Raw genomic sequence first — 72089 nt, forward strand, 5'->3', positions numbered from 1 at the left:
CATCTGCATATGGTACAATATATGTGTTTAAATGAATGACAACATCATTTAACATAAAAACTAAAAAATAATGCACATGTGCATCCTTACTCAATTGAAACATTAAATATTAAGCAACATATTCTAACTTTTTGTTTCAATATTACGCCCGCCCTCGTCCTCCGTAGCATCTCACATTATTTTTGATCCTTACTCCCTTTATTTTATAATAAATGGAACCTTTTTTTTCATTTTTCCATCGTTGTTCTACAATAATAAACAAAATCACACAATTTACCAAACCTACCGCATTTTTGCATTCCCACACAATGATGCACATGTGCAAAGAAAATAAAACATGTTATAAAATGTTCATACATACTGATGCACACCTACATTTATAAACTTAATGTGTTTACACAACTTATAATATTAACAAAAAAAAGTAATACAACGTTGCACATGTGCATAAACTCAGATTTAATTACTAAAAAAATAATAATACTAAATAATCAACATCTTCTAACCTTTTTGTTTAACATTCACATATTCATCTTCCTTTGCGTCCATTGCGTCCGACATTCTTAATGACCCTTCATCCCTTGACTTTAATACAAATGTTACTTTTTCTCATTTTTTTCCATTGATGATCTACAATGAATATGTGGATAAACGTTAAATACCTTATTAACCTATTATAACAAATCATGCGCATCTGCATGTTAACATATTTTGTCAACCTATGCACATGTGCATATCTATATATCACATAACACTACATTATTAACATAATCTAACATTAAGTACACATGTGCATAGCTATACATCACACCAAAATACAACTAAATACCTTATTCAATGTCATCTGCATCAACATTAACTACCTTATTCACATGTTATTGCACACTATGCACATGTGCATATTGACTTCTTATTACAATCTATGCACATGTGCATAATCACATATTACACAAGAATTACCTTATTAGCCAATTCTGTTAAACATGTGATGTCAAAATATGCACATGTGCATAGATATATATCACACAATACAAAACAAATTTTGAATCGACAAATTATCTATCATATAAAAGTATAAACGACAAATTATCTATCATATAACAATATAAACGAATTGTATAAACTTGAAAATGGTGTCTCGATTAATATGAAAATATCTACTACAAATCCGTCAACGGTTCCGTTGGCGTCGGCGATTCCGACGACGACTGATTCCGGCGATGCCGTCGTAGTGACACACTCATTTGAATCATATATTCTTATAATCACTGGACGAATTTTGGGAACTAACCTCGATTATATGACGAATATGAAATATCTGGTGGTAAAATCTCAAATCTGAGATAAAATCTCAATTCAGATGCTTCAATATGGTGAATTGATGTTGGCGAAGTGATGATGTGTTCGAGACGATGATGAAATCGATTGTAATCGACGAATTCTTGATAGATTCAGGTTGAGAATGTTGAGATACTTGGATGTAATCAGAGAGTTTGGAGAGTGGACGCGAAAAATTGTATTAAATGTAATTTAACTTTTGTTTGAAGTCCGATAGTAAATGGATGCAGGTAAGCGGGTTTTTTAAAGTTGTTTGGTATTTACAAAATTACCCTATGTTCACATTGGTTCTCGCGGTTCTCGCAATAAGGGTGGTTCTCGCATGAACCCTACCCTATATATATATATATATATTGTAAGTATCTATAGAAAACCCACTTTAATTTAGAAAACTCAGGAAACTCAAAGCTCCCGATGTTTTTTTTCTTGAAAAAATTTACAGATGTTATATACATGTTTTTAAGGGTTTTGGGCAAAAAAAATCAAAAAAGCGCCGAGTAGATATTTAAAAAAAAATAAACAAGTTTTGGTGTAACACATGTTACAAATATGTCATATGAATGTAACATGTGTTACGCCCAAACTTGTTTATTTTTTTTTTAAAATATCTACTCGGCGCTTTTTTTATTTTTTTTGCCCAAAACCCTTAAAAGCATGTATATAACATGTGTAATTTTTTTCAAGAAAAAAACATCGGGAGCTTTGAGTTTCCCGGGTTTTCTAAATTAAAGTGGGTTTTCTATACATCTTTCCCCTATATATATATATATATAGGGGAAAGATGTATAGAAAACCCACTTTAATTTAGAAAACCCGGGAAACTATATATATATATATATATATATATATATATATATATATATATAGGGTGTGGTTCTAGCGTGAACAACCTCCTCTGCGTGAACATATCTGAATCGTTGATTAATATGATCTTGATAATTAAATTAGTGGCATAATTGTAACTAATAGGTTAATTTTTATTGTTTTATTAAAATCAAAAGGCTAAAATTGTAATTAGGTTAATTAATCTATTTAAAAAAATTGCAAGATTCTTTCCATAAACAAGTTGAAATCCCGTGATATTTTTTTGTTCCTAAAATAATGTCATACTCCATTTAAAAGGAAATATCCACCGGTATGTCTCTCTATTCACAAGCGGCGACAAGAGAAAAGGTATCATCGATGGCGGTAGGTTGTTAATCGCCGGAAAAAGTTCATCTTCATCAATCAAAGGTATAGAATGAAAAATCCTATTCTTTAATTGTTTCAAAAACTAGTTGCATGTTCCGTTCCTTTACTGAATGAAGTAATAACACCAATCGGAACTAGTGATTGAATGTTTTTGTTATGAAAGTGGTTTACTTATTGGAATTATTGTACAATGGTATGGTTATAAGTAGGATTTAATGGATTCTGAGTAAGATTACGTTGAATCTTTTAGAACCGAATTAGGGCTTGAATGTTTGAAGATGTTATTTGAAATTAGGGCTTGAGTGTTTTGATGTTGTTATGTTTTTTAAAATATTGTAGGTAGGTTGGTTTGTTTTATTAAATTTGTAAACGATCACACCTGTGTATGTTGTTTAGTTCGAGATGTACACGGGTGTACATAGTGATACTTTAATTACAAGTATGGGTTTATGCCATGGTTTTAACTGATCTAGAAGTAGTTTTTCAAAGTACACATGTGTAGTGTAATCATATGAATGTGAATGGCATGAAAATGTGTACACATGTGTATGTGTATGAAAATGTGTAATCATATTGACAAGTGATATGTTATGCCGATTATGTAGGTGGCTTCCTTTGTAAGTGTTATTTTTGGCTTGAATAATGATAAAAATAAAGAAACAATACAAATAAAAGGTTCAACAAATTGTTTTCAAAATGTTTGTAAGTTCAAGAAAATTTCTAGCTGTCACTATCGTTATCTTCACCATCAGTACCGGTTTCGTTTCCTTCGCCATCAGTACCGGTTTCATTTCCTTCGTCGTACTCATAATGGTCATCGTCTTCTTCCTCGTCAACTTCTTCGGTAGATGAATCATCCTCCGTTGGTTTACCTTTTTTAAGTGGACAATTCCTTTTATCATGCTTCCTTACCCGTTTCCCACAAAAATTACATTTTCTTCTCTTTTTTTTTGAATTTCTTTATTGCTATTTCCTTTGAGCCAACCTGTCGTTTATGCTTTCGACAACCTTTGTTACGGATTTTCTTCGGTGCAGTACACTAGAGCTCCTCTGGTATGGCATGCGAAAGAATTTCCTGGTAGACGACATCCTTCTTATTAATTTCCGGATCATATGGAACTTCTGCAAAGATCTTATCTTTTAATGCCTGTACTTGAGCATCGAGTTCCTCTAATTTATCAATCTTGCCTCTCACTCTGCCTCTACACATTTCCAAATTATCTAATATGTTGCGCCATAATCTTCCGCTACTACTTTGATCAATAGATAACCTGTTCTCAAGGCTATACACACTACTAGGAATAGCATCTCTCCTCCATCTTGGGTGAATATATTGTGTTGGAATCTTATGTACGTTATGATGGCCAAGTACGCAGAACACATGACGACATAGATATCCATTTCGGGTGAATCCCATACACTTGCAGGTAACTGATAGATCTTGTTTGTTAAACGTGACCTGCAATTTAAGGGTGAATTGCTGGAAAAAATGTATTAAAGAAAAAGTATATTGTAAGTGTTAGTTGCTAACCTTGAACTCATTTAAAACTTCTGATGTCTGATCTTGGTGAGCAATCACGAAACAGTTTACTCCATCTGAGATTGATCGTTCAGCAATGTAGCTATTCTCCTTACCCTTGAGAATTTCCTTTTGGACATCCAAGAATATTTTTCTAGCATAAATTACGTTTGCATGACGTTCGATCGGCCATTTAGTTTTGTATTCTGGATTAGTGGTGTCTGTTTGATGAGAGAGTTCACGTTGGTCATTTCGTAACCCATCGACGGACGTATCATAGCACAACATAAACTGTACCAACGTATTGTGTGGACTAGAGTTTGATTTGAACAAATGGTTATCGCTTTCGCACCTAGAAGTGGTCTTCATTAACGTACACATAGGTATTTCGCGAAAATATTCTGGGATCCACTGTTCACGAATCGAATACATCTCAGTCAACCAGGAATGCTCTTCCAAACCATACTCAGCAATAAGTAAATGCCATCTCTTTTCAAATGTTTCTGGTTTGATGTAAACATTCCATACAAGTTTGTGGAATTTTTTCTTGATTTCTGCGTTCCTTTTGTCGTTACCCTTGATCTAGAAAATAAAGAAAAAAAAAACGATATCACTACTGTAGAACTCCGGTGTACACATGTTTACATAAGAATTATAACTAATAATACACATGTGTACATTTAGTTAAAATGCCATATTTAAAACTATGTGTACAAAGTAAGGGCATTATGCTGTAGACATGTTTGTAACAAATACCTTTGCTGGCAACTTTTGAATAATGTGCCACATACATAGTCTGTGGATGGACTTGTCAAATACGTTGGCGACAACTTGTTTCATAGCACAATCCTGATCAGTTAATATCAAGAGTGGCTGTTTTCCATTATGTGCTTGAAGAAATTTTTGGAGTAGCCATGTGTATGATTCAATAGTCTCATTGTGTAACAACCCAGCCCCAAATATTGTGCACTTTTTATGATGGTCAACTCCAGTGAAAGGCACAAAAATCATATCGTACCTGTTTGGAAAAAAAGTTTTCAACTGTAACTGATAACCAACAAGTGTAAGAATTTCATAAATGAAATTTTTAAAAACTCACATATTTGTATGATACGTTGCGTCGAACGCCAAAACATCACCGAACGCTTCGTAGTTTAGTTTAGAAACGCCATCGCACCAAAAAATTAACTGAAGTTCCATATCATTAATATGGGTATCAAAAGTGTAATTAACTTTATTTTCGCTTCGAGCTTTGAACTTGTCAATTATCATTTGCGCGTCTCTATCGCCAATAAAATCTCGAATGTCACGGCCACAATTTTTGTAGTACACAACGGTGCCGTGAACATTATGGTGGCCACCTTTTATTGCAACATGTACCTTGTGGGATTTGGTAGGGCCAAGATTAGCATTGCGGCACTTTGCTATGAACTCTTGTGTAGAAAAATCGAGCTTTCTTCGCTTTAGTGATAAGTCAAGATTCTCGGGAGAGGTAAACCCATGGTTATGTTGTTCAACAAAACCATAGATTTCATAATCAGTTGACTTTTTTATACGACGAAACTTCACACATGCCTTACAATCTGTAACTTTAACATTGGAACGACGCGATGGTGAAGTTGAGTCAATATCATCAGGGTTAGTTTCTTTATGTTTATGTTTGTTCACTGGCGCCCTAGAGCATAAAACGTATCGCCGAGTCGTAATTAACTCGTTGCCTATTTTTACTTTTTTCGAAGTACCCAAACGGGTTCCAAATCCTGCAAGTTGTGCGTACCCCTCGTACATTGCAATTGCTTGTTCAATCATAGTAAATCTAGCTTTCAAAAACGGTTTGACTCCATGGGGGACAATGGGTGTCCAGTACCTAGTCCCATTTGGCATTTCGTAAACATTTCTAGCAACCAACTCTGCCAAATTACAGTAAAAAAATTAATTCAAAAAAACAAAGACAACAATGCTACAGGTCAGTTGTCTACTAGACCGTGTATTATACACATGTGTACTATCATGTAATACACTATTGACATGTAAAATACCGTGTATTATGCACATGTGTACTATCGTTATGGATTAAATAAAACATACCAGTACACATGTGTACTACGGAACTAATAGTTATACACAAGAAAAAATATGACTGAAAACTCTAGTTCAACCAACAAAAGACTAAAACTATAATTCGAATCTTGGTACCTGGATGATCCATTGTTGTAACGAATATATTATCGCCAATGTTTTGGTCAGAATTGAGATTGTCGATTTCTGGGTCGGCCATGAATGATCTTGATACAATAGCACCTACCGGAAAAAAATTCAAATATGTTCAGCAATGTAGTCAAAACGACATCAATTTAATTACATAAATAAACAGTCAAGTTCTCAGTCAATATTCAAGACGTAATTGGAACATATTCGCCGGAAATTTATTCCGGCATAATTTTCGATTTCCGGCGTCTGACGACGACTTAAGCAAAAAAGATGAATGTTACTGATGATATCCAGCGATTAGAGAAGACTTACTCAGCAAAAATCAAAATCCGGCGATATTTTCAGGTTCTTGAAAAGGTTGATGTCCGGCACGATTTCAGGTTTTTGAAAGAAGACGATGTCCGGCGACCTAATCCTAAAAATCGTGAACTGTAGATGATATTTATCATCTAGAATTGTTGATCATGAAGATATGGTTTACGGAAGAAATTGTAACTAAAGATTATGATATGATATGAAAAGATTATGAAATATATTTTTGATAAATATTAAATATGTTAAGATAATCTTTAATAAAAAAAATCGAAATTTAAGATTCTATAATTGTCAATTGTCATTGTTTACGGAAATTGTAACTGAATTTATGATATGAATTTGAAATTAATAAGATAATAATTAAAAATCAATATTTATATGAAGTTACAATCTTACCCTTATCAACTGGAAATGAAATCAATGGTTCAAAAGAGTTCATGCAGTTCACGCTGAAGAAAATGTTCACGTTTGAACCTAATCCTATATATATATAGTAGGAGTTGGGTAGAAAGTGTGTTTTTCCTAGAAAGTCTAGGAAGCAATAAGAACGCGACATGTGGCATTGAAGGATTTTAACTAAAAGGGCAATTGTGTAATTTGAATATTATTTTAATTATGGATTATTTTATTAGGATAACTAACTAACCAGAAAATTATGGAAACTAAATATCCCATTTAATTCAAATTGACAGATTCAATTTAAATCATACAATCCATACAACATATTCACAGGAATTCGTAAAAAAGGATTTTACAACATTGCTGGAGGATTCTTGACATTGTGTTTTAACAACAAGCTTATTTCTTGACGCTGTGTTTTAACAGCAAGCAGATTTGCTGGAGGATTCTTGATATTGTGTTTTAACAGCAAGCAGATTTCTTGACATTGTGTCTTAACAGCAAGCAGATTTCTTGACGCTGTGTTTTAACAGCAAGCAGATTGCTGGCCATTGTGTTTTAACAGCAACCATATTTCTTGACACTGTGTTTTAACAGCAAGCAGATTTCTTGACACTGTGTTTTAACAGCAAGCAGATTGCTGGAGGATTCTTGACATTGTGTTTTAACAGCAAGCAGATTTCTTGACATTGTGTTTTAACAGCAAGCAAATTTCCTTGACGCTGTGTTTTAACAACAAGCAGATTGCTGGACATTGTGTTTTAACAGCAAGCAGATTTCTTGACGCCGTGTTTTAACAGCAAGCAGATTTCTTGACATTGTGTTTTAACAGCAAGCAGATTGCTGGACACACTATCAGTGTCTTCGTCTTCAACACAACCCAGTGTCTTCGTCTTCAACACACTGTCATCATCAACATTAAAATGGTAAAACACATAAACCGTAAAACACACTGTCATCATCAACATATTCAGATGTCATTTTAAAACACATTGTCATCATCAACCTTAAAATGGTGAAACACATCAACCTTAAAGTGGCAAAACACATCAACCTTAAATCATACAACGAAGATACGAAAGTGAATCGGGTAACCTAGAGTTAAATGAGACTGACCTGGATTCGAAAAGGGCTCGCCGGAAACCTTGACTGATCGTCGGCGGCGGCGTCACCCCAGCCGCTCCTCTCTGCCTACCCCCTTCAGGTCGCTGAGCACCACCACCACAGCGCCATCCTGCGCCGCCACCTAACCCCACAAAATCCCTCCTCCACTGTGTGTTGCGGCCATCACCGTTTTGAGGTTTTTCATTCGACACTCATCACATTTATTTTCATTCAATACATTGCATGAAAGACAAACTGATACATAATAAAGACAACAAATTTAATTGATATTGGTCCAATAAGAATTTGATTCTTATCACTGTTGTCGGCCACAATATTTCAATATTCAGTTTGCATGCGAGGTTAGTATGACACAATATTATCGGTCCAATAGTCTTCATTTTTGGTGGAAATTTGTTGAACATTGAAGCTTGTTTGAAATTTTGAGAAGTGATGTCAACTATCGAGTGGCTAATCGTTCGATTAGCGATCCGATCCACATGAAGTTTTGAGGTTTTTGGAGGTGGGTTTAGAGAGGGAGAGAGAGAGAGAGAGAGAAAGAAAGAGGGGAAATCGCATGAATTTAGGGATTGGTTATTGATATGGCAGTTTCTTAACTGATTTAAAACACTTCTAATTACCAAAATACCCTCACCATATTAAAAGTCTCTAATTATATAACTCAGATATTACGAAAATGCCATCCATTTAATCTAAGCCATTAAACACACTCATCTAATGGCCCAGATCGCTTTCTACACTTTCTAGGAAAAACACACTTTCCGCAGGATCCCTACTATATATATATATATATATATATATATATATATATATATATATATATATATATATATAATATAATTATAATAAATGGTTTCATAATGTCATTTGTTAATGTAGCTAAATACTGAGATTCCAATACAACCGACTCATACCAAGGATGTTGTTGATCCTAAAGTTATTGAGACTGCTCCTACTCTACTTGTTCGTAGTGAGCATGTTCCTACACCGTATGTTCTTACATTGTCTGTCTCTACGGAGCCTGTTCCTACACCACTTGTCTCCACTGAGCTTGTTCTTACACCGCTTGTCTCTACTGAGCCTGTACGTACACACCTGTTTCCAATATACGTATACAACTTGCATAACCTAACGACATATTACCAATGTGTCGTCGAGTCATACGTTCGAGCAATAAACAATTTTTCCAAACAAGTCTAGCTAGTTGGGTGAACGTAATACTTTGCCACTTTGGCCCAACTACTCTGGCTATGGGGTGTTCACGGTCCGGTTTTATGGTTTATAGGTCAAAAAAGTATGCCAAACAACTATTAATGTTTTTTTTTATCATAGAAAACCGAAACCGAACTGTTGAAATTTGAAACCAAATCGTGAATAACGGTTTAATCTGTGTTCGGTTTCACTGTTTAGAACTTATAACTATAACCAAAGAGGTACGCTTAAAATGGATGTGAGTATACATCAGTAATTTCAGTTTAACATCTAACATCACTTTTGAGTTTTGACCATGATAAAAAAAATATAGATCAAGTAAAACGAATTATTTGACCATAAAGTTCTATTGCTATAACCTTAAAAATGGATTAATCCTCCTTATTTTCTTGTTCATATTTCTATTTTGTTATAACTATTTGGTTTGTTGTTTTAGGTTGTTAAGTTTAATAAATTTTGTTACCTTTATATTTTCTTGATTCTCATTCGGTTTTAATTTAATTATTTTGTTTTGTGGTACAATATTTGTTTTGAGTTTGGACAATTGGTTGAGATCTTAGGTGAGAAAAAAGTGATGCTCCGTAGGCGACACATAGACGTATTTTTTTCCCACTCAGAAATGCCAAAAATGAGTGTAACAAGAGGGGTGTGATTTATTTACGTTAGTTCTATATATATTAACAAATGCAATGTAATTGAATAAATATTAATAAAACTGTGCACGATTAATGAACAACCCACATAAAATCCTTATTCCATAAAATTTTAGTTAAAACCCATATGCATGGGCGTAACATAGTGGGCGCGGTAGGGGGCGAACGACCCCCAAACTTTTCGGCCAGTAGTGAAGAGTATGTAGTTTTCATATAGAAATTTTTGGGTATACATTTATTTGACCCCCCGGTTTTATAGAAATTTTTCGGTATATATGTCTTCGACCCCTCGGTCAGAAATCTCAAGCTTCGCCACTGCCCATATGCAACCCAACACATCACGGTCTATACAATATTACTTCTGTTATTTTAATTAACATGCCCTTGTGTAACTTAACACATTACGGTCCAACAACACAATATGCAGCGCACTATTGAATTATAACCCGTATACCTTGTTCTCTCTCTTAACAACAGACACAAACCCTAAAATGGAACAAGATGAAGCATACTAGCATAGTATGCATCGCGGTCTCTTTCTATCTCTCTCTCACTATATATACATTGTTTCATCTTGTTCTATTTTGTCGAACCATACCTTGTTGACAACGGGGGTGTTTAGGATTCCTTTTAACTTATGACTTATTAACTTTTTATAAGTCATAAGTCACAAATTTTCACTTCTCATTTTCTCGTTTTTAAACCATAAACCTCCTTCTCAACTCTTATCTAAACACTATCAAAATGACTTATTAACTTTTGAGTAAACTGCCAAACTGGTCCATAATGTTTGGTCACTTTATTCCAAAATTCAAAACTTTTGAATCTGGGTCCCTGTGGTTTCAATTTTTTTTTTTTTGCCATTTTCATCCAAAAGCAAAATCTGGTCAGATTTTTCAGTTAAGAACCAGCGTTTTTATCTTTTTCCTCCCTTTTAATAAAGGGCAAAATTGTTAGATTTTTTTAGTTTGTTATTATAAAACGTTAAAAGACTATTTTGCCCTTCATTAACTGAAAAATTTGACCAGATTTTGATTTTGGATGAAAATGACAATAAATTGAAACCGATCCAAAAGGTTTGAGTTTTATACTAAAGTGACAAAAATGACCAAACCTTAGGGACCATTTTGGCAGTTTACTTTTAATTTTTTATAAGTCAATAAGTTAAAAGGAGCTCCAGAATAAGTTAACCCAAACACCCACAACATATCACAGATCCACATCCCGATGCACCCCACCGTTCAAAAGGTTCCCCCGTTGGGCGTTGATGGTCCGACGTGGCATGGAACCACGCTTCTTACACTCAGTCTAAAGGGTTGGGCATGTGTGCTTTATCGTCCAAGTAGGCATTAGTAAGTTGTAAATAATGCTTAGACCACTTTTAAAAAATTAAAGAGTTGCTCCTCTCATAAACTAAATTTGCTAATTAATATATAGTTAACTAATTAATTTGACTTGAATAATTGAAAAATTATAAACCATAATTGAAGTTGTTGTGTAACCTAAATTTCGGTGTCCATAATAATTTCAGTATGGAGTTGCACTTTACAATGATATGGAGATGCGGATACAACTTTTTAAGGCACCAACATGTGGTACAAGTGGACTATACTACTTTCATAAAAAAAAGGTAAACAAAAGTTAGTTTTTACTTTTTAATGGTTATTATGATCTGGTTTACTTAAAATGAAAGACAAGTATAGAGGTAATTTATTCTAGTTCTCCATGTTCATAAAACCGGACATAGAATTTCTTGGTTAGTTGAACGGTTCGGATGAAGTTCCGGGCGTGTTCGACGTTTTTCCTAATTTTTTTTTCTAGTTTTTAGATCTAGGAATTCAACTTTCCTACACCTAACCTAATGTATTTTGAATATGGCTAGACTTCTTAAAAGATAAGCTTAATAACCTGCACCTAATAGAATTCTGAATCCGCTGGCACAACACCAAAACAAACCTTTGTCTAATATTATACATTCTATCATTTCGTTCTTGCCAAACAAAGTAGATAGTAGCTGACACCGCTAACCTTTGTATAATACACTAGACTGATTTGAGCTTAACAAATGTAATTTTTCATTTGTTTGTAGGTTGTCAGAGAGGGCTGGTAGAAAAAGTTTAGAATTCCCGTTGCCATAGAATCTGTACAGCCGGACACTGATATTGGGCAAGTGTAATCCAAATGGGCCTCTGACACTTTAAGTATGTGAACAAATAATGGCACACCAACCCAATCCCCCAATAAAGGTATAGGTGTACAAAATCAGTTTGGGTTATAACCCGACCCGGTTTTTTTCCTAATGGTCCAAAGAAGTTCAGGTTAGAAACCCGGTTTTAAAGGTCCAACCCACTCAAACCGACCAAAGTCCTGTTCAAAACCAGTTTGGCCATTTAAAACTAGTTTTTAGTTGGTTTTTCGGTTTGGATCCAAACCTTGGGTCGGGTCAGATCGGTTTGGTCCAAACTAGTTTTTTGTGCCATCGGGTTGGGTCGGGTATCGGCTAATCAGTTTGGGACCGATTTATCTTACACCTTTAGAATAAAGGTGGTGGAGAATATTGATATTGGATAAGAATATGTACAGTCTCTTCTTTTCAAATTGGGCCTCCCATACTTTATGTACGTGCACAAAAACGACCCACCAACTCTATCCCCAAATAGAGTAGATGTGCAAAGAATAACTTGTCATATAACTCAAAACGGTTAATAACAGATAGAATACAAAGTTTTTAGGCGCAAGCTAACCCACGCGCTTGTAATGGTGTTCACAGTCCGGTTTGGTCTGGGATTTTGGTTGTATCAATTTAAACCAAACCAGCCGACGGTTTGGTGATTCGGTTTTGATGGGTTTAAATTGTGTTTTTTAGTACCCTTTTGGTTTTATAGTATCCATTTTTAAACTAGCTAGCAATGAAAGATGTTAGGTGTTTTGATGAAACAAAAAGTGACCAAAACAATAATTAAAATTTGCTAGTATAAATCAAAGTTGAAAGATAGTGTTAATATATTCTTTGTTGTATAGATTTTACTTATTTAGAATCTGATTTTATTCTTTACAAGCAACTAAAAAAGTACATGATAAAAATTCTAATAAAACAAACGAAACAATGTAAGATTAAGTAATAAAATCTTATCAAAGTAGTTTATTTAAACAAATGGTAAAGTTTTGGTAGTTTTATTTTATCATATAAAAAGAAAATGTGTGATGCAAAACATTTTGGTGATAAAAGCACTAAAAATATACTAAAAACAAACTTTAACAACATTACTAACACTTCGATCATTTCATTAAAAGTCAAGTTTAGAAAAACAATAGCACAATACTAAGAATGGTTTTTGACCCTTGGCTCTATTATTATAACTTGGAAACCAAATTACAATAACTCACTCATACATAACCTTTGACCCTTGGCTATATATATAGGATGAGATCATTTCAGAACCCTAAATATTTACAGAACTCGCAGAACTCCTAATAAATAATTTTTTTATTTATATATTTTTATATTTAGGATAACTTTATCATTTATTATATGTATTTTCATCATTACATACATCTTAAGAGTAATTTTATCATATTTTATATGAATTTTTGTGATTACATATATGTAAACTAGTATTTTTTACATATATGTAATAAGTTGTTACACGTATATATAATATGACTATTACACATATGTAAACTACTCTTAACATGTATGTAATCATAGAAATACATATAATAAATGATAAAAGTGCACAAAATATAAAAATATATTTATAAAGTGATTGTTTATTAGGAATTCTGAAAGTTCTGTAATTATTTAGAGTTCTGAAATGAACCCAACCCTATATATATATATATATATATATATATATATATATATATATATATTATCAAATAAGTTACTATACTAACTTATGAATGGTTTTTATGACAGTGAGGGATTCGAGAATTCAGTTTCTCAGCAGTTTACAGATATTTGGGACCAAAAGACACCCCTTATTGTTGTTGCTACGTAGGGGCCCACCTAATGATCAATATACAACGGCAACTTGGTTATAATCACTGTGGTTATATCGCCACAAGAGTTGGTAAATCATCAGTGTTACTCGACAGAGGCAGTAAGTAACTGTCTTGCGAGTGGGGTGCATGCTACATATAATCAACAATTCCTAAGAATGGCTAACATGACACCCACAAAATTATTTATGTCTGAAGAAAGTTACAAAATTGGCGGCCTTAGAATATATGAACGGTCTTCACAAATTGCAAACGCTCTTTTGGAAAACTTTTCTAGAGATGCAAATGTAATATACCCGGTTTTTGGCGTTATTAGTGTGGGTGATTTAAGGTCGGATTTGGCAAAGGTAGCAACAAAAACGAACCCCTTTGTTCATGCAGGGTCTTCCATAGCTGATGATGACCTACATGTCGTTCTTGTTACGGGAATATATGTTGTATCCCTTAACCCATTACGTATAAGCGTCGAAACAAAAAATTCATATGGAGAAAAGTGGGGTAACAACAGATGTACTTGGATCGATTCTAGAGTCTTGGAAGAGATTGGTGTCCCTTATGGTGTCCCTTACATGGGGTCTTGTGATACCAGGAGAAAAGAAGCTTCAACCTCAAAAGGAATTGCTCAAAATGCCCATAAAATTTGCAAGGTATTATTTACTAAATTATTATTTGGGATGTGATCATTTATCATTCTTAAGAGTTATTTATATTATATGGTAATCAAATGTGACTCCTTAAGAGTTATTTATATTATGCTTTTTAGGAACGGCGACCTTTCTGTATTAGGCTACCGTACTTTTCAAATTGGAGAGCCCCGTTGCCTCACTCTGGCCAGACTATGTTGTCTAAACCGGGCTCATGCTAGCTTCAGAGTTTGGCTTGGGCGTTCCCCGGGAAACCATACCGCCAGCTGCCACTTGATAGTCGTTGTGCCACCACAAGCGTAGAACTCTCAGGCGTAACACACGGTGGGACGAAAACCCGGGTGGGCTCAGGACAGAGCCTGACACCTTTGTACATAACTTGGCGTCTATATATACCAGTGCTGTGTAGACAACATTTTTTTAGTTTGCTGCGTTCTTGTATCAACTTTTGTAACATTTTAACACTTGGTGTTTTCAAGATCTCTGACATGTGGGGTTACCAGGCTAACTTTTGGTGGAGGTATGTGTAGTTTTTGTTGAAATGGGCCCATAGAAAAAGTGGGGTGGGGGGGGGGACTGGATGAAGGACCATATGAATGTTAGATCTAGAACGCGCAATTTTTGGCTCCCCAAAATTTACATGAACTAATTACTTGGAGGGGAAAAACGGTAGAATTTTTTTTTTATAATAGAAGGTTACTTTTTTTTACATGATGTCATTTTTTTACATGTCTTTGTTCACAAAACAGGTACTATTTTTACATGAAACTATAATAAGTTTTTTCAGGTGATCCCCTTTTTACATGAAACTAAAATAAGTTCTTTCGGGTGATCGTACTTTTTACGTTTTATGTCACGGGTAAAAAACTACTTCAATAGGCATAAAAAGGGTGGCAATATCTTTTTTACATGAACTTAATTACTTTTTTTAGCATGCAAGTATTTTGCATTCACTATTATTTCTTCCAATAATTATAGCTTTTTCCTAAAAATTACATGACCTAACTAATAGTTGGGAAGAAACGTACTTTTTGTTTAAAGCTTAAGGTTTTTTTTTTTTTTTACAAGAATGTAAATACTTTTACATGAACGTAACCATTTTTTTAATAAGAAGGTACCCTTTGGGCTAAACGTACCCACTTGTTACTTGTCATACCTCCTCCTTGAAAAAAGTTAATTTTAAATCCCCCCCCTATAAAAATCCTGATTTTAAAAGGTTTTTTTTAAGTCTCGGATACGTAACTTTATTATATTACAATAATATAAAAACTTGTCATTTCATCTCTTATATCGGATGCGTAAAAAAAACAGTTAATTGGTAATTTCATCTCGTCGATGTAGCATGCCTAAACCCTTGGATTTATGACTTTTGATGTCCAATGGTGATGACAATTCGTTTGTGGTAACAAAATATGATTTGCGATATTAAATAACACTAAATTCAATCAGTGATTTGTCATTTGTGATAATAATATATGATTTGCGATAACAGTTAACACTAAATTCAATCAGTGATTTAGTGATAATAATTCGAACGGTAGTCCAAAAAGAAAACTAAATAAATAATTAATATAAGCGGTCAAAAAAAAGTTTGAACAGTGATATCAATTTTCAGAGATAAATCAAATTATGAAAAAAAAAAGAAAAAGAAAAGAACCATAGGTGATAGTTCAAACTAACTAAAAGTCATATACATAACTAATCTTCTATCTATACTTTCTATAAAAGTAGAAATCCTAATGACATAAAAAAAGAGGTGTTAGTCAGAGAGGCTGTCCAACAAGGCTTTTCTTATGTCATCAACGTTGAGGTGGCAACCATAGAGGAGCCATATTGATATCATAAAGCTTAATATTAAAACACTTTAAAATTCAAAACTCTGGCCCACATTCATCAAACCTCTACCTTCCATTCATGCTTCAAACCACTGCCTTCGATTCATGCTTCAAACATCTTGCCAGATTCAAATTTCAAAATTCTAGCTCCAGATTTAAAATTCAAACAATATAGATATATAAAGTTCTTTTTAATTTCAAATTCTCATAACAAACATAAACTCTATCTCTCTCTCTCTCTCTCTCTCTCTCTCTCTCTCTCTCTCTCTCTCTACGGTTTCAATTTCCCCCCTCTCTCTGTTTCTCATCGGAGCTTGAGAATTCCATCAGCAAACTGCGAAGAAGTAGATGACGAATCTCCTAGGTCAACACACAGCCTACGTCGCCAATCTCGACCCTCAGGTACTGTTTATTCATCATGTTTACCATCGATTTGAATATTATGCAGACCAACGGTAGTTTAAAAATAGATATTTTTTGATTTTTTTTATCACAAACTGTAGGTTTGTATGCTAAATGTTCTTCAGGTAGATCTTGTTGGATTTGTTATTTGGTGTGGAAGTCTTGAGTTCATTGGCCGAACTTCTAAATGTAATCAAGGTTATAAAATAGATCTCAACTTTAGTGATGAAGAGGTAATGTCTGTTTGTGTTTAAAAATATATGTATATGTGTATATTCTTGATTCATCATGTTTTACCATCAATTTGAATATTATGCAGACCAACGGTAGTTTAAAAATAGATATTTTTTGATTTTTTTTAATCACAAACTGTAGGTTTGTATGCTAAATGTTCTTCATGTAGATCTTGCTGGATTTGTTATTTGGTGTGGAAGTCTTGAGTTTGTTGGCCGAACTTCAAAATGCAATCAAGGTTATAAAATGGATCTCAACTTTATTGATGAAGAGGTAATGTCTGTTTGTGTTTAAAAATAGATGTATATGTGTGTATTCTTGATTCTATGCTTTGTAGGTTTGTAATATAAATGTTCTTGAGTTTTGTTTCCTTCTGCAATCATAACTATAGTCTATATTTCTGGCAATATAATAACAGGTTGAATGAATATTCATTAGTTGTTTTTATCACAAACTGTATGTTTGTATGCCATAAAATACAAAAGAAGTTTAAATGTTCTCCAGGTCGATCTTGCTGGATTTGTTATTTGGTGCGGAAGTCTTGAGTTCGTTGGCCGAGCTTCAAAACAAACTAACTGTATGAAAGGCGAGATTCAAGCCTTGGAGTAAGTGGTGGCTTACATGTTCAGTCATTGATTCAAATTATTGTTTATGTTTACTGTTGAATGATCTTAGAAATGAGATAAGGGCTGTTGGTATTTAAAGGGAATCAGGGTAATGCTAAAAAATGACAACTCTTGAGTATGTGATGGCTGTTATAAATGAGACTAACAGTCTTTGTATCTAATGTGGAATCATGGTGATAAATGAGATCAACAAATTTATTGCCTCTTAGGGTGAATATGTATCATAATTTTCGAATGATTTTATGTTGTTATTCATTCAGTTTGAAGTTTTGATTTTATAGATTCTAGAAAACTGGTCATAAATTAGTGTTTAGTTTATGGTTAAATGAATATTGTTTCCATGTAGGGTTACGGTTTTTTCGATGTATTGTGTGGAATAATTATTCTCTGCAGTTTAACGAATTAATCTCTAAAATGACAGCTCTTGAGTATGTGATGGCTGTTATACAACATGTAAAGTGTAAGGAAATGTAAAGGTAATTTTTGTTACTTTCTGCAAATCATAACTATACTCTTTATTTCTGGCAATATAATAACAAGTTGAATGAATATTCATTAGTTGTTTTGTGATCTGTTGCAAGGAAGTTGGTGATGTTACAGAAGACTTTTCAGCAGCCTTCGGTTGAAAGGGATTCTGGATTATATCTGAATGGAAAGTAAAAACTACTTATTTTGAAGACTAAAATTGTGGTTTTTAGTTATGTGTATCTTACCTGTTGTGTTTGAAAGTTTGGTATGTTATGGCTACAATTTGAATCATCTAAACTGATAGATTTTGTATGTAATTGCTACAATTTGAATATTATTGTTATTATATTATTGTTAATGTTCATTTTTTTGGACAAGTAGTAGTGTTATATATTATTTTTAGTGACTGAGTACTACTTTAATGAATTGGTTAGTAGGAAAACTGTTAGAATCTGTTGAGCAGTCTTCGCTTCAACAGACCTTATCATCTGTTGATCATGGTCTGTTAAAGCTCTGCTGTTAAACATTCTCTGTTGAACTGCATCATCTGTTAGTCCATAGCAGAGTTTCTCTTTGGCAGACCTTTGCTTGAACCGTCTCGGTGTTTATCAGCAGATGTTCATCATGATGCGTGTGTAAACAGATGTTTGAAATCCTCTGTTGAACTGCATCATCTGTTAAGGCACAACAGATGTTAGCAATCTATACTGTGGAATGATCAGCAGAGGTTATGTTTGGCAGACCTTTGTTTCAACAGTTTTTTTGTTTATCAGCAGAGGACCTTTGGTTCAACAGACTTTGCTTCAACATATGTTGTCTTGAAGAGAGCTTTGGGTTTGGCAGATTTTAGCGAAATAGATGTCGAGTGTGTCCTTTTAGTTTCAGATGTTTAAAGACTATATCAACTGTTAAGTAACACCAGATGTTAGCTTTATGATGCTTTTGTATTCATATTCAGCAGCAGAGGTTGTGTTTATCAGCAGAGGTTGTTTGCTACAACAGTCTTTGTCTTTATTAGCAGAGGTTGTTTGGAACAACAGACTTTGCTTGAACAGATTTTCTGTTTCACAGAGCTTTTGGTTTGGCAGACTTTATCTAAATAGATGTTGAGTGCATCCCTTTTGTAGATGTTAAAAGACTGTTATTTGTAATTAGAGGTTAATTCAAGTGAAGTTATGACAATGATCACCCATAAATTTGTTGAAGTCTTTTAAATGTCGATGACTACCCATAAATTTGTTAAAGCCTTTTAAGTGTCAATGACTGCCCATAAATTTACAAAGTATAATTCAAGTTGTAATGTATCATGAAGAGCCATTAAAATATATGGAGAATGTACAACAAAGGTTTAAGTTAATATAAATAACAAGATAAGCATACATGATTATAATTTAAATATTCGTAAATCGTAAGTTTTCAAAATATAGAAGTTTGATACATCACCATCCCATAATTTATCTCAAATGAGATAATACCAACAACTACAACTATCTGTAGACTTTCTTTAAGATCAGTTTGGCTTTTTCTTCAGAGTGGACAACTTTGCATCTCATATTTCTGTAGATACCATTGGGCTTCGTGAACTTCTTAGTCCATTGACAAGCCGCGTATCTAAATCCCTTGCCATGCTTCTCCCGTCGAAAGCAATTACAGTGTCAACTCCATTCAGGTTTTCAACTGTCATCTTCAATGTTCTATGAATCCTTGATAAAGAGGCTACTTTCACATTCAGACGCTTAAAAATAAATATAAAATACCAATAATTAATAAGAAATAAATAATGTATTTAAGGAAAGTAACAAAAAAAAACCAGCTTAATTGTAACAAACATTTAACATCCAAAGAATGAGGCATAATATATTAACAGAATAAACTTACGAAATGTTTGTTGCAGTACCATACGAAGGGTATACATCTGGATCAGCTTCATAATCTGAGATAGCGGCATCAAAATCTGCGTCGTCGACATCATCGGATGATTCATCCGATACAACATCATCACTATCAGAATCTGTGTCATTGGATTCTTCAACATCTGACTGGTGATCCAAATCCTCGGTAATTGGAGCAACTTCTAAATTGGGTGAGGAAGTATCGTTTTTCGGACTGTCATTGGCTTTGGGTGCAACAATCTCACATCTATTCAAATCAAAGGCAGTAAGCAGAAAGATGTAATCCACTACGTATCTTAAAACAAGTACAATTCCTGTTTGCATACCCATGTAGTGTACAACCTTTTCCCATCCATCGGTTATAAAGTAACAATTCCGAAGAAGATCACGTTGAAGTACTACATCAAAAGAGTCCCACTGATTCACATAGATCTTAAATGTCTCTTTAAGTTTATCAACTCCAATACTGACGTTAACTAACTCCTTGGGTGTTAGCTGAACAAAAAGATATAACATTATGAAATCAACAAAGGTATAGTAAAATTAACAACTATATCACTAATTACTATAGTAACATTTAAGTATTGGATTAAAATACCAAAACTTACCAACATGTCCTTACAAACATCAGTAAAACTATGGGAGAATGAATCCATACATCCAAAGTTCCTCTCAAACGATATTGATGTGAACATAGAAATCATTGGGAGTTTTGTTGGATAATGATGAACTTTTTCAAAAGGTGTCAGCAGATATGTATATGGTGCAGTTTTTTTAAATACCAACAGACATCCTTCTTTCAATGAAAGGTCAGAGACAACCGAGGACCATCCTTCTTTTAGAGCAAAACTTCCATTGTGTTTTGAGAATCGGTAATCCCATCTCATACCGTTTACACACTCTATAACTCCAACGTTACCAGGAACTTCTTTGAGTAAATGATTGTTTGCAAAGTTTTGTGGTATTATCTGTTGAGTTCAAATATTTAAGTATTGGCAAGTGTTATATGTGAATTAATTGTTAACAATAAAACTGTAGAAAATGGTTTTAATGTAATAATCTTATCAAGATTTTGGAATTAAGAGAGTCCAAATATTTATAAAAAGACGTCTTCCAAGATATGATGTTTCTGGTTAAAAATCAAAGAAAAAAGAGACAATGTATTTTATCAGATACTTCATTATTTATAAAGACTGTGATAACAAATATGAACCAACAATGTTTAACATATCTATGGCATTCAGATAATGCATTTAATATATCGATTTATCTAGAGTATATCAATAAATAAAGATTCCTCTAAAAACTGTAGAATCGAGTAGCAAGGAAATAACTTTTTTTTATGCAAGTCCATAAATAAAAGATTTGTCATTTAATCATATTATTTAATATCAAGTAAGAAAAACAACAAGATATACCTTATCGATTGCTTTCAACAAACCAAATGTAGCACCATATCAAAGAAAACTTCAAATAGGAAACATTATAAAAAATAAAAAAGCTTGTAAAATTAAATTGATACATCATCTAAAACATGCAATACATGAGAACAGTCTTCATAACAGTTGTTAATCATGTGCATATGAAACTAATGTGTATACAAATTTTAATAAATATTATTACACCTTGATCGAAGTTGTTGATGATGTTAAAAGTAAGAAGTATTCAAGTGGAGTGATTGAATATTGAAATGGACATCAGTGATTAAAACTTGAAGCACTTTTTATGAGATCAGACAAACAATTTTGTAAAGGAATGTGGAGAGTCGCTAAAAAGGTAAAGTATGTTTCTATCTGCCTCTATGTAAAAAGGTAAACCGCCATTGGAATAATGAATTACATTTTACCGCCATTGAGATAAGGAAGTTACATTCTACCCTCTAATAATACAACTGTCATTTTCAAATAATTAAAACCATTTTCAAAATACTTTGAAAGTCTTTTTCTTGAGTGCTTAACAATCTTCTTCATTCAGATATTTGAAATTATGGATACAGATAATAGAATTTCAAGTAAGTATGAACTGTTCTTTCAACCAAGTTAAAGTCAAGTCTGTGCTGAAGCAAGGAAAAAAAGGAAGCGTGTTCTGCAACAAAAGCGAAACAACAGTAGTTTTCATTGTACATCAACATCCGATTCTGTTAAAAGGATTCCATTATTAAACACTCCAAGTGGTATGCCTTATAGGTTTGCAAATAAAATTTTACAAGAAAAATATATATTTATATGTTATGTTTTGGGAATCCTTACACATGTTTCGCCTTTTACAAGTTTCAACAACCAATGTTGAAAGAAGGAGTGTGTATCATTTTCCTGCTTATGCTACTCCAAATATTAGTAGTAATTTGTTTCACTCATCTACAGAAGTAAAAGGTATACTTACTGCATATATTTTTTGGTAATTTCAAAATATTTCACAATACGTTCAAAGTTCTTTCCTTAAGTGGTCAACAATCTTCTTCATTCAGGTATTTTAAATTATGGATACAGATAACACCATTTCAAGTAAGTATGAAGTGCTCCTTCAAGCAAGTCAACGTCAAAGCTGTGCTGAAGAAAGAGAAAAAAGGAAGTATGTTCTTCAACAAAAGAGAAACAACAGAGGTTGTCATCCTACATCAACATCTGATTCTGTTGAAAGGATTCCATTTTCAAATACTTCAAGTGGTATGCGTTATAGTTTTGCAAACAAAATTTAAAAGAAATATGTATGTATATGTTATGTTTTTGGAATCCTTACATATGTTCTATTTTACAAGTTTCAACCACCAATGTTGAAAACCACTAATGTTGAAAGAAGGAATGTGTATCATCTTCCTGCTTATGCTACTCCAAATATTAGTAGTAATTTGTTTCACTCATCTACAAAAGTAAAAGGTATACTTACTGCAGATATTTTTTTGGTAATTTCAAATAATTTTCACAATACGTTCAAAGTTCTTTTCTCGAGTGGTCAACAATCTTCTTCATTCAAGTATTTTAAATTATGGATACAGATAACACAATTTCAAGTAAGTATGAAGTGCTCCTTCAAGCAAGTCAACATCAAAGCTGTGCTGAAGAAAGAGAAAAAAGGAAGTATGTTCTTCAACAAAAGAGAAACAACAGAGGTTGTCATCCTACATCAACACCTGATTCTGTTAAAAGGATTCCATTTTCAAATACTTCAAGTGGTATGTGTTATAGTTTTGCAAACAAAATTTAAAAGAAATATGTATGTATATGTTATGTTTTTGGAATCCTTACATATGTTCTATTTTACAAGCTTCAACCACCAATGTCGAAAGAAGGAATGTGTATCACCTTCCTACTTATTTTACCCCAGATATTAGTAGTAATGTGTGTCACTCATCTACAAAAGAAAAATGTAAACTTACTGCATATATTTTTTTTCTAATTTAATTATGAATTGTAGTTTTGTTCATTTATTTTATATACTTTTGTCTTATAAGATTCATCAAGAAAAATCTCATCAAGGAATGTACATCACACTCCTTTTGGAAGTACTAAGCAAACATCCTATTTTGTTGAGAGGACTCCATTATCAGATATTACAAATTTTATGTTTTAAATTTTTGGAAACAAAATATTTGTTTAATCTTAGGTTTTATGAATTGTTATATATGTCTTATTTTACAAGCTTCAATATAGGTGGAATATCTAAAATTGAATACCAATGAGTGATGAGATGTTAGTAGATTCTGTGGTTAAGAAGATTCATGGAATGTCTAAAGGTATAAGATACGAATGTAAATTCCTGTTAAGTTTTCAATATGTAGATAACTTATGTTGACTTATAAATTTGCTAAGTCTGTAGATTATATTGATCATGGAGATGCCATCTTTGTGTGTTCTAAATGTGATGCAATGTTATGGGAAGATGAAATGCTTAAGGGAAATAAAAAACGTAAGAAAACATCTTATTCTCTTTGTTGTTCAAATGGAGATGTTGAGCTACCACCACCGCCTACACCTCCTCCATTACTACGTCATTTATATAAAAGTCATACGTCACAGTGTCACAATTTCATGAATAATATTCGAGCATATAACATGATGTTTTCCTTCACATCTCTTGGTGGGAAGGTTGACAAAAGTTATCAGATAGGTAAAGGTCCTTATGTATTTAGACTACATGGTCAGAATTATCATCGAATGGGTAGTCTACTTCCGGACGATGGGGAAGAACCCAAATTCTCACAGCTTTACATATATTATTCACAAAATGAAGTGGTAAATCGTCAAAAAGCAGTAAGGTAATTTCTTTATGATAATTGTGGCATTTATGAATATATATTTTGCTTCTCAGTATATTTACATTCATTATCATTTGAAATGAATGTAAATTTTAACATTTTATATTTCTCGCAGTTCTCAGATAGAATCCAAAACTATAAGAAACAACCAGCTTGATAGTACAACCATCAAAGGTCTTAAAGATATGTTGGATTCTTGCAATCCTCTTGTCCAGTCCTTCAGAATGGTAAGAGATTGTTTTCAAGAAAATGAGTGGCAAGATGTAAGCTTGAAGCTTATTGGAACAAGAGATAAGGATGGAAGAGTTCACAATTTGCCAACAACATCATAAATTGCTGGGTTAATAATTGGTGATTTTGATAGAGCATTTGATAAACGGGACACTGTTGTTAGAAAGAAGTCTGGTGGTCTTCAAAGAATTAGCGAGCTTCATCCCTCTTACCTTGCTTTGCAATATCCACTTATTTTCCCATATGCAGAAGATGGTTATAGAGTTGGTATTAAACATAGAGGGATTGCGGTTGATAATGAGGTACTTAGAACCAACCTTACAATTAGAGAATTTTTTTCTTACAAAATTCAAGATAGACAGAATCAGTTTTCATTGTTACTTAATGCGAAAAAACTATTTCAGCATTTTTTGGTTGATGGATACACAATGATAGAATGTGCCAGGTTGAATTATATAAGGTCACAACAACCTAAACTTAGAACACAAAATCTTAAGAACTTGAATGCTACTGTTGAAAGTGGAGAGAATAATGCCTCAAGTTCTGGTAAACCTATACTTTTACCTTCATCATTTACTGGTGGTTCTAGATATATGATGCAAAAGTACTTGGATGCTATGGCAATTTGCAAGTCTGTTGGATATCCCGACTTATTCATAACGGTGACTTGTAATCCAAACTGGCCTGAGATTTACAGGTGATTGCACGATAAAGCTGTTAATGCTAAAGACAGACCAGATATTATCTCTAGATTATTCAAGTGTAAATTGGATCATCTTATAAAAGATTTCAAGAAAGATAAATTCTTTGGTGATATACAAGCAGGTACCCTTTAGTTATATTTTTTACTTTGAACATCTAATTATATTTATCTAATAGCTCACTATTGAAAAATTTCAGTTATGTATACAGTGGAATTTCAAAAGCGTGGACTCCCACATGCTCACATATGTTTGTTCTTGGGTGCTGAAAGCAAATTTCCAACTGCATCTGATATTGATCGTGTTATTAGTGCTGAGATACCAGGTAAAGAAAGAGATCCTGAATTATATGAGCTTGTCAAGAAATTTATGATTCATGGACCATGTGGTACAGACAACCCACTTTGTCCATGTATGGTTCAGCAAAAATGTTCTAAAAAGTTTCCCAAAAAATATGTAGATGAGACTTGTGTTGATTCTAAAGGATATCCTGTCTATCGTCGTCGTCAAACAAGTAATACAGTAGTAAAGAATGGTGTGGCACTTGATAATAGATTTGTAGTTCTTTACAATGCTCTCCTACTCAGAAAGTGTCAGTTCCACGTTAACGTTGAATGGTGCAACCAGTCAGGTTCTATCAAATATTTGTTTAAATATATTAATAAGGGGCCTGATAGAGTCACGGCTTCTGTTTTTCAAGCCAATAGCACCAACAATGATACGGAACAGAATGTAGCTGTAGATGAGATAAAAGCATACCTTGATTGTAGATATATCTCTGCTTGTGAAGCTGCTTGGAGAATATTCATGTATGATATACATTATAGATATCCAGCTGTTGAAGTATTACCTTTTTATTGTGAAGATGATCAGAGTATTGTGTATAACGATCATGATAATTTGTGTGATATTGTTACTGATCCAACTATGAAAATGACAATGTTCACAGAGTAGATGAATTGTAACAAAGTCGATGAATTTGCCAGGACATTAAGGTATGTTCAGTTTACGGGATATTATGTATGGAAACCCAAAAATCGCAAATGGAATCGAAGAAAGCATACGTATGGATCAATTGGGAGGATACATTATGTCCCACCATCACTTGGTGATTGTTATTACCTAAGGATTTTACTGAATCATATTAAGGGACCAACCTGTTTAGAAGATATAAAAACAGTTGATGGACAAGTTTTTGAAACATCTAAAGATACATGTTTTGCACGAGGACTGTTGGATGATGATAAGGAATATGTTAATGCTGTCAAAGAAGCTAGCACATGGTCAACCGGAGATTTCTTGAGGATTTTTTTCGTAATGTTGTTGCTGTCAAATTCGATATCTTGTCCTGGTGTTTTTTGGTCGGAAACGAAGTCCCTGTTATGTGAAGACATTCTGTATCAGCAACGAAAGATAACTGGTATTGCAGGTAATGTGATTATTTTATTAAAGTTATATACAACTACATTAAAATTATGCAACATCTCTGTTATTGGGAAAAAACTAATACTTTTTTCAACATTTGTTTTAGATTTGGATCTTCAACAAGAAGAACTTGAAAATATCTGTCTATCTGAAATTGAAAAGTTGCTACTTACCAATGGAAGTACAGTGAGAAATTTTGATGATATGCCAAGTGTTCCGGACAATTATTTTTCATAGTCGAACAATCGATTGATAATGAAAGAACTATCGTATGACAGACTAGCTCTTCAAAGGGAACATGATGGTTATGTAAAGTGTTTAACTGCCGAACAGGAAAGGATATATAAAATTGTTATGGAAGCGATTGAGAAAGGTGATGGAGGTGTGTTTTTTGTATATGGTTATGGTGGAACTGGAAAGACGTTTCTTTGGAAGACATTCTCAGCTGCATTACGATCAAAAGGTGAAGTTGTATTGAATGTTGCATCCAGTGGAATTGCTTCACTTTTGCTGGATGGTGGTAGAACTGCTCATTCAAGGTTTGTGTTTGTGCATATGTCTGTTGACTTCGTCTTGTATCGAGTCTTATAATAAAATAGATAGACCAGGACACGTTGTACGATAAAATCGGGAAACAGATCTGAACCAGCCACCTCGCACGAAGTGGATTGGCCACCTCGCACGAGGTGACAATTTGGTGCGACCTGGCCAGGTCGTGCGACCTGGACCAGGTCGTGTGAGATATTTGGTGCAACCTGGTGTTCCCTATATATATGAGGTCTTGGGACTTCACTTGTAACTTTCTGATTCCGGTAGCGAAGCTCTGCCGAAGTGTCGCCAGCTCGTGTAACGTTGTGAAATCAATACAAACGATAGTTAATCTACTTCTAAGTGTATATCAAGCTGAATGAAGATCAAATTAATGAATTTCGTCTCTGATTTGGTCTAGAACTCTTCTGATCGACTCGTTTTGATCGATTCCCCGATCCTACAAGTGGTATCAGAGCACAGGAGGAAGAGTTCTTACCATTTTAGCTTGTTTTCACCGATAAATCTGATTTCTACTCATTCTTCTACACTTTTTCATCAAATTTACTGAGTTTTTACGGTTAAAATGATCTGATTTTGACATATAACATGTAAAACACTATTTTAATCAATCCTTGAACAAATCAGAACCTAATTCAACCTAAAACTTGATAAAATTGACCAAATCGTGTGAAACACATATCAGATCGTTCGAGAATCATTCAGGTCGCACGAACTGAACATCCAGGTCGTGTGAAAGTAGACCAGATCGCTTGAAACAATTTAGGTCGCGTGGAAGTTTGATCAGGTTGCACGGATTAAACACAGGTTGCACAACTTGAAATTGTTCAGGTCGTTTGAAAGTATTCAGGTCGTACCAAGGTCAGATCGCACCAGTTCAGGTCGTACAGAGTGTTTGAAAGTAGTGCAAATCAAGCTGCAATGAAGATCAAATCAATGAATTCCGCCTCTGATTTGGTCTAGAACTCTTCTGAACGTCTCGTTTAGATCGAATCCTCGATCCTATCAACATTAATGAGAATTCAATATGTTCGATAGAGCCTAATACTGAGTTAGGTGATTTAACTAAAAGAGCAACTTTGATTATTTGGGATGAAGCACCTATGACTCACAAGCATTGTTTCGAGGCTCTTGATAGAACAATGAGAGACATATCACGTTCCAGTCAACCGAACATGGAATCCAAGCCTTTTGGGGGAAAGGTCATTCTATTTGGTGGTGATTTTAGACAAATTTTTCCAGTCTTCCCTAAAGGTACCAGAACAATGATAGTCAATGCTTCTTTGAATTCTTCTTATATATGGCGATACTATCAAGTACTAAAGCTAACTGAGAATATGAGATTAAGAGTTGGTTGTCAGGAAGCAGATTTGAAAGAAATAAAGGAATTTGGAGAATGGATTTTAAAGCTTGGTGATGGTCTGCTTGGTGAAGAAAATGATGGTGAGATAGATATTGAAATACCAGATGATTTACTTATTCATGATCAAGTCAACCTATTTCTTCTTTCATTTCATTTACATATCCGGACATGAATAAGATCCGATGAAGGAATTTTCCGATCCTTGTCCTCCAAGCTGAACAAGTCCTCCAATCAAACCTTTTGTTAATTTGCACAAGTTTTCAGATCCTTGTCCTCCAAGCAAGCCGCCTCTTGCGTTGACTGATTGCCAAAGTCCGAGATTTCGGGTCTTTATATTGGTGTTTCATTCGGGGATATCATAGTCATTCTTCTACTGCATCCAGATACATGCTGACCTAGACGCTATGATATCTTTTCATAATAAGTGCCTTAAAAATAGGCCAAACCCTTTTCATAATAAGTGCCAAATTTGGCCAAAACCTAGATAGATTAGTTTGGTCACTCTGCTGTACGGAAGTACTGACCTGTTCACCAAACTATGTGTCTTAGCCCTCGGTAGTTCTTGGGATCTCTGTTGTACGAAAGTACAGACCTGATCTGCGCTCTATCGTTGAAGAGAATGAAACCAATATACTCACCTGTTATGAGGAATCTTTGTGCATACCTTGATCGCGGGGGTATGTCCTGATGTGGGACTCACGAGTATAATGTCTCTATTCTCAATAGCTTGTGTGGGGGCCATTGAAGACTTGTCAATATACCCAAAACATGATAATTAATCACCGGATGTATGTCGAAAGAATGGTGCATGGATTTAAGCGGACAAACATACCAGTAATCGTTCTTGAGTCGTAGCTATCCTAAAGAAAGCTGAAGTGTGGCTAGAGTTTTCAAGTTGGTATGATCTTGTATTTGATCAGATCTATATCTCAAAGGTTGAAAGTTAAAAAAAATGTTAAAAAAAAATCTAAAATCCAAAAATATTCTTGATTTGTGTACAGTTGTTTTTCTAAGTCTTCCATATCACATCAATCGTCTCTTAAACCGCTTGAGATACTCTTTCCATTGCATACCACAGATGAATACGGTTTTGTCTGTACTTTGAATCAGTCTAAAAGAAAATGTGGAGTTGTGTTTATAACTGTGAACAGGTTACTTCGACTATTTACTGCAATGATGGTCGATCATCAATTGAGCAAGATACCAGACCAAAGCACTGGTTTCCTGAAGATTGTAGAAGACACCAAGCTAGGAATCCTCCTCCTACGTCTTCTGTTTCACTTAAGCTAAAGAGAGTTGAAAAAGGTTGTTCCTGTTTGTCAAAAATGATGCATGCAAAAAGGGGGAGCTTATCCAGATAAAGTACTTGTTATGGGTGAAATTCTGAGCCCATATCCTGACTTTGTATCTTGATTTTTTATTAGTTGTATATGATCAGGATATCAGATCAGGATACTGTATCAGGATACCGGGTCAGGATATTGGTAACATCCTGAGGCAGTATCCTGACTATTACTAACGATTGGCTTGTAAAATGTTGGTTACAAGGGACTAACTTTCATGAGGACCAAGTCATCCTGAAGACCCACTCAATTTGGTCAGGATAAAGACGTTGATGGCGGAAGAATAGCTCTTGTAACGGTCAGAATAGAAGAAAGGCATATTCCGCAAGAATTTCAGATGCTGGTCAATGTTATTAACGTTGTAACGGTTATGTGAGCTGAAGACCCGGTTTTATAGTCAATAAGCACATGAAAAACAAGTAAAAACAGGCCCCCAACGTTCATAATGGAATATTCCCAGCATCCCGGAATAATAGGAGAGTTAGTTTGTTATTTGTAACTATAAATAGAAGGCCAGATCAATAGGAACACACACTTCACTCTCTACTCTCGAACTCACACTTCTTTTTTCTTTCTATTACGCACAAACACTCACCACTTGTAATCGTTGTACCACTTAGCATTGATCTGAGCCATATCCTGCACTGTATCCTGACGTTTAAAGCAATAAGAAGAACAAGGCAGCTGCGATTTTCAGCTCCCGAGGTTTTGTGCCGGCGATCTAGATTGATCAAGGGCTTTCCTCGTATATCTCGTGTCAACCTTTACATTTTTGCTCATTGTTTGATCGTAGATACAGCTCAATATCCTGAGCCGTATCCTGAAACTGTTTTTGCAAACAACTTAATTAACATATTTTTGAACACATTCTCTTAGCACACTACCTCACAAAACTAATTTGATCACTTAATTACTTAGGTAATTTTTGACCAAAACAATATGGCGCCCACCGTGGGGCAAGTGGTGCTATTCTTGCTAAAAACCTTGCTAAAATCGTTACTTGGTTTTCTTTTTTCGAAACTTTTTGCACAATTATTTTCAATGGTCTCAAAATCAAACATGAGCTCTTCAACCATGCCTACTACAACCTCTGTAACCACTGGTTTGGTGCTTCCTCCTCCTCCACAAGTTCAAACTTTTCAGAGGAGAAATGAAAGCCACACACCGAGATAAATTCCTGCTGCTCAGAATGTTTCTAGATCCGGAAATTCAGGGAGAACCCATATCCTTGCTTCTAATGACGAAATTCTGTCTTTGTTTGGTAGTATACAGGAACAAACGAAGAGGCAGCAAGAAACTAACTAGACGATCATGAAGGATATACAACTCTTGAAGGCAAACTCCAAGAAACCTGTGGAGGATACAACTACTCCTCTACAGCCCAGGATGCTGAACTTTAGTTCAGCAACATTTACCGAGGATAATCAAGGCAACATGATACCGAGTCAGTCCCGGAGTAACATGCTGGAGATCCCATCATCCGCCAGGATATCAACCCTGAGGGATCCAGGATATGGCCCAAGATATAGTCCATGATATGGCAAAAGTCAACATGCTGGTAACATGTTTGCCAATATCGGTATCCCTGCTACTAATAATTCTGATTCTTTGCAGGATATAGTGGTAACACCGGCATTGACCAGGGAACTTAAAAAATTGAAGGATATGATATCAAGTGTTCCTGGAGAAGTGCAGCCTATACCAGAAGTATCCCAGGATAGTCACATGATATCCCGATTTGCTCATCGAATTTATGATGCTGAAATTCCAAAAAGATTCCAGACTCCCAACATAAAGTTGTATGATGGGACGACAGATCCTGAGGAGCATATTGCCCAGTATAGGGAAAGGATGGAAACAAATCCAATCCTACCAGAACTTAAGGAAGCATGCTTATGCAAAGGCTTCGGTTCAACTTTAACAGGATCGGCCTTAAAATGGCTTTTAAATGTTCCACCTTATTCAATTGCATCATTTTCTCATTTAGTTAATTTGTTTATCAGTTAATTTTCTTGTAGCAGGAGCTTTGAGAAACTAACAAGTGATCTTTATAGGATAACACAAGGATCACAAGAATCCCTGTGCGACTATGTTAACAAATTTAGTAGAGAATCCCTGGATATCCCAAACCTTGATGTTGCCACGGCAGTACAAGCATTCAAGATGTGACTGCAAAAAGATTCCCAATTTTATCAAGATCTTGTGATGAATCCTTGCAGGAACTTAGATGAAGCTTGGAATAGGGCTTTGAGATATATCAGGCTAGAAGATGATAAGAAAATGCAAGAGAGGATGAATGCATCCTCAACATATGAATCAACTAACCAAAAAGGTTTAGGAGACAAAGCAAGATGGCTCCGGAAGAATCAACAAAAAACTGATTGGAAGGATAAATCCAAGTGGTGTGCCTTCCACGAGGATTTCAGACATGTTATTGAGGATTGCATTGCTTTAAGGAAAGAAATAAGCTATCTCTTGAGCAAGGGATATCTGAAGGATCTCCTGGGAAGAAAGAAGAATAAGGGTCAGGATACTGAGAAGGATCCTGAACGAGCAGCATCACCTCCTGCGGATGCCAAGATAATTAATTTCATTTCAGGAGGATCCGACATTTGCGGGACATCATGTTCTGCGGCGAAAAGACACACGAAGGAGGCCAAGGCAGAAAGAGGAGATAAGCAAACCAGGATGTCAACCCTCACGACTGATGAAGTGATCATGTTCGATAGCGATGACAGGATACTGTCCAGGATCCTCACCATGATGCTTTGGTAATAACCTTATATGTTGCTAACCATTTTGCATGCAGGATACTGGTGGATAATGGCAGCTCCATCAACATAATTCAGCTAGAAACATTGAAGAGGATGAATGTATCCCCGATGGATATTACTTCGAAATCCACCATACTTGTTGGGTTCAGTGGAGAAGCAAGGGATACCGTGGGAGAGATAAAGTTGCCCGAGTATGTTGAAGGGGTCAACTCAATGCAGCGCTTTTGTGTCATGGACTCCTTATCCTGCTATAATATTATATTAGGTAGGCCTTGGATCCATGATATAAAAGTTGTGCCGTCAACCTATCATCAATGCATCAATATCCCAACCCCTTGGGGAGTTGTCAAAGTAGATAGTGACCAACAGGAGGCGAAGGAGTGCTACTCATCCTCCATGAAATCCTCTACCAAGCCTAGTACAACATAGCACTTAAAGACGCGAGGCCAGGATATCATGGAGGCTTCAGAGCAGGATCTGAAGAAAGTTATCCTGGACCAGGATAATCCAGATATCTCGGTGCTCGTAGGAACCAATATCCCTCAGGATATTGAACATCAGTTAATTAACTTTTTGAAATGCATGATGTCAACATTTGCATGGAAGCATGAGGATATGACAGGTATATCCAAAGATGTTATTACTCACAAGCTTGGTATTGACAGGTCATTCAAGCCTGTCCAGCAGAAAAGAAGGAAATTCGCTCCAGAACGAAATATAATCATTCAGGAAGAAGTAGACAGATTGTTGAAGTCCAAAATGATCAGAGAGGTTAAGTTTCCGAGATGGCTAGCAAATGTAGTTGTGGTACAAAAGAAAAATGGAAAATGGAGAGTTTATGTAGACTACACAGACCTAAACAAAGCTTGTCCAAAAGACCCATTCCCTCTTCCTCATATCGACTCAATGGTGGATGCTACTGTCGGCCATGAAATGTTAACCTTCATGGATGCATCCTCAAGATTTCAGCAGATCCAGATGGAACCTTCAGACCGGGATGATACTGCCTTCATGACACCAACAGGTATTTATTGTTATACTGCTATGCCTTTTGGTTTGAAAAATGCAGGTGCAACGTATCAAAGATTGGTAAACATGATGCTCAAAGACAAACTGGGGGACACTATGGAGGTGTACATCGACGACATGGTAGTGAAATCTAAGAAGGCTGAGGATCATCTCCAGGATATTGAAGCAACATTTGATATCCCGGATCAGTATAACATGAAGCTGAATCCTGCTAAGTGCCATTCTGGAGTGGGGGCAGGAAAGTTTCTAGGATATATGGTAACTAAAAGAGGGATAGAAGCAAGCCTAGAGCAGATTAAAGCTATCTTGGATATCAAGTCACCTTCAAATATGAAAGATGTTCAAATATTAATAGGGCGAGTAGCAGCATTAAACAGTTTTATCTCAAGATCCTCAGAAAAATGCAAGGAGTTTTATGATATCCTGAAGAAAAATAAGAAGTTTAAATGGGGAGAAGCATGAAGCAGCCTTGCAGGATTTGAAGCAATACCTCTCAACTGCACCTCTACTAATGAAGCCTGAGGATGGTGAACCATTATCCCTATATCTCGCAGCATCAGGGAATGCAGTAAGTGTTGTCCTTGTAAAGGATCATGAAGGTCAGCAGTATCCTATCTATTATGTTAGTAAAAGTTTATTAGATGATGAAGCTAGATATTCTCATTTAGAAAAATTAATATTGGTTCTAGTTATGGCATCGACGAAGCTTAGACATTATTTTGAGACACATAGGATTCATGTTAAAACTAATTATCCTGTTAAAAATGTGCTTAGGAAACCTGAGATGTCGGGTAGAATGGCTAAGTGGTCAGTAAAATTAAGTGCCTATGATCTAATATATGAACCTAGAAATGCTATAAGGTCTCTGGCTCTAGCAGACTTTGTGGCTGATTTAAGTAGTGATATTCAAAATGAAGTAGACCTAGAAGTGTAACAACTCGGAGAAAATATAGAATCTTGGACACTATATACTGATGGTGCATCTAATGTAAGAGGTGTAGGATTGGGTATACTACTAAAATCGTCACAGGGGGACATATTACCCCAGGCTATTAATTGTGAATTTTCTGCTACCAATAATGAAACTGAGTATGAAGCTCTGATAGCAGGATTAGAATTGGCTAAGAGTATGAATATCAAGAATTTGCAAGTATATGTTGACTCCTTGTTAATTACTAATCATTTTAATGGATCCTATGTAGTTAAGGGTGAGAAATTAATCGAATACCTCAATATCCTTAAAAAGTTAGCAGGATATTTCGATGTTTTTACACTTGAACAGGTACCAAGAGAGGATAATGCTGAAGCGAATGCCTTGGCAAACTTAGGATCATCAGTCAGGATACCGGAGGGAACCCAAATACCGATACTTCATATCCTGTATCCTGCCATGGATCCCTTCAAAGTTCAGGATAAAGAGGTAACAAGCACTCAGGATCCTGGTCATGATCCTGAGAAGGATACTGGATCCTGGATGACTCCAATCATAAGATATCTCAAGGAAGGACACATTCCTGAAGACGAAAATATTAAGGCATTTAGGATGAAGGTATCACGATTCACCATTATAAATAATATTTTGTATAAGAAATCTCTTGCAGGTCCATACCTAAGATGCTTGAAGGATCCTGAGGCCATGGAAGTGCTTCAGGATATACACGAAGGGGGATTGTGGTAACCATACTGGGGGCAGATCTTTATTTTCAAAAGTATTGAGAACAGGATACTATTGGCTGACAATGAAGAAAGATGCTGCAGAATACGCTTGAAGATGTGATGCATGTCAGAGGCATAGCAACATATTGCATCAACCGGCTGAACCATTATATCCTATAGCTTCCCCTTGGCCATTCATGAAGTGGGGAATGGACATAATAGGAAAGTTGCCAAAAGCTCCAGGAGGAAAAGTTTTTATGCTAGCAATGACCGACTATTTTTCTAAATGGGTTGAAGCTGAAGCATTTGTCCATGTTAGAGACCAAGAAGTAGTATCCTTCAAAAAGAGAAATATCCTGACCAGGTTTGGAGCATCAGCCGAGATAATCTGTGACAATGGCTCTCAGTTCATAAGCAAGAGGACTACTAACTTTTGCAAGAGTTGGAGAATCAAAATGATCACATCTACTCCGGTACATCCTCAAGCAAATAGGCAAGCAGAATCCTCAAAGAAGATAATAGTCAACAACCTGAAAAAGAGACTAGGAGCTAAAAAAGGAAGATGGGCAGAAGAACTACCCTTTGTTTTATGGGCTGATAGAACAACAATAAAGAGTGCAACTGGCCAAACCCCTTTCTCCTTAGTATTTGGAGCAAAAATGGTGATACCTACGGCAAGATCCAATCTCCAGGATCCTGTGCAGAATCCTGAAGCAATGTGCCAAGGATTAGATACTGTGGATGAAACAAGAGATGCAATGAAGCTAAGGATGGCAGCATATCAACAGAGGATATCCAGAGCATACAACAAGAATATAAGGACTAGAAGATTCAAAGTTGGGGATTGGGTGTTAAGAAAGGCTTTTCAAAATACCACTAATCCTGCTGATGGAAAACTGGCTCCAAAATGGGAAGGACCATATGAGGTTGAATCAGAATCAGGAAAAGGAGCATACCGACTCAGGAGCATGGAAGGGGAAATGCTACCAAGATCCTGGAATGCTATACACTTAAAGCTCTATTTCAAGTAGGAATAGAATTTAATTTCTATCTCAGAATGGTATGTGTTCTATCTCTCTTAAATATATTTGAATTCGTTTATTATCTTGAACCCAATACTGACTTAGGCATCGGAGGGGTGTTAGCCAAGCTAACACCCATCTTAGTTTACAATTGTTTTGCAGCATATGCTCCAGGATATGCACTCAGGATAACTCGAAAGATTAGAGGATTGGCCCCCTCTCTCACGTTTAAGGGATCCTGATCCCTTCAAAGGTAAAAAAGGTTTTCACCTTTCTCACGAATTGGGTTTAAACACCCCGCCTGGAGCGCAAGTTATCCAGGGATAGTTCAAGGTGGCGGGACCAGTTCATGTAAAAGTGGCTGACAGTTTCGTTACTGTTGGCTATACCCTGGATCCTTAAGGTATATAAGGATTGATCACCCTCTCTCGCGAAAGGGTATTTTCATACTCTCTAAGGTTTAAAGGTTTTCACCTTTCTAAGTCTTGGAGTTTATACACTCTCGCCTGTAGAGCACGAAAACAAGAGTGTTTTCACACTCTTCTAAGGTTTAAAGGTTTTTACCATTCTAATTTTTGGGGTTTCCACACTCCCACCTGTAGCGCACGAAAATTTGGGATTTTCCCCAGGATACTAAGGGTTTATTCCCAGTACAATAAGGGTTTATCCCCAGTAAAACTAAAGTTTTTAACAAGATTGCAAAGATATGACAAGCGGTGATTACACACGTTCTTTTGTGGATAAGAAGCTACGAAGTTTAATCACTAAGTGAAGAAATACTCAAGTATGTCATGCACTGATGCAATATCCTGCACAGACAGGGGACATCCATGCCGGGGACATTGCAAAGGATTCAAAGGTTAAGGTTGGAAATTATTGCCTAAGTGTTTCTGGTATGATTTATTATTCAAGTCTCGAAAACCTTATCTAAATGATCTAAGTTTTCTAAAAAGTCATATTCAACCAAGTTTTGTCTAACATTTAGAAGACATTTCATCAGTATCCTGACCAGGATATTCAAAACATACCTTTCAAAATAAAAACATAATAAATAAGACTAAAAGGTCAGTTTATTATTATTAGTCCAAAAGATTGTATTCTTGGTTTCGTCTCAAAAAGAGACCCATCCACCAAGAACACAACTAGTTTTAAAGCATATGTACATAAACAGTTGAAGGCTTCATCCTGAAAACACAGGATCCCTCCACCTTCAACTGTCAAACTATTCTACTTGAAGGAAATTAAAATTGTTCTAAGTGTAGGACGGCCAGATGATTTAGACCCTACAAAATACAGGTATCATTAAAGACAAACTAACCAGGATACAGGTTCAGTATATGTGTACGGGATACAGGATCTGGATACTTACCTTATTAGGGAAGGAGATCATGGGCTCGATGGATTCCATGAAGCCAAGGTCACCATAAGAGAAACCTTCGGCAGCAGCAGCAGAGGGCTTAGAGCTGATGGCAACATATGGCTCCTTTTTCACCAAGGCAGTCTTAGAAAAGCTCTCAAGCTCCTCTAGATCAAAAGTAGCAGGGTCCTTGATGGAATCTGCGTAAAAGGGAGTAACTCTAATTTCATTACATGATAGTATTCTGAAGTAACCAAAACTATGCAGGAATATTTAAAACAGATATCCTTACCAGACATGTTGGAATGACTAAAAAATATATCCGTTGGAATCAGGATATCCAACAGTAATATTTTTGGGGACAATTGTTATGGGTGAAATTCTGAGCCCATATCCTGACTTTGTATCTTGATTTTTTATTAGTTGTATATGATCAGGATATCGAATCAGGATACCGTATCAGGATACCGGGTCAGGATATTGGTAACATCCTGAGGCAGTATCCTGACTATTACTAACGATTGGCTTGTAAAATGTTGGTTACAAGGGACTAACGTTCATCAGGACCAAGTCATCCTGAAGACCCACTCAATTTAGTCAGGATAAAGACGTTGATGGCGGAAGAATAGCTCTTGTAACGGTCAGAATAGAAGAAAGGCATATTCCACAAGAATTTCGGATGCTGGTCAATGTTATTAACGTTGTAACGGTTATGTGAGCTGAAGAACCGGTTTTATAGTCAATAAGCACGTGGAAAACAAGTAAAAACAGGCCCCCCAACATTCATAATGGAATATTCCCAGCATCCCGGAATAATAGGAGAGTTAGTTTGTTATTTGTAACTATAAATAGAAGGCCAGATCAATAGGAACACACACTTCACTCTCTACTCTCGAACTCACACTTCTTTTTTCTTTCTATTACGCACAAACACTCACCACTTGTAATCGTTGTACCACTTAGCATTGATCTGAGCCATATCCTGCACTGTATCCTGACGTTTAAAGCAATAAGAAGAACAAGGCAGCTGCGATTGTCAGCTCCTGAGGTTTTGTGCCGGCGATCTAGATTGATCAAGGGCTTTCCTCGTATATCTCGTGTCAACCTTTACATTTTTGCTCATTGTTTGATCGTAGATACAGCTCAATATCCTGAGCCGTATCCTGAAATTGTTTTTGCAAACAACTTAATTAACATATTTTGAACACATTCTCTTAGCACACTACCTCACAAAACTAATTTGACCACTTAATTACTTAGGTAATTTTTGACCAAAATAGTACTCAAAGAGCAAAGTGTCAAAAGAAGATCTTCAGTGAAGAAAATTTGGAAAGCATCATTCTCGGGGAAATATTGTTGGGTCAAATTGGAGAATGATGTTATCAATTATGACGGCTTTAGTTTACCGATTTTATTGTTTAAAAAAAAGGCGGTTGACTATTGGATAGAAATGATCGGAGATGTCGAAGTGTGTTTCTCCGATCAGATATGGCAGCAGAACATTGGTGCATTTGTGAGCCACCATCCCGGGGGAGCTCACCCGGGGTAGATGATAATCTTGTAATTTGTCTAGTCAAATTCAATCAAAAAAAAAAAAAAAAGAAAAAAGGCGGTTGACTGTTGGATAGAAATGATCGGAGATGTCGAGGTGTGTTTCTCCGATCAGATATGGCAACAGAACATTGGTGCATTTGTGAGCCACCACCCCGGGGGAGCTCACCCGGGGTGGATGATTATCTCGTATGTTCTTATCCGATCAATTAAAGTTTATCATTCTTGTTTATTATTTTTTTGTTCATGGCTCAAAATCACCCGTCTCACTATTTTTCATCGAACCGAGACTGAAATCCGATCGTTACGGGACCTATCATTTGGTATCAGAGCCTTGGTGGCTCGTTTCAGTTTCGGTTTTGGTCGGAGCGTTACCAGAAAACCCGCCGGAGACGTAAAAGAAAGTCAGATCTGTGATTTTGATGAAGTTTTCAGATCCTTTAGATGTTATTCCAGCGTCTTGGTTCCTCATTTTTTAAGATAAAAAAGAAGAGAGAGACAAAGAAAGGTTATGGGTTGTTTGGTTCCAGCGACGTTATTTGTATTACTATTTTGTTTAATCCAGCAATGATTTTTCTTGTTTGTTGATTCACGGAACACACCAAGTTGTTGTGTGTGTATTCTGTAGAGAGAGAAAATTGAGAAAAGCAGAAGAAAAAGCAGTAAAGCAAAACGTCGTCTTCCACTCTCCTCCGCCGCCGCCGCCGTTCCCGTGTCCAGTATCGCCATCGTCACCAGAGAATGGGAGTAATTTTGGAAACTTGTAGCGGTGGTTGTTGATGTTTCAATGAGAAAGAATGACGAAGATGTCGGCCGCCGACACCGGACGACGTGTCTCAAGTACAAAGCATCCGACAACATGTTGCACCTGTGTCATTATCATGTTCGGCAGCGAGCCGGAGCATATGTGTTCTAGTGGAGGTTGGAGTATCATCATCTTCAAGATCCTTAATCGATTTCAATATCGGAAGTTTCTTGTGTATGTCTAGAGGCCTAGGTCTGAACGATGGTATACTCATATCCGCAGATCATCTCCAAATCAACTCCAACTGTCTTCTTCACCAGCAGTTGATCCACGGAGAGTGACGGAATCCGGTCGGTTACTGTCGATCGTCGTCGTGATCTTTTGGTTTAGCTTCTTGACCCGAATTGGGTGGAATCGGGATGGAGAATTCATTTGTGAAGGATTTTTGTCATTAAATCATTCATAGTGATAGTTGTGCGAGGGTGGATGCAATTTGTTTTCCGGTCGGGATCACTGGTGAAACAGATCGCCAACGAGGTTGAAGATGATCGAAATTTGATTTCCGATGAAGCTGATGTCGGCTGGTAACGATGACTGTGGCTAGGGTATGTTGGTTGTACGTATAAGGGTGATCGGGGCACTCGCGGGGAGGGTGTTCGGTGACCCCATTCCCCGATCGGGAACACCGCCGCCATCCCTGCGGGGACCCAAATCGGGGAGTAGGGTCGGGGAGGAGTCACCGCATGAAGAGGGAGGAGATAGTGGGCCCATAGCTTGTAACAACCAATCAAGTATTTTCCTTTTTTTTAATAAAAAAACAAGTCACCTAAGAGGGGAGTGCCGCCATCAAATTGGGGTGTGAGGGGAGTTTAAGAGGGGAGTTGACGTGGCATAACCTGATTCGGTGTGCGTAAGAGAGGGGACTCCCCTAAGAGGGGAGTGCCCCTCTCACCCTAACTGCTTGGGCTTCACATGATGGGCCAATGATTGGATAATTGATAGATTATTCCTTTGGCCCACCTGACAACTACAAAGAATCAGTTTTTGGTTCGTGATTGCATTTTATCCAGGTGATTATTTTATCTCTTTTGGGCCCACCTACACATCAGGCTTGTAGCAGTGTATGAGTTATTTATTGGATATCTTACTTGGGCCTATTATGCATCTGTAGAGTGAGCCAGCGTATTTAATTGGGCCGAGAGTATACAACGACTTAGTTTTTGTTTGATGAGCTCAATATTTAAAATTTTGGAACGATATTATATTGTCACACAATCTTGGAGAGCAACTTTATGGTATCTAGCAACTTTAGCGGTGGATCGGGAGCTAAATGCAATCTGACAGAATTAAAAATCCTCACAATGAAGCTAATTATTTGATTTTTATCATTGGAGTTCGAACCATATCACATGCCTATTACAATTTTATGTTTAATAAGATACGGAGCTTTGATCGACAAGATATAGGAGGGTCTACATTTGCAGGGGAAGACGACAATGAAGATTTTGGGTATTTAGCCGATTTGTGAAGATTCGAAGACGGCGTCAGATTTATTTTTGAAGATCACTTGAAGAATTGATAGCATCATTCTCGGGGGAATATTGTTGGGTCAAAATGGAGAATGATGTTATCAATTGAGCCGACGTTATTTAGCATATTTATTATTTGTATGATGTAGCGATGCTTGGTAGTATACTTGTGCATTTTAGCGAGTTTAGTAGGTTTTCCAAGCAAGAGGCGGTTTGCTTGGAGGACAAGGCTCAAGGGTCTATAAATAGGGAACTACACCTCATTTGTTAGGTGTGCATTTGTGAGCCACCACCCCGGGGGAGCTCACCCGGGGTGGATCATTATCCTTTGTATTTGTTTATCTAATCAATGAAACTTTTTATTTCTATGTTCCAATCTTTAAAGTTTCTATCTTTGTTGTTTATCATCGATTGTTCTTGGCTCGAATCACCCGTCTCACTATTTTTCACCGAACCGAGACTGAAATTGGATCGTTACGGGACCTATCATTTGGTATCAGAGCCTTGGTGGCTCGTTTCAGTTTCGGTTTTGGTCGGAGCGTTACCAGAAAACCCGCCGGAGACGTAAAAGAAAGTCAGATCTGTGATTTTAAATATCAAAACAACAACCCTTTCCCTATCACGTGTTAGTGTTCCCAAGACATCTATCAAATGTCAAATTATTTTCAACTCCCCATTTTATATATACATTTTTTTATATAAACTTGAATTTAGGATTCAAATATTTTTAGCAAACTCCAAAATGTTTTGTGTGTGCCCACTTGATGTATTTGCTTTAAACCACAAACCCTAATTTGAATCCCAATTTCAGCCGACACTTTTTCTTCCCTGTTCTCTCTCTAGAGAACCCTTAACAACACAACACAAAACAAACCTAAATCAAACACTTCAGCCGCCACCTGCTAAAACTCGATCTCTCTCACTCTATCACACATACATACGCAAGCCAGACAATGAAAACGATATGTGTTGTGGTGAAGATATTGTGGGATGGGTGCAGCGGTGATGGTGTTCGGTTGTGAGTGATACGGCGGTCGGTGGTAGTGTTGGGTGGTGACTAGATGCAAGGCGAAAAATTTGTTTAAAGATGAAGAAGATGGATGCGATGATGACTGTGGCGGATCAAAAATAGGGATAGGATATTCAGGCGACAGTTATTCCACTGTTAACTGGTTCGCCTGGAATTGTGATAAAGCAAACAAAACTTCAATTCAGGATGACTGCAATGGGTATGTGCCTAAACCAAAGACCCACAACCACAATAATGTAGTGGTTGAATGTTTTGATTTGAATTCTGCCTTTTGTGATGAAAAAGGTGTGTGTGAACCTCCTGTGTTTGTTCCAGAATTGAAACAAAACAGATTCGGAAAATTCCTCACGGTGGAAATTCCAGAAAGACTACGATGAATTCTCCATCCCGATTCCACCCTGTAGGATCGTTATTGACGATCAAGTGAGTCAATCAGAGCTAAACACCACTGTTTATGCAGCGGAAATACACAAACAGCTTGAATCAAAGAGAAATTGAGTAGAAACAGATAGCAGACTACTTTAAACACGTTTTCTCATTAATACTTCTCACAAAAATTCGGCAGCAGTTCGGCTACACATTCGACATTCAGATACAAATGAGAAAACATAAACCGCTATATATAGGAGAGCTGATTTCGCTCCAAATGACATTGTGTCTGTTTTGGTCAAAAATCTGATGAGGATAATGCAACCAAACTCTTCGTTACGGGGTATGAGGCTTGAAATGAGGAATAATGACAAGGATCACTTAAATGTAAATTGCACAAGTGACACAAATATTTATACGAGGAAAAAGCCCTTGATCAATGAATGATCTCCGGCATAAAAAACCTCGGGGATCATCGAAGATTCCATAAAAGAACACTGTTGTTTTACCGATCCGCAGATTGATAGGATCCGCTATTGCTTCCCAGCGAATGCCGTATTTAAATCCTTCGATCCCACTGCCCTGAGCGATCACGTCTCTGAATCATGGGTTGCCTTCCCCGTTACTCCGTTCACCATAGGCTATACATATCCTTTTCCAGCCTTTACCCAATCTTTCTTCTCCCTAACCGGCATCTCTTATATCCAAGCCATGCCGATGATCTGGAGGGTTTTGCATACCCTTGAAAGGATCATTGAGAAGGAGGGGATAGACCTAGGGATGTCAGAGCTGGGCGAGATGTATGATCTTACTACCTTCGGATCCCATCGATATTTGTTAAAACGTAAACCTGGTGAGCAACACCCGATCTTCAAAGCCACCAAGAACGACACTAACTGGAAACGGCGTTTCTTTTTCGTCAAAAGAGATTCTATCCCTGACGGGAAGGATCTACCCAGGAAATGGGCTACCCATGGTAGGATGGAGGATCCTGAGAAGGATCACCAGACAATTTTCTTTTCATATAAGGATCACTGACACCCTTTTGCTTTTTTGTTGTGTAGCTGTTACCGTCTCACACCTCAAACTGTCTCCTGCTGCCACAGAGAGGCTTGCCGCCTTTAAGAGACTCGATCCTGAAATAAGATCGTTCAAGACAACCACCCAGGATTCACAAGAGGTATCCTCAGGCTCTATCACGATGTCAAGTAAGTATCTTTGTTTATAAATTCAAATAAATAGTGAAATATAAGTAGGGTAAAGATACTTATCTTGTTTTGGTTGTGCAGGTGCTGGAAAGTCCACAAAGTCTGCCTCAAAGTTCAGTGTCACTGATCTTACCACTGTCAGATCCTCCAAGAAGAAAACTCCTGCCAGCCCAACTGCTTCAATCCCCAAGGCACCCCTCAAAGGAAGGGGAGGAAAGAAGAGAAAAGCCTCCGAAGCTGAGGATCTGCAAGGTCTGCCCTTGATCCGCCAACAATTCCTTGACTACTTCAGTGAGGTAAGGATCACTGTCCCTGCTTGTATATCCTGCTTGTTTAAGGATCACCTGGTCCTGAACTTATTCTTTATCCTCTTTGCAGAAATTCGCTGAGATTGAGGATTACGTTGGCCACATTGAGGATCAGGATAGGAAGATTGCTGACCTCCAACAGGTTGCACTGCTAAAGGATCTCAAGATTGCCGACCTCCAGAAGGATCTCCAGAATGCCAGAAACGAGACGGCTAAGGTGCTGATCAATGTCGACTACGAGAAGCATGAGATCACCGAAGACGCAAAAGTCTCTGCCGCCATAGCGATGTACAAGACCAAACTGCAGATGGCCTTGGAAGCTCAGGATCCTGACTTTGACAGGAGCACCTGGAATGTGGAAGGCTGGAAGGCAAGGCTGGCTGAGCTGGATGATGAAGAGGAGGCTGAAGAGATCCTGACGATTGAGGCTGGAGGCAGTGGCAAGGATCAAGGTGGTGAAGCAAGTGGAGCCGTGGGTGGTGATGCAGCGAAGGTTTAGGCTGCGTGATTGGGCGATGATGGAAACTTCTAGACATAGCCGGAGCCCAATTTTTTAGTTTGATGGTTGTTTTTGTTGAACAATTGATGGTTTGTACTTGAACAATGGCTTTAGGGTTAAGGATCCAGGATCCTTTAGACAATAGGCAGGATTGCAAATGGTGGAGGGATCCTCTGTTTGGGGGATGAAGCCATTGTGATCCTGCCGCCTTTTAATTACCTGCATGCTAAGACCACATAAACAATGGACACCCGTTGCCAACCCATGTGGACGGGCCACGTTTTGCTGGTAGAAACGTGGGTTGGCAACCTTGACAACTTTTGGTGGTTTAACGTTTGTTAATAAAATAACTTTAATCTTTTTTGGCTTATCTTGTGTTGTTATCCTTGTTTGTCTTTTTAACTTTCAATTGTTTTGATGTATACTGGTTTAAATAAGAAATTTTGGATAAGTCAGATTGAAAATATTTAGGATATGATCCAGGATCAAATATCCTATAGTTGAAAAATCCCAAAAAGTAGTATATTTTAAGGATCACGAGTTTAGTTGTCAAATTACAAGGGTGTTTCAAATAAACAATGAACAAAATTAAAATAGTTAAGGATCATACCTGAGGATCCAAGTTAGGATCCTAACCCTTAATACCATAACCAGGATAACTATAAGATAAACCTTAGAGAGAAGTAAGGATCAAGGATCCTTAGTTGTTTAGCTTCAAGGACCTGAAATAGAGCATAACTTGGGACTAAGCCAATATAAGATAAAAGTTAGAAACTGGGGACAAGCCCAAGGATAACTGGGGACAAGCCCAAGGATCGTATGTAAACTGGAGTATGGCCCTAACTGGCGACTATCCAAACTTAGTGACATGAAAATGCCAAAACCTTAGCTAACGTGAAAACGTTAGAAACCTTAGGAACGGATGTATGGTACGTCTACCATTATACGTAGGATCCTAGGTATAGCCAGTACAATGGAATTATCAGCCCCTAAAGCGAGTACTGGTCCCACTGCCATGAACTATACCAGGATCATCATGCGCTACAAGCGGAACTGGGGTCAAGCCCAAATAACTGGGGTCAAACCCAAGGAACTGATTGCTTCTGTGGATATTCAACATTTTGCTAAGGATACCTGAACTTTCAAAACTCAGAATCACGTGAGAAGTGGATAAAGGATGCAGGATCCTTATCCTTTGGTGAGAAAGTAAGAGAATGAAACAGTTCAAGATTAGGATGTTACCAGAGTAAGGATCATCTATGCTTTAAGGATCCTTCAAGGATACCCATAATGTAAGGATCATATGTGCTATGAGGATCCTATTCACATGAAAGATTTCTTCAAGTGGACAGCATTCCAAGCTCTTGGTAGCAAATCACCTTCCATGGTCAGCAATCGATATGCCCTTTTTCCCGCCTCAGCTTCAATCAAATAAGGGCCTTCCCATTTTGGTGCCAATTTTCCATCAACAAGATTGGTGGTATTCTGAAATGCTTTCCTTAACACCATATCACCAATTTGAAACTTCCAGATCCTGAAATTTTTGTTGTAAGCACCAGCCATTCTTTGTTGATAGCTGGCCATCCTTATCCTAGCCAGATCCCTGATTTCTTCAATAGTATCCAGGTCTTGAACCAAGTTCTCATCATTTTCCTCAGGATCACGGATACTTGTTCTAGCAGTTGGAACCACCATTTCTGTAGGGATCACTGATTCTGCGCCAAATACCAAAGAGAATGGAGTCTGGCCTGTAGCATTCTTGGGGGTTGTCCTATCAGCCCAAAGCATATAAGGTAGTTCTTCTGCCCATTTCCTTTTTTTAGATCCAAGCTTCTTCTTCAAATTGTTGATGATGATCTTGTTGGATGATTCTGCCTGACCATTAGCTTGTGGGTGGACTGGTGTTGATGTTATCATCTTAATCCCCCAGCTATCACAAAAGTTAGTAGTTCTGCCCTGTTTTGGTCAAAAATCACTTAAAGATAATGCAACCAAACTTTATGTTAACGGGGAATGATGCTTGGTATGATGAACAAAGTGAAGGATCACTTAAATGTAAAATGCACAAGTGACACAAGGATTTATACGAGGAAAAAGCCCTTGATCAATGAATGATCTCCGGCATAAAAAACCTCGGGTGATGGAAACTATCGATCACCAAACTTCAATATAACAAATAAAGGTTACAACTTCGGATGGTAACGAGCTAAGTACAAGGATCACTAATGTGGAAGAGTGCTACTTATACAAGTGTGTGTGGTCGTATTTTAGGTAAATAACCTAACTATTAGCTCGTTACCCCTTTAGGAATAGAAATAAATCTAGCCTAAATTATCGCCCTTAAATTATGCTGAGTTTCCATATCGTCCACAACGTCCATCTTTGATTATGCATATGCCAAAGTTGTAAAGACGAGTTCCTTGTTTACGTTGCTAAGAGCGGATCCTACTCGAAATTCCTGCAAGATAACATTAAATCCAAGGAGAACAACTATTAGTATGAGGATCCCTAGGATGGTCCGTGATCCTGATCCTGGAACTCTTCTGAGGATCACTATCTGCCAAAGATTCAAGGATCACTGGTTAGGATCACATGTAAGGATCATGAGTCATAAAAATCCAGCCCTAACAATTGCCCCCAAAATATAAGGAGTAATATTGTAAATAAACGAGTTGTATTTTGTTGATCTTATCCGCAACAAAGTAACGGATAACTAGCCGTTGGAGACGGACTAGCCGTTGCAAACCTGACGTCACAGAAGTGACAGCCCTGCAAATCATCATTATAAATAGGAGTTAGAGATAGGATCAATTTGCATTTAAATTCAAGAGAGACTCCCTTTATATTCTCGTCCGAAGATCAATCAGGTATCTCTTTTCCTCTTTCTTCCTTCTCTTATTCTGTTTTTCTATCTCTTTCCATCATTCTGCAAAGATGTTGCTCCGGAACTCCCCGCACAAGGATCCTAAGAAGAACAGTCCCTTGAAGGGTCAAGGGATCATCAAGGATTCTCCCACTGAGAGGTGTTGTTTTACCGACTCTCAGATCGACAAAATTCGTCATTGCTTTCCGGCGAACACCCTTTTCAAATCTTTCACTCCTACTGCTTTGAGTGATTTTATTTCTGATACTTGGGTAGCTTTTCCTGTTACTCCGTTCTTGATAGGATATTCGTATCCTTTCCCACAGTTCACTCAATCCTTCTTCTCTCTTACCGGCATCTGCTATATCCAGGCTATGCCCATGATCTGGAGGGTGTTATACACCCTTGAAAGGATCATTGAACAAGAGGGTATTGACCTTGGTATGGCGGAGCTGGCTGAGATGTATGATCTTACCACTTTCGGATCCCATCGCTATTTGTTCAAGCGAAAAACTGGGGAGGATCACCCTGTCTTCAAAGTTACCAAGAATGACACGAACTGGAAGCGACGGTTCTTTTTTGTTAGGAGAGATACCGTCCCTGATGGGGAGGATCTGCCCAAAGAGTGGGCTACTCGTGGTAGGATAGAGGATCCTAGAAGGATCATCATAAGACCTGTTCCTTAGGATGAGGATCACTGATATTTTTTTTTTGTTTATTGTGCAGCTATCTCCATCTCTCGTCTGAAGTTGACACCTGCTGCAAAAGAGAGACTTTTGGCCTTCAAGAAGCTTGATCCGGAGACAAGAACTTTCCAGGTTGCTACCCAAGATTCCCAAGAAGTATCCTCTGCCTCTGTCACAATGTCAAGTAAGTATCCTCATTTAGAAAGTAATTCTATGTAGGATTTTCAAGTTTAATTAGAATACTTATCTTATTTTGGTTGTGTAGGTGCTGGAAAATCTTCTAAGTCTGCCTTAAAGTTTGGCATTGATGATCTTGCTAATGTCAAATCTGCAAGGAAGAAGACTCCTGCTGCTAGCCCAACTGCTTCAGCCCCTAAAGCACCTATTAGGGGTAAAGGAAAGAAGAGAAAGGCCTCTGAGGATTTACAAGGCCTGCCCCTGCTCCGCCAACAGTTTCTGGACTACTTCAACGAGGTAAGGATCACTGCCCCTGTTTGTTATCCTGACAGTTTTGAGGATCACTTGTTTCTGACGTTATGCCTTGTTTTCCTTGCAGAAATTTGCTGAAATAGAGACTTATGTTGGCCACGTCGAGGATCAAGATCGCCAAATTGCTGACCTCCAACAGATGGGTGTGCTGAAGGATCTCAAGATTGCTGATCTTGAGAAGGAGCTCCGGGCTACCAAGGATGAAGCTGCCAAAATGCTGATCAACTTTGATTATGAGAAGCATGACATTACCCAGGATGCCAAGGTCTCTGCTGCGATAACCATGTATAAGATCCAGCTGCAGATGGCTGCGGAGGCTCAGGATCCTGCCTTCGACAAGAGCACATGGGACGTGGAGGGCTGGAAGGCGAGGCTGGCAGAGTTGGAGGATGATGAGGAGGCTGAGGAGATCCCAATGCTTGAAGGTGGTGATGCTGGCAAGGATCAGGGTGGAGAGGCAAGTGGAGCTGGTGGTGATGGTGCAGCGAAGGTTTGAGCTGCAGAATTGGGCGATGAAGGAAACTTCTATACATAGCCGGAGCCCAATTTTTTTGTGGTTGTTGATGTTTTTTTTAAACAATTATGGTCTGTAACTTTGAACAATAGTTTTAGGATTAAGGATCCAGGATCCTTTAGACAATAGGTAGGATTGCAAATGGTGGAGGGATCCTCTGTTTAGGGGATGAAGCCATTGTGATCCTGCCGCCTTTTATTTACCTGCATGCTATGACCGCACAAACAATGGACACCCTTTGCCAACCCATGTGGACAGGCCACGTTTTGCTGGTAGAAATGTGGGTTGGCAATTTTCACAACTTTGAAGGGTTTCAAACCTTTGTTAATAAAATAACTCTTAATCTTTTTGGCTTATCTCGTATTGTTATCCCTTTAATTTCCAACTGTTTTGATACATATTTGTTTGAGCAAGAATAGTTAAGCAAATTATGCTTAAGAAATTTAGGATATGATCCTGGATCAAATATCCTATAATCGAAAATTTTCAAAGTAATTTATTTTAAGGATCATAGGTTCAGTTGTCAATGTCTATGGGTTATTCAAACAAATAATGAATGAAATTGAAAATAATTAAGGATCATACCTGAGGATCCAAGTTAGGATCCTAACCTCTAATCAGGATAACCATAAATGAAACTTTAATGGATAATAAGGATTAAGGATCCTTAATCGTTTAATTTTGAAAACCTGAAGAATAGAACATAACTTGGGACTAAGCCAATATAAAGGATAAGTTAGTAACTGGGGACATGCCCATAAGATAACTGGGGACAAGCCCAAAGGATAACTGGGGACAAGCCCGAAGGATAACTGGGGACATGCCCAAAGGATAACTGGGGACAAGCCCAAGGATCGTATGTAAACTGGAGTATGGCCCTTACTGGCGACTATCCAAACTTAGTGACATGAAAATGCCAAAACCTTAGCTAACGTGAAAACGTTAGAAACCTTAGGAACGGATGTATGGTACGTCTACCATTATACGTAGGATCCTAGGTATAGCCAGTACGATGAGGTTATCAGCCCCTGGAGTGGGTACTGGTCCCAAAGACATGAACTATACCAGGATCATCGTGCGCTACAGGCGAAAATTGGGGACAAGCCCAAGGATAACTGGGGTTGAACCCAAGGATCTGTGATGCTTTTTGAAGACTATCAACATTGTGCTAAGGATACCTGTACTTATTAGAACTCAAAATCTCGTGAGAGAAGGATGAAGGATACATGATCCTTATCCTCAGGTAAAAATAAGAAAATGGAATAGTTTAGGATTAGGAGTTTACCAGAGTAAGGATCATCGGTATCACTGGGATCCTTCGAGGATGCTTTCAATGTAAGGATCATATGTGCCAGGAGGATCCTGTTCACATGAAATATTTCTTTAGGTGAACAGCATTCCAGGCTCTTGGTAACAAATTTCCTTCCATGGTTAGCAATCTATATGCCCCCTTTCCTGCTTCAGCTTCAATCAAGTAAGGGCCTTCCCACTTTGGTGCTAATTTCCCGTCAGCAGGATTGATGGTATTTTGGAATGCTTTTCTCAATACCATATCCCCCACTTGGAATTTCCTTATTCTGACATTTTTGTTGTAAGCACCAGCCATTTTTTCTTGGTAGCTCGCCATCCTTATCCTAGCTAGATCCCTGATTTCTTCAATAGTGTCCAAGTCTTGAGCCAGGTTTGCATCATTTTCCTCAGGATCACGGGTACTTGTTCTAGCAGTTGGAACTACCACCTCTGTTGGGATCACTGATTCTGCCCCAAACACCAAAGAGAAAGGTGTTTGACCAGTAGCATTCTTGGGAGTTGTCCTATCAGCCCAAAGCACATAAGGCAATTCCTCCGCCCATTTCCCCTTCTTGGATCCAAGTTTCTTCTTCAGATTGTTGATGATGATCTTGTTGGATGATTCTGCCTGACCATTAGCTTGTGGATGGACTGGTGTTGATGTTATCATCTTAATTCCCCAGCTGTCACAAAAGTTAGTAGTCCTGCTCCCAATAAATTGGGAACCATTATCACATACAATTTCAGAAGGAATGCCAAATCTGGTTATAATGTTTCTCTTAATAAAGGATATAACTTCCTTTTCTCTGACTTGGGCAAAAGCTTCAGCCTCTATCCACTTGGAGAAGTAGTCAGTCATGGCAAGCATAAATACTTTTCCACCAGGTGCTTTAGGGAGCTTGCCAACTATATCCATTCCCCATCTCATGAATGGCCAGGAGGATGGTATAGGATGTAGAAATTCAGCCGGCTGATGAAGGATATTGCTGTGTCTTTGACAAGGATCACACTTCTTAGCATACTCCACAGCATCCCTTTTCATAGTTGGCCAGTAGTATCCTGTCCTTAAGATCCTTGAGAACAATGCTCTGCCCCCAGTGTGGTTTCCACAATCTCCTTCATGGAAGTCTTTTAACACTTCTTGGACTTCAGGATCCTCGATACATCTTAAATATGGTCCTGCAAGAGATCGTTTATATAGCACATTATTTAGGATTGTGAATTGGGATACCTTAATCCTGAAAGCCCTATGATTTTCTCCCATAGGAATCTCCCCGTGTTGTAAGTATCTCATGATTGGTGAGATCCATGATCCTGAACATGATTGAGTATCCTCACTAGGGATCATCGCAGAATCCTCTTCTATTTCCATGGCCACCTGATTTTCAATAGCAGGAGCCAGGATATGGATGATGGGGATACTTATATCCTCTGGGATCTTCAAAGATGATCCTAGATTGGCCAATGCATCAGCTTCTGTATTTTCTTCCCTTGGTACCTGTGTCAAACTAAAGGAAACAAAGGAGAGTGCCAATTCTTTGACTATCTCTAAATATTTGGTTAGCTTTTCACCTTTCACAGCATAGGATCCATTAAAGTGATTAGTGATTAACAATGAATCTACGTATACCTCAAGATACCTGATCCCCATATGCTTAGCAATTTGTAAGCCAGCGATTAAGGCTTCATATTCAGCCTCATTATTAGTGGCTTGGAACTCGCAAGCTATGGAATGGGGTATTATGTCCCCCTGTGGCGATTTTAGTAGTATACCAAGCCCCGTGCCCTTGACATTTGAGGATCCATCAGTATGTAGTATCCAAGGATCCTTGGTCTCATCCAGCTGCTGGACCTCCAATTCGGCTTTCTTTTGTAGATCACTACTGAAATCAGCCACAAAGTCTGCTAATGCTTGAGATTTGATGGCTGTTCTGGGCTCATATCTTATATCATGGGCACTAAGCTTTACTGCCCACTTAGCCATTCTTCCGGACATCTCTGGTTTCCTAAGGACATTCTTAATTGGAAAATTAGTTCTAACAACAATAACATGGGTTTCAAAATAATGTCTTAGTTTAGTAGATGCCATAATTAATGCAAGGATAAGTTTTTCAAGGTGTGAATACCTGGATTCAGCATCAAGTAAACTCTTACTTACATAATAGACAGGATATTGTGTACCTTCATGATCCTTAACAAGGACCGCACTTACTGCTTTTGAGGATACCGCAAGGTATAAGGATAACACATCTCCTTTTTCTGGTTTCATCAATGCTGGAGCTGAGGACATGTATTCTTTGAGGGTTTGTAAAGCATTCTCATGCTTTTCAGTCCACTCGAATTTCTTGTTTTTTCTTAGGATATCATAGAATTCTTTACACCTTTCTGAGGATTTGGATATGAATCTGTTTAGGGCTGCTATCCTGCCTGTTAGCCGTTGCACATCCTTAGCGTTGGCAGGGGATTTGATATTCACCAATGCTTTGATTTGTTCCGGGCTTGCTTCAATGCCCCTCTGAGTTACTGTTTTGGTCAAAAATCACACAAGGATAATGTAACCAAACTTTATGTATACGGGGTATGATGCTTGGTTAATAATGAAAGTAAAGGATCACTTCTGTGATAAAGGATGCAAAAACACAATGATTTATACGAGGAAAAAGCCCTTGATCAATGTATGATCTCCGGCATAAAAAGCCTCGGGTGATGGCAACTACCGATCACCAACTTCAATATAATAAAAATATGATTACAACTTTGGATGATAATGAGCTGAGTACAAGGATCACTGAGTGTCTAAGTGTTTGAGAGTTGTGTCGTATGTTGTGTGTGTTCTTCCGAATGAAGAAGAGTGGTATTTATACATGTGTAGGTGACCTATTTTAGGTAAAATAACTAATTATCAGCTCATTACCCCTTTAGAAATAAAGACAATCTAGCCTAAATTGCTGCCCATAAATCAAGCCTAGTTTCCATATCCTGTGCAACGTCTATCTCTGATTTAGCTCTTGCCATATTTGTGAAGACGCGTCCCTGGATCATGGTCTTTAGAGCATATCCTGCTAGATGTTCCTGCAAAACAATATTGTATTAAGCGGAAGTGGCCGTTAGTATGAGGATCACCATAATGTCCCATGATCCTGATCCTGAAGTTCTGCTGAGGATCACTATCTGCCAAAGAAACATGGATCACTGGTTAGGATCATGTGTAAGGATCACCTATAAAAATCCAGCCCTAACAATTGCCCCCAAAATATAAGGAGTTAATTGTAAATAGACGAGTTATATTTTGTTTCGATCTTATCTCTAACGGGCGACTCCAAGAAACTAGCCGTTATGCTCGGACTAGCCGTTGTGATCATTACGTCAGAGATGTGACAATCCTGCAGATCATGATTATAAATAGGAGATAGGGTGAGGATCAGTTTGTATTTAAATTCGAGATACACTCCCCTTATATTCTGTACCGAAGGTTGTTCAGGTATCCTCTTCTTCTCTCTTTCCCTTCTTCCTTTTCTTTACTCTGTTTTTTCTACTCCGTCTCTGTTTCTATTCCGTCACAAAACATGTTGCTCCGGAATTCTCCACACAAGGATTCTAAGAAGGATAGTCCCTTAAAAAGCCAGGGGATTATCAAGGATTCTCCTACGGAGAGGTGTTGCTTTAGTGACGCTCACGTAGACAAAATTCGTCACTGCTTTCCGGCGAATGCCGTTTTTAAATCCTTTGATCCTACTGCTTTGAGCGACTATATCTCGGATGTCTGGGTGGCTTTTCCTGCTACCCCGTTTACTGTAGGGTACTCGTATCCTTTTCCAGACTTTACCCAGTCTTTCTTTTCCTTAACCGGCATCTCTTACATCCAAGCTATGCCGATGATCTGGAGGGTTCTTTATACCTTCGAGAGGATCATCGAGCAGGAAGGGATTGATCTGGGGATGGCGGAGTTAGCTGAGTTTTACGATCTCACCACCTTCGGTTCTCACCGATATTTGTTGAAACGGAAAGCTGGGGAGGATCACCCAATCTTCAAAGTTACTAAGAATGATACCAACTGGAAACGTCGGTTTTTCTTTGTTAAGAGGGATTCAATCCCGGATGGGAAGGATTTGCCCAAGGAATGGGCCACTCATGGTAGGGTAGAGGATCCTCGAAGGATCACTATCAATCCTGTCTCATATGATGAGGATCGCTGATGTCTTTTTTCCTTTGTCTTTTATGCAGCTATTTCCATTGCTCGTCTGAAATTAACCCCTGCTGCAAAAGAGAGAGTGTTAGCTTTTAAAAAGCTTGATCCTGAAGTTAGAAGCTTCCAAATCACTATCCAAGATTCTCAAGAGATATCCTCTGCATCTGCCACAATGTCAAGTAAGTATCCTCATAAAAAGTAAGTTTTATGTAAAAGTATTTAATTTAATAAGGGAACTTATCTTGTTTTCGAATTGTGTAGGTGCTGGAAAATCTGCCAGGTCTGCTAAATCTGCCTCCATATTTGGGATAAGTGATCTTGCCAATGTCACATCTTCAAAGAAGAAGAAGGCTCCTGCTGCCAGTCCTTCAGCATCAGCTCCCAAAGCATCTATCCGGGGCAAGGGAAAAAAGAGGAAAGCCTCTGAAGATCTCCAAGGATTTCCCCTCCTCCGTCAGCAATTCCTCGACTACGTGAATGAGGTAAGGATCACTGCCCCTGTTGGTTATCCGTCTCACATATCCTGTTTGTATATTCTGCTTTTCTTGAGGATCATCTGATCCTAAGCTTATCTTTTTTCTCCTGTTGCAGAAACTTGCCGAGATTGAGACCTATCTTGGCCATGTTGAGGACCAGGAGAGCCAAATTGCCGATCTCCAGCAAATGGGTGTGTTAAAGGATCTCAAGATAGGAGATCTTGAGAAGGAACTCCGGGTCATGAAGGCTGAGGCTGCTCAGAGGTTGATCGATATGGATAACGAGAAGCAGGAGATCACCCAAGATGCTAAGGTGTCCGCGGCAATTGCTATGTATAAGATACAACTTCAGATGGCCGAGGAGGCTCAGGATCCTACCTTTGACAAAAGCTCGTGGGATGTTGAGGGTTGGAAGGCAAGGTTGGCAGACCTGGAGGACGAGGATGAGGCTGAGGAGATCCCCATGCTGGAAGGTGGTGATACTGAGAAGGATCAAGGTGGAGATGCTGGTGGTGATGAAGCAGCGAAGGTGTAGGCTGCATGATTGGGCGATGATGGATATTTCGAGACTAGGCCGGAGCCCAATTTTTTAGGATTGGTAGTGGTTTTTTGTGGTAGTGGTGTTTGTGAACAATTATGGTTTGTAATTTCTGAACAATAGTTTCTTAGGGCTAAGGATCCTGGATCCTTTGAACAATAGGTAGGATTACAAAAGGTGGAGGGATCCTCTGTTTGGGGGATGAAGCCTTTGTGATCCTGCCGCTTTTATTTCCTGCAAAATGCTAAGACCGCATAGACAATGGACACCCTTTGCCAACCCATGTGGACGGGCCACGTTTTGCTGGTAGAAATGTGGGTTGGCAATTTTGACAATCTTTTGAAAGGGTTAATGATCCTTTTATTTAATAATATAACTTAACTTTTCTGGCTTATCTTGTGTTGTTATCCTTCAATAATCCTCTTATTTCTCAATTGCTGTGTTTGTTAAAATAACAAGAGTTGAAAAAGTGTTTAATAAACTTAGGATATGATCCCAGATCAAATATCCTCATATTGAAAATTCTCAAAGTGTTTTAGTTCAAGGATCATAGGTTCGGTTGTCAAAGTATAAGGGTTGGTTAGGATAAAGATTATAATAAAAAATAGTCAAGGATCATACCTGAGGATCCACGTTAGGATCCTAACCTCCAATCAAGACAATCATAGATAAGACTTTGATAGTTAATAAGGATTAAGGACCCTTATATGTTTAGACTTCCAAAACCTGAAAAGTGAGATATAACTTGGGACTAAGCCAATGTAATAGATAGATTAGTAACTGGGGACATGCCCAAAGGATAACTGAGAATGATCCCAGAGGATCACTGGGGACAAGCCCATAGGATAACTGGGGACAAGCCCGTAGGATAACTGGGGACAAGCCCAAAGGATCGTATGTAAACTGGAGTATGGCCCTTTCTGGCAACTATCCAAACTTAGTGACATGAAAATGTCAAAACCTTAGCTAACGTGAAAACGTTAGAAACCTTAGGAACGGATGTATGGTGCGTCCACCATTATACGTAGGATCCTAAATATAGCCAGTACAATGAGGTTGTCAGCCCCGAAAGTGGGTACTGGTCCCAAAGACGTGAACTATACCAGGATCATCGTGCGCTGCTGGCGGAAACTGGGGATAATCCCAAGGATAACTGGGGTTGTACCCAAGGATCTGTGGTGCTTTTGGAGATCTTTGACGATTTGCTGAAGATACCTGAACTATCATAACTCAAATGGTTTGTGAGTAGAGGATGAAGGGTACATGATCCTTATCCTTAGACAAAAAGTAAGAAAATGTAATAGTTTTAGGATAAGCATATTACCAGAGTAAGGATCACCGATATCTCCAGGATCCTTCAAGGATACTTCAATGTAAGGATCACATGCAGGAAGGATCATGTTCACATGAAATATTTCTTTAAGTGAACAGCATTCCAGGCTCTTGGTAACAAGTTTCCTTCCATGGTTAGCAACCTGTATGCCCCCTTTCCTGCTTCAGCTTCAATCAAGTAGGGACCTTCCCATTTTGGTGCTAGCTTCCCGTCAGCAGGATTGATAGTATTTTGAAATGCTTTTCTTAACACCATATCTCCGACTTGGAACTTCCTTATCCTGACATTCTTGTTGTAGGCACCAGCCATCCTTTGTTGGTAGCTTGCCATCCTTATCCTAGCTAGATCCCTGTTTTCCTCAATAGTATCCAAATCCTGAGCTAGGATTGTAGCATTTTCTTCAGGATCACGAGCACTTGTTCTAGCAGTTGGGATCACCATCTCTGTTGGGATCACTGCTTCTGCCCCAAATACTAAAGAGAAGGGTGTTTGACCGGTGGCATTCTTGGGAGTTGTCCTATCAGCCCATAGCACATAAGGTAACTCTTCTGCCCATTTCCCTTTCTTGGATCCTAGCTTCTTCTTCAGATTGTTGATGATGATCTTGTTGGATGATTCTGCTTGACCATTGGCTTGTGGGTGAACCGGTGTTGATGTGATCATCTTGATTCCCCAACTGTCACAAAAGTTAGTGGTTCTGCTTCCAATGAATTGGGAGCCATTATCACATACAATTTCAGAGGGAATGCCAAATCTAGTTATAATGTTTCTTTTAATGAAGGATATGACTTCCTTTTCTCTGACTTGAGCGAAGGCTTCAGCTTCTATCCACTTGGAAAAATAGTCAGTCATGGCAAGCATAAATACTTTTCCACCAGGTGCTTTAGGGAGCTTGCCAACTATATCCATTCCCCATCTCATGAATGGCCAAGAGGATGGTATGGGGTGTAGTAATTCAGCTGGTTGGTGAAGGATATTGCTACGTCTTTGGCAAGGATCACATTTCTTAGCATACTCTATAGCATCCCTTTTCATGGTTGGCCAGTAGTATCCTGTTCTAAGGATCCTTGAGAATAATGCCCTGCCCCCAGTGTGGTTTCCACAATCTCCTTCGTGGAAGTCTCTCAACACTTCTTCAATTTCAGGATCTTCAATACATCTTAAATATGGTCCTGCAAGGGATCGTTTATATAGCACATTATTTAAGATTGCAAATTGAGATACCTTAATCCTGAAAGCTCTAGGATTTTCTCCCGTTGGAATCTCCCCATGTTGCAAGTATCTCATGATTGGTGAGATCCATGATCCTGAATAAGATTGGGCTTCTTCACTAGGGATCATTGCAGTATCCTCTTCTATTTCCATGGCCACCTGATTTTCAATAGCAGGAGCCAGGATATGGATGATAGGGATACTTATATCTTCTGGAATCTTCAAGGATGATCCTAGGTTGGCCAATGCATCAGCTTCCGTGTTATCCTCCCTTGGTACCTGTGTTAAGCTAAAAGAAACAAAAGAGAGTGCCAATTCTTTGACTATCTCTAAATATTTTGTTAGTTTTTCACCTTTAACAGTATAGGATCCGTTAAAGTGGTTAGTGATCAATAATGAATCTACATATACTTTGAGATACTTTACCCCCATATCCTTAGCAATTTGTAAGCCAGCAATTAAGGCTTCATACTCAGCCTCATTGTTAGTTGCTTGGAACTCACAGGCTATGGAGTGGGGTATTATGTCCCCCTGTGGCGATTTTAGTAGGATCCCTAGCCCTGTGCCTTTGATATTTGAGGATCCGTCAGTGTGTAGTATCCAAGGATCCTTGGTCTCATCCAGCTGCTGAACCTCCAATTCTGCTTCTTTTTGTAGATCACTACTGAAATCAGCCACAAAGTCAGCTAGTGCCTGAGATTTAATAGCTGTTCTTGGTTCGTATCTTATATCATGGGCACTAAGCTTTACTGCCCACTTAGCCATTCTCCCTGACATATCTGGTTTCCTGAGGACATTCTTAATTGGAAAATTAGTTCTAACAACAATAGTATGGGTTTCAAAATAATGTCTTAACTTAGTCGATGCCATGATTAATGCAAGGATAAGTTTTTCGAGGTGTGAGTACCTGGATTCGGCATCAAGTAGACTTTTACTTACATAGTAGATAGGATATTGTGTACCTTCGTGATCCTTAACAAGGACAGCACTTACAGCGGTTGAGGATACCGCCAGATATAAGGATAACACATCTCCTTTTTCCGGTTTTGCTAATGCTGGTGCTGAGGACATATACTCTTTTAGGGCTTGTAAAGCATTCTCATGCTTCTCAGTCCATTCGAACTTCTTATTCTTCCTTAGGATATCGTAGAATTCTTTGCATTTTTCTGAGGATTTCGATATGAACCTGTTCAAAGCTGCTATCCTGCCTGTCAGTCTTTGAACATCCTTGGCATTGGCAGGAGATTTGATATTTATTAATGCTTTGATTTGTTCCGGGCTTGCTTCAATGCCCCTCTGGGTTACCATGTATCCTAAGAACTTTCCTGCCTTAACACCAAAATGGCATTTTGAAGGATTAAGTTTCATGTTGTAACTATCAAGGATATCGAATGCTTCTTCCAGGTCCCTTAGGTGATCCTCAGCTTTCTTTGACTTGACCACCATATCATCTATGTACACCTCCATAGTTTTTCCAATTTGATCTTTGAACATCATATTTACCAGCCTTTGATATGTTGCACCTGCATTTCTTAGTCCAAAAGGCATGGCAATATAACAATATAAACCGGTTGGGGTCATAAAGGCTGTATCCTCTTGGTCAGATGGTTCCATCTGGATTTGTTGGAACCCAGATGATGCATCCATAAAGGTCAACAGTTCATGCCCCGCTGTTGCATCCACCATGGAGTCAATGTGGGGTAATGGGAAAGGATCCTTGGGACATGCCTTGTTCAGATCAGTGAAGTCGACACATACCCTCCACTTTCCGTTTTTCTTTTGTACAACAACCACATTGGCTAACCATTTAGGATATTTTACCTCTCTGATCATACCTGCTCGAAGTAGTCTCTCTACTTCTTCTTGGATAATGGCATTCCTCTCTGGTGCAAACTTCCTCCTTTTTTGATGGATTGGTTTGATAGACCTGTCAATGCCAAGTTTGTGAGTAATAATATCCTTAGATATACCTGTCATGTCTTCATGTTTCCAAGCAAAGGTAGATTTTCTTCTTTTGAGGAAGGATATCATGTCTTCTTTCATCTTGCCAAGGATCCCTGATCCAATATAGATTTTTGATTCAGGATCACTAGGATCCAAGAGGATTTCATCCACATCTTGTTCCCTTGCCTCCAAGACATTCCTCGGAGGATACTGTAATTGCTATTGCTCCCTTGGCTTCGAGGTTGGCTTCATGGATGAGGTATAGCAATCCTTAGCCTCTTGTTGATCACTGTCGATCTTGATTATCCCCCATGGGCTAGGGAGCTTCACACATTGATGGTAGGTAGATGGAACTGCTTTCATGTCATGTATCCAAGGCCTGCCAAGGATAACGTTGCAACAAGATAAACAGTCAATAACGCAAAATTTTTGGTAATTATGTAATCCTTCCATGTAGATTGGGAGTTTGATGTCCCCCAGAGTTTTCTTCGTTTCTCCACTGAATCCTACAAGCACGGAGGATCTTGGTGTGATGTCTGATTCTGGGATTCCCATCTTCTTCAGGACATCAAGCTGGATAATGTTCACTGAGCTCCCTCCGTCAATAAGGATCCTGCGGACAAAATGGTTAGAGATAAAGAGAGTGATCACTAAACTATCATGGTGAGGATCCTGAATGTTAATGCGATCGTTCTCATCAAATGTTATCATCTTCCTTCTGAGACACTTGAGGTTCTAATAGGCCTTTCTCCATTATCCATTTTTGATTCTTTTGCATGTCTTTTGGCCGCTGAAAAGGATGTACCACAAATGTCCGATCCTCCGGATATAAAGTTAATCACTTGTGCGTCTGCCGGAGGTGCTGGAGCCTTTTCAGGGATCCTTTCAGGATCCTGGGTCCTTTGCTTTTTTCTCCCCAATAATTCTTTTAGATGCCCCTTGCTTAGCAGGTATCCAATTTCTTTTCTTAAGGCTATGCAATCTTCAGTTAGATGCCCGAAATCCTCATGGTATGCACACCATTTGGACTTATCCTTAGTCCCGGATGGTTTATCATTCTTCCTGGGCCATCTGGCTTTTTCACCTAGGTTCTGCATTGCAAGGATCAGTTCATGATTATCAACGGAAAAACAATATTCTGAGATTGGAGGATATTCTTCATCATCCTCTTCTTGGTCAACAGCATGCACATTCTTGTTCTCGTTTCTATGGTAGGATTTGAACTTGTTGCTTTTGAAGGAGGATCCTTGCTTATCTTGTTTTGAGGATCCTACTTGTCTTTCCTGGATCCTCTTGTCGTCCTCTAGCCGGATAAACCTGAGTGCTCGAGTTCTTACTTCATCTAAATTCCTGCATGGTGTCATAACAAGATCATCATAGAATAATGAATCCTTAAGCAGTCCCATTTTGAAGGCTTCAACAGCCGTAGCCATATCCAAGTTGGGAATGTCCAAGGATTCTTTACTAAATTTAGTTATATAATCCCTTAATGATTCGTTATGATTTTGAGTTATCCTGTATAAATCGCTAGTTAATTTTTCAAATTTTCTACTACAAGAGAATTGGTTATTGAATAAATTAACTAAATTAGCAAATGAAGTAATAGAGTAGGGGGGAAGACTTAGCAGCCATTTAAGAGCTGATCCAGTTAGAGTGGATCCAAATCCTTTACATAGGCATGCTTCTTTCAACTTTTCTGGGATAGGATTGATTTCCATCCTTTCCCTGTATTGTGCTATATGCTCCTCTGGATCTGTTGTGCCATCATACAGCTTCATGGTAGGGATATGGAACCTTTTGGGTACCTCTGCATCACAAATTGGTGGTGCAAAGCGAGATACCTTGTGGCTTCCATCTGCAATCTCTGGGATAGGCTTGACTACCCCTGGAACACTTGAGATCATGTCTTTTAGTTTCTGTAATTCCCTGGCCATAGCGTGATTGGTACCTGTATCCTGCATGAATCCAAGGTTAGTGGTAGGATAATTATTTAAAGTGTTACCTCCCATTGGGTTCAAGTTAGGGAATCCATATTGCTGGGATTCTGGAACAACGGCGGGACCAGTGGAAGCAATGGTCTGCATTGGAATGAAGTCCCCTTGATGGACATCTGGACTTCTTGTTTGCAAACTTTTTAGGGATCCTGGCATCTGTAAGGATCCTGGTATCTGGGATGATCCTGGAATGAAGGAGGATCCTTGAACCTGGGATGATCCTGGAATGAAGGAGGATCCTTGAACCTGGGATGATCCTGGAACAAAAGAGGATCCTTGGCCCTGGAATGATCCTGGAATAAAGTAGGATCCTTGAAACTGCTGTGCCCCCGGATAGGCTCCCGGATTCATGAAGGATCCCATGTATTGAGGATAGGATCCTATTGGCTGAAAATGTGAATCTGATGTCTGAGTCATTGCTGCCGAGTTGAGACGTGATCCTCTTGACTCCCCTATGATTTGCACGTCGGGGATCCCTGATGGCTGGGAAGTGATCATTGGAGTATCGAAGCTCAAGGATTTGGGCATCAGTGGAGAATGATCCTCTGCCGCTTTCTTTTGTCTTTTGAGATCTCCAATTTCCCTGAGGATCCTTTCGTTGGTTTCATCTTGCCGCTGCATACGATCCTTCATCTGCAAAATTAAAGCAAATACATCACTAGTACTGGGAATAGAAGAATTCATAGCAGAAGAAGATAGAGGTTTAGAGGAAGTGGGAGTTGATCTCTTCTCAGTATTTTTCTGAGATCCTGCCGGTGGAGGAGGCAAGGTGATCTGTGATGAGGTGACTGCAGACATCGCCGTGGACGTGTTCTTCAATGATGAAGCCATGTAACTCTTTGAAATGATTTCGAACAAAAGATTTTCTTATGAATGAAGCACCAATTGCCCCACGGTGGGCGCCAAACTGTTTTGGTCAAAAATCACACAAGGATAATGTAACCAAACTTTATGTATACGGGGTATGATGCTTGGTTAATAATGAAAGTAAAGGATCACTTCTGTGATAAAGGATGCAAAAACACAATGATTTATACGAGGAAAAAGCCCTTGATCAATGTATGATCTCCGGCATAAAAAACCTCGGGTGATGGCAACTACCGATCACCAACTTCAATATAATAAAAATATGATTACAACTTTGGATGATAATGAGCTGAGTACAAGGATCACTGAGTGTCTAAGTGTTTGAGAGTTGTGTCGTATGTTGTGTGTGTTCTTCCGAATGAAGAAGAGTGGTATTTATACATGTGTAGGTGACCTATTTTAGGTAAAATAACTAATTATCAGCTCATTACCCCTTTAGAAATAAAGACAATCTAGCCTAAATTGCTGCCCATAAATCAAGCCTAGTTTCCATATCCTGTGCAACGTCTATCTCAGATTTAGCTCTTGCCATATTTGTGAAGACGCGTCCCTGGATCATGGTCTTTAGAGCATATCCTGCTAGATGTTCCTGCAAAACAATATTGTATTAAGCGGAAGTGGCCGTTAGTATGAGGATCACCATAATGTCCCATGATCCTGATCCTGAAGTTCTGCTGAGGATCACTATCTGCCAAAGAAACATGGATCACTGGTTAGGATCATGTGTAAGGATCACCTATAAAAATCCAGCCCTAACAGTTACCATATATCCTAAGAATTTACCTGCTTTAACACCAAAGTGACATTTTGAAGGATTAAGCTTCATGTTATAATTATCAAGGATATCAAATGCTTCCTCCAAGTCCCTTAGGTGATCCTCAGCTTTTTTGGATTTCACCACCATATCGTCTATGTATACTTCCATAGTTTGTCCAATTTGATCATTGAACATCATATTCACCAGCCTTTGATATGTTGCACCTGCATTTCTTAATCCAAAAGGCATAGCAATATAACAATATAAACCGATTGGGGTCATAAAAGCTGTATCATCTTGGTCAGATGGCTCCATCTGAATTTGTTGGAATCCAGATGATGCATCCATAAAGGTTAACAGTTCATTCCCCGCCGTTGCATCCACCATGGAGTCAATGTGGGGTAATGGGAAAGGATCCTTGGGACATGCCTTATTCAAATCAGTGAAATCGACACATACCCTCCACTTTCCGTTTTTCTTTTGAACAACGACCACATTGGCTAGCCATTTTGGATACTTTACCTCTCTAATCATACCTGCCCGAAGTAATCTTTCTACTTCTTCCTGGATAATGGCATTTCTTTCCGGTGCAAACTTCCTCCTTTTTTGATGGATTGGTTTGATTGACCTGTCAATGCCAAGTTTATGAGTGATAATATCCTTAGATATACCTGTTATATCCTCATGTTTCCATGCAAAGGTAGACTTTCTTCTTTTGAGGAAGGATACTATGTCTTCTTTCATCTTGCCAAGGATCCTTGATCCGATATAGATTTTTGATTCAGGATCATTAGGATCCAAAAGGATTTCGTCCACATCCTGTTCTCTCGCCTCCAAGACATTCCTTGGAGGATACTGTAATTGCTATTGCTCCCTTGGCTTCGAGGCTGGTTTCATTGATGAGGTGTAACAATCCTTAGCCTCCTGCTGATCACTGTCGATCTGGATTATTCCCCATGGGCTAGGGAGCTTCACACATTGATGGTAGGTGGATGGGACTGCCTTCATATCATGTATCCAGGGTCTGCCAAGGATAACATTACAACAAGACAAACAGTCAATAACACAAAATTTTTGATAATTATGTAATCCTTCCACATAAATTGGGAGTTTGATGTCCCCCAGGGTTTTCTTAGTTTCGCCACTGAATCCCACAAGTACGGAGGATCTTGGTGTGATATCTGATTCAGGGATACCCATCTTCTTCAGAACATCAAGCTGGATAATGTTTACTGAGCTTCCTCCGTCGATAAGGATCCTGCGGACAAAATGGTTAGAGATAAAGAGAGTGATGACTAGACTATCATGATGAGGATCCTGGATGTTAATTCTATCATCCTCATCGAAGGTTATAACTTTTCCTTCCAAGACACTTGATGTTCGAATAGGTCTTTCTCCGTTATCCATTTTGGCTTCCTTTGCATGCCTTTTAGCTGCCGAGAAGGATGTACCACATATGTCTGATCCTCCAGAAATAAAGTTGATTACTTGTGCATCTGCCGGAGGAGCTGGAGCTTTCTCAGGGATCCTCTCAGGATCCTGAGTCCTTTGCTTTTTTCTTCCCAACAACTCTTTTAGATGCCCCTTGCTTAGCAGATATCCAATTTCCTTTCTTAACGCGATGCATTCTTCGGTTAAATGCCCAAAATCCTCGTGGTATGCACACCACTTCGATTTGTCTTTAGTTCCAGTTGGTTTGTCGTTTTTTCTGGGCCATCTGGCTTTTTCTCCTAGATTCTGCATTGCAAGGATTAGTTCATGATTATCAACGGAAAAACAATATTCAGAAATCGGAGGATAATCCTCATCATCCTCTTCTTGGTCAACGGCATGCACGTTCTGGTTGTCATTCCTATTGTAGGATTTGAATCTGTTGCTTTTGAAAGAGGATCCTTGCTTTTCTTGTTTTGAGGATCCTACTTGTCTTTCCTGGATCCTTTTGTCATCCTCTAGCCGGATGAACCTGAGTGCACGAGTTCTTACTTCATCTAGGTTCCTGCATGGTGTCATAACAAGATCATCATAGAACAATGAATCCCTAAGCAATCCCATTTTGAAGGCCTCAACAGCTGTGGCCATATCCAAGTTGGGAATGTCCAAGGATTCTTTACTGAATTTGGTTATATAATCCCTTAATGATTCGTTATGACCCTGAGTCACCCTATATAAATCACTAGTTAATCGTTCAAATTTTCTACTACAAGAAAATTGGTTATTGAATAAGTTAACTAAGTTAGCAAACGAAGTAATAGAATAAGGGGGAAGACTTAGCAGCCATTTAAGAGCTGATCCAGTAAGAGTGGATCCAAATCCTTTGCATAGGCATGCTTCCTTTAGCTTTTCTGGAATTGGATTGATCTCCATCCTTTCCCTGTATTGTGCTATGTGTTCCTCAGGATCCGTTGTACCATCATACAACTTCATAGTAGGGATGTGGAACCTTTTGGGTATCTCAGCATCACAGATTGGTGGTGCAAAACGAGATACCTTATGGCTTCCATCTGCAATCTCCGGGATAGGTTTGACTATCCCTGGGACACTTGATATCATATCCTTCAGTTTTTGTAGTTCTCTGGCCATAGCATGATTGATACCTGTATCCTGCATGAATCCATGGTTAGTGGTATAAGAATTATTAAAAGTGTTACCTCCCATCGGGTTCAAGTTAGGAACATTGGATGTGAATCCATGTTGCTGGGATTCTGGGATGATGGAAGGACCAGTGGAAGCAATGGTTTGCATTGGAATAAAATCTCCTTGATGGACATCTAGACTTCCTGTTTGCAAATTCTTCAAGGATCCTGGTATCTGAAGGGATCCTTGAACCTGGGATGATCCTGGAACGAAGGAGGATCCTTGAACCTGGGATGATCCTGGAACAAAGGAGGATCCTTGAACCTGGGATGATCCTGGAAAGAAGGAGGATCCTTGAACCTGGGATGATCCTGGAACAAAGGAGGATCCTTGAACCTGGGATGATCCTGGAACAAAGGAGGATCCTTGAACCTGGGATGATCCTGGAACAAAGGAGGATCCTTGAACCTGGGATGATCCTGGAACAAAGGAGGATCCTAAGCTCATGAGGGATCCCATATGCTGAGTGTAGGATCCTGCCGGTTGGAAATATGTTCCTGGTGCCTGAGTCATTGCTGCTGGGCCGAAATGCACTCCTTTTAATCCACCCATATGTTGAATGCCTGGGACCTCTGATGGCTGAGAAGTAATCATTGGAGTATCAAAATTCAAAGATTTGGGCATCAGTGGGGAATGATCCTTTGCCGTTTTCTTTTGCCTTTTGAGATCTCCGATTTCTCTGAGGATCCTGTCATTAGTTTCATCCTGCTGTTGCATACGATCCCTCATCTGCAAAATCAAAGTAAATATATCACTAGTACTGGGAACAGAAGAAGTTAGAGCAGAAGATGATGGTTTAGAGGAGATAGGAGTTGGTCTCTTCTCAGCATTTTTCTGAGATCCAGCTGGTGGTGGAGGCAAAGGTGGAATGCCATTAGATGAATTGACTGCAGACATCGCTGTGGAAGTATTCTTCAACGATGAAGCCATGCTACACTTCCGGAATGATCACCAACAGAAAAGTTTTCTTATGAATGAAGCACCAATTGCCCCACGGTGGGCGCCAAACTGTTTTGGTCAAAAATCACTTAAAGATAATGCAACCAAACTTTATGTTAACGGGGAATGATGCTTGGTATGATGAACAAAGTGAAGGATCACTTAAATGTAAAATGCACAAGTGACACAAGGATTTATACGAGGAAAAAGCCCTTGATCAATGAATGATCTCCGGCATAAAAAACCTCGGGTGATGGAAACTACCGATCACCAAACTTCAATATAACAAATAAAGGTTACAACTTCGGATGGTAACGAGCTAAGTACAAGGATCACTATAGTATCGTGTGTCAAAGCGTGTGGGAAGTGTGTCGTGTCTTCCGAATGTGGAAGAGTGCTACTTATACAAGTGTGTGTGGTCGTATTTTAGGTAAATAACCTAACTATTAGCTCGTTACCCCTTTAGGAATAGAAATAAATCTAGCCTAAATTATCGCCCTTAAATTATGCTGAGTTTCCATATCGTCCACAATGTCCATCTTTGATTATGCATATGCCAAAGTTGTAAAGACGAGTTCCTTGTTTACGTTGTTAAGAGCGGATCCTACTCGAAATTCCTGCAAGATAACATTAAATCCAAGGAGAACAACTATTAGTATGAGGATCCCTAGGATGGTCCGTGATCCTGATCCTTGAACTCTTCTGAGGATCACTATCTGCCAAAGATTCAAGGATCACTGGTTAGGATCACATGTAAGGATCATGAGTCATAAAAATCCAGCCCTAACATGCCCCTAATAAATTGGGAACCATTATCACATACAATTTCAGAAGGAATACCAAATCTAGTTATAATATTTCTTTTAATGAAGGATATAACTTCTTTTTCTCTGACCTGGGCAAAAGCTTCAGCCTCTATCCACTTGGAGAAGTAATCAGTCATAGCTAGCATGAACACTTTTCCACCAGGTGCCTTAGGGAGCTTACCAACTATATCCATGCCCCATCTCATAAATGGCCAAGAGGAGGATATAGGATGTAAAAATTCAGCCGGCTGATGAAGGATATTGTTGTGTCTCTGACAAGGATCACACTTCTTAGCATATTCCACAGCATCTCTTTTCATAGTTGGCCAGTAGTATCCTGTCCTCAGGATCCTTGAGAATAATGCCCTGCCCCCAGTGTGGTTTCCATAATCTCCTTCATGGAAGTCTTTTAAAACTTCTTGGATTTCAGGATCCTCAATGCATCTTAAATATGGTCCTGCAAGAGATCGCTTATATAACATATTATTTAAAATTGTGAATTGAGATACCTTAATTTTGAAAGCCCTAGGGTTTTCTCCTGTAGGAATCTCTCCATGTTGTAAGTATCTCATGATTGGCAAGATCCATGATCCTGATCCTGAATGAGATCGAGTATCCTCACTAGGGATAATTGCAGAATCCTTCCCTATTTCCATGGCCACATGATCCTTGATGGCAGGAGCCAGGATATGGATAATGGGGATACTTATATCCTCCGGGATCTTCAAAGATGATCCTAAATTAGCCAATGCATCAGCTTCTGTATTTTCTTCCCTTGGTACCTGTGTCAAACTAAAGGAAACAAAAGAGAGTGCCAATTCTTTAACTATCTCTAAATATTTGGTTAGCTTTTCACCTTTAACAACATAGGATCCATTAAAGTGATTAGTGATTAACAATGAATCTACATGTACCTCAAGATACCTGATCCCCATATGCTTAGCAATTTGTAAACCAGCAATCAAGGCTTCATACTCAGCCTCATTGTTAGTGGTTTGGAACTCAAAAGCTATAGAGTGGGGTATTATGTCCCTCTGTGGCGATTTTAGTAGTATTCCAAGCCCTGTGCCTTTGACATTTGAGGATCCATCAGTGTAGAGTATCCAAGGATCCTTGGTCTCCTCTAGCTGCTGGACTTCTAACTCAGCTTCCTTTTGTAAATCACTACTGAAATCAGCCACAAAGTCTGCTAATGCTTGGGATTTGATGGCTGTCCTAGGCTCATATCTTATATCATATGCACTAAGCTTCACTGCCCACTTAGCCATCCTTCCTGACATCTCAGGTTTCCCGAGGACATTCTTAATTGGAAAATTAGTTTTAGCAATAATAACGTAAGTTTCAAAATAATGTCTCAATTTAGTAGATGCCATGATTAATGCAAGGATAAGTTTTCTAAGTGTGAATACCTGGATTCAGCATCAAGTAAACTCTTACTTACATAATAGACAGGATGTTGTGTACCTTCGTGATCCTTAACAAGGACTGCACTTACTGCTTTTGAGGATACTGCAAGATATAAGGATAGCACATCTCCTTTTTCTAGTTTCATCAAGGCCGGGGCTGAGGATAGGTAATCCTTGAGAGCTCTTAAGGCACTTTCATGCTTCTCAGTCCACTCAAATTTCTTGTTCTTCCTTAGGATATAATAGAATTCCTTGCATTTCTCTGAGGATTTGGATATAAATCTGTTCAAAGCTGCTATCCTGCCTGTTAGCCTATGGACATCCTTAGCATTGGCAGGAGATTTGATATCCAATAAGGCTTTGATTTGTTCTGGACTAGCTTCAATGCCTCTCTTGGTCACCATGTATCCTAAGAATTTACCTGCTTTAACACCAAAGTGACATTTTGAAGGATTAAGTTTCATATTATATTTGTCAAGGATATCGAATGCTTCCTCCAAGTCCCTTAGGTGATCCTCAGCTTTTACGGATTTTACCACCATATCATCTAGTAAACCTCCATAGTTTGTTAAATCTGATCCTTGAACATCATATTCACCAGCCTTTGATAGGTTGCACCTGCATTCCTTAATCCAAACGGCATAGCAATATAACAATATATACCGGTTGGAGTCATAAAGGCCGTATCCTCTTGATCAGATGGTTCCATCTGAATTTGTTGAAATCCAGATGAAGCATCCATAAAAGTCAACAGTTCATGACCCGCCGTTGCATCCACCATGGAGTCAATGTGGGGTAATGGGAAAGGATCCTTGGGACATGCCTTATTTAAATCTGTGAAATCGACACATACCCTCCACTTTCCATTTTTCTTTTAAACAACAACCACATTGGCCAACCATCTTGGATACTTGACCTCTCTTATCATACCTGCTCGGAGCAATTTCTCTACCTCTTCCTGGATAATGGCATTTCTTTCTGGTGCAAACTTCCTCCTTTTTTGATGGATTGGTTTGAATGACCTGTCAATGCCAAGTTTATGAGTGATAATGTCTTTAGATATACCTGTTATATCCTTATGTTTCCATGAAAAGGTAGTTTTCCTCCTTTTGAGGAAGGATATGAGGTCTTCTTTCATTTTGCTAAGGATCCCTGATCCGATATAGATTTTGGATTCAGGATCACCAGGATCCATGAGGATTTCTACTACATCCTGCTCCCTTGCCTCCAAGACATCCCTTGGAGGATGCTTTGATTGCTATTGTTCCCTTGACTTCGAGGCTGGTTTCATCGATGAAGTGTAGTAGTTCTTAGCTTCCTGTTGATCACTATCTATCTTTACTATTCCCCAAGGACTAGGGAGCTTCACACATTGATGGTAGGTGGATGGGACTGCCTTCATATCGTGTACCCAGGGCCTGCCAAGGATAACTTTACAACAAGATAAACAGTCAATAACACAAAATTTTTGATAAGAGTGAAGGCCTTCGATGTATATTGGGAGTTTAATGTCCCCCAGGGTATTCTTAGTCTCGCCACTGAATCCCACGAGCACAGAGGATCTCGGTATGATATCTGATTCGGGGATACCCATCTTCTTTAGAACATCAAGCTGGATAATATTCACAGAACTTCCTCCGTCTATAAGGATCCTGCGGACAAAATGGTTAGAAATAAAGAGAGTAATAACCAAACCATCCTGATGAGGATCCTGGATATCAACACGATTATCCTCATCAAAGGTTATGACTTTTCCTTCGGAGACACTTGATGTTCGAGTGGGTCTTTCTCCATTATCCATTTTGGTTTCCTTTGCATGCCTTTTAGCTGCTGAGAAGGATGTGCCACAAATGTCTGATCCTCCAGAAATGAAGTTTATTACTTGTGCATCTGCTGGAGGGGCCGAAGCTTTCTCAGGGATCCTTTCAGGATCCTGAGTCCTTGACTTTTTTCTACCCAATAATTCTTTTAGGTGCCCCTTGCTCAACAAGTATCCAATTTCTTTTCTCAGTGCAATGCATTCTTCTGTGAGATGCCTAAAATCTTCATGGTATGCACACCACTTTGATCTATCTTTGGTTGCAGCTGGTCTGTCATTTTTCCTGGGCCATCTAGCTTTATCACCTAAATTCTGCATCGCAA

The 72089-nt window shown here is 38.2% G+C and overlaps 3 protein-coding genes across 3 annotated transcripts; 2 read left to right on the plus strand and 1 right to left on the minus strand.

Annotated features, from left to right (window-relative positions):
- Positions 1 to 3568: 3568 nt before the first annotated feature.
- Positions 3569 to 6326, minus strand: LOC110933535 (protein FAR1-RELATED SEQUENCE 5-like). The gene is made up of 5 exons (XM_035989328.1): positions 6245 to 6326; positions 5148 to 5958; positions 4805 to 5066; positions 4061 to 4630; positions 3569 to 4009 (listed from the first exon to the last, which is right to left on the minus strand). The coding sequence occupies exons 1-5, from the start codon at positions 6324 to 6326 to the stop codon at positions 3569 to 3571; spliced, it is 2166 nt and encodes a 721-aa protein (XP_035845221.1).
- Positions 6327 to 23741: 17415 nt separating this feature from the next.
- On the plus strand, positions 23742 to 26207 carry LOC110933536. Its single transcript, XM_022176753.1, has 7 exons — positions 23742 to 23799; positions 23883 to 24321; positions 24437 to 24535; positions 24686 to 24854; positions 24957 to 25249; positions 25304 to 25377; positions 25453 to 26207. The coding sequence occupies exons 1-7, from the start codon at positions 23742 to 23744 to the stop codon at positions 26205 to 26207; spliced, it is 1887 nt and encodes a 628-aa protein (XP_022032445.1).
- On the plus strand, positions 26208 to 28762 carry LOC110933537. Its single transcript, XM_022176756.2, has 4 exons — positions 26208 to 26682; positions 26785 to 26864; positions 27012 to 27217; positions 28300 to 28762. The coding sequence occupies exons 1-4, from the start codon at positions 26208 to 26210 to the stop codon at positions 28760 to 28762; spliced, it is 1224 nt and encodes a 407-aa protein (XP_022032448.2).
- Positions 28763 to 72089: the final 43327 nt, after the last annotated feature.

This window comes from Helianthus annuus, chromosome 4, assembly GCF_002127325.2.
Source record: "Helianthus annuus cultivar XRQ/B chromosome 4, HanXRQr2.0-SUNRISE, whole genome shotgun sequence".
Taxonomy (NCBI): domain Eukaryota; kingdom Viridiplantae; phylum Streptophyta; class Magnoliopsida; order Asterales; family Asteraceae; genus Helianthus; species Helianthus annuus.

What these genes read in the sequence shown, in the direction of transcription:
- LOC110933535 (XM_035989328.1), bottom strand. Translation starts at nt 6,326, where the DNA reads ATGGCCGACCCAGAAATCGACAATCTCAATTCTGACCAAAACATTGGC. An exon ending in GCAACGTATCATACAAATAT is followed by an intron (nt 5,067 to 5,147) that starts GTGAGTTTTTAA and finishes TTTTCCAAACAG; the next exon opens with GTACGATATGATTTTTGTGC. An exon ending in AAGTTTTAAATGAGTTCAAG is followed by an intron (nt 4,010 to 4,060) that starts GTTAGCAACTAA and finishes CATTTTTTCCAG; the next exon opens with CAATTCACCCTTAAATTGCA.
- LOC110933537 (XM_022176756.2), top strand. Translation starts at nt 26,208, where the DNA reads ATGAATTGTAACAAAGTCGATGAATTTGCCAGGACATTAAGGTATGTT. An exon ending in AAAGATAACTGGTATTGCAG is followed by an intron (nt 26,683 to 26,784) that starts GTAATGTGATTA and finishes CATTTGTTTTAG; the next exon opens with ATTTGGATCTTCAACAAGAA. An exon ending in GGTAGAACTGCTCATTCAAG is followed by an intron (nt 27,218 to 28,299) that starts GTTTGTGTTTGT and finishes TTTAACTAAAAG; the next exon opens with AGCAACTTTGATTATTTGGG.
- LOC110933536 (XM_022176753.1), top strand. Translation starts at nt 23,742, where the DNA reads ATGAGTGATGAGATGTTAGTAGATTCTGTGGTTAAGAAGATTCATGGA. An exon ending in AATCGTCAAAAAGCAGTAAG is followed by an intron (nt 24,322 to 24,436) that starts GTAATTTCTTTA and finishes TATTTCTCGCAG; the next exon opens with TTCTCAGATAGAATCCAAAA. An exon ending in TCTTGCAATCCTCTTGTCCA is followed by an intron (nt 24,536 to 24,685) that starts GTCCTTCAGAAT and finishes TGATTTTGATAG; the next exon opens with AGCATTTGATAAACGGGACA.